This window comes from Oncorhynchus keta, chromosome 19 (assembly GCF_023373465.1).
Source record: "Oncorhynchus keta strain PuntledgeMale-10-30-2019 chromosome 19, Oket_V2, whole genome shotgun sequence".
Lineage (NCBI taxonomy): Eukaryota > Metazoa > Chordata > Actinopteri > Salmoniformes > Salmonidae > Oncorhynchus > Oncorhynchus keta.
Window position 1 is genome coordinate 75,866,584 of NC_068439.1, and position 72,089 is coordinate 75,938,672.

The 72,089-nt window shown below is 44.3% G+C and overlaps 1 long non-coding RNA gene across 1 annotated transcript; it reads right to left on the minus strand.

The window, feature by feature from the left end:
- Positions 1 to 33,989: 33,989 nt before the first annotated feature.
- On the minus strand, positions 33,990 to 38,559 carry LOC118397837 (uncharacterized). Its single transcript, XR_004828511.2, has 4 exons — positions 38,429 to 38,559; positions 35,821 to 38,080; positions 34,890 to 34,984; positions 33,990 to 34,227 (listed from the first exon to the last, which is right to left on the minus strand). It is a non-coding gene; the product is annotated as an uncharacterized LOC118397837 (long non-coding RNA).
- Between the last annotated feature and the right edge of the window lie 33,530 nt (positions 38,560 to 72,089).

Here is a 72,089-nt window from a genome sequence, read left to right on the forward strand (position 1 = left end):
AGCACATTTCTACTCCTGAATTTATTTAGGCTGGCCATAACAAAGTGGTTGAATACTTATTGACAAGACATTTCAGCTTTTCATTTTTTATTAATTTGTAAAAATCTCGACATTATTGGGTATTATCATGTGTATTATTATGTGTAGGCCAGTGAGAAAATATCTAAATTTAATCCAATTTGTATTTAGGCTTTAACACAACAACATGTGGGTAAAGTCAAGGGGTGTGAATACTTTCTGAAGGAACTGTATACATTTTTTGACAATAAAAGGCAGCGTAGCTACAAGACAACCACCAAGACAACTTTAATTCAAGTCTTTAGTTATGTCTTCACATTGCTGTAATACTTTTGTGTCAAAATGACATTTACAAATAAAAAGTTAATCATGAACGCCTGCAGCAGTAAGAAAATACCTAAGGTTCTTTGGTGATATCGAAAGTATTCAAATATCAACTTCACATTGGTAAAAGTGCAGTTAAAAAAAGAAGAAGTCTGCAGTGGATCATATTTAACAGCGTGTCATTGGTCCTATGGTATCTCGAATAGCGCTCACAAAACAGCATATGAAATCTTGAGCAAGCAAATGTGTGCACACCGACACACACCGACACAATACACACACACACACACACACACACACACACACACACACACACACACACACACACACACACACACACACACACACACACACACACACACACACACACACACACACACACACACACACACACACAGCACACACATGATCCTGTTACTGTTGCCTACACCACCTTGAGCAAGCAAATGTGTGCACACCGACACACACCGACACAATACACACACACACACACACACACACACCGACACAATACACACACACACACACACACACAATACACACACACACACACACACACACACACACACACACACACACACACACACACACACACACACACACACACACACACACACACACACACACACACACACACACACACACACACACGCTTCCCTATCACTTCCACACTTCCCTACCGGATAGGCCGTCATTGTACATAAGGATTTGTTCTTAACTGACTTGCCTAGTTAATTGATTCTGGGTAGGCTTGGAGAGGGGGAGATAGATAGAATTTAAGTGACCTATTCAGATTTAGGAATTGTACACCTTTCCTACGCACTTCTCAGTATTTGGTGTTCAGGTTTACCTTATTTAGTTGCTTATCGCGCTCTGCAGGTGTGGCTACCTTGCACGCATTGAATACATTTCACTCAACTGCTGAAACCCCTCCCACTTGCTGGTCAACAGATGTTGTCGTGGAGTTTTCATTCAATATGGTTTTCAGTACAGTATCTTAAGACATCCCCTATGTTGTACTTTTTTTGTTAGTCGACAGACTCCAAATGGTATATTTAAAAAATACTCTGATATTTTAGATTTGGGAGAGTATTGATGGATCATTAAAAACTGTTTTGGAAAGCTTTTATGCACAAAAGAAAGAAAACGGTGGTTTGATTCATCCTGAAAATGATTCATCCCTTGGTAATGTTGAAAGATTAGTGTACATATAATTATAATAGGGAGGATAGTGTACAATAGTAGAATATACCCGTGTCTATCGCCTGCGCTAACCGTGGAACTGTGTGATGACACGGCCAAGAAAGGGGCCATGCATCGGGTTCAAACTGTTATAGCTTGGCCTGCGCTCCACTCCATAACCGATTGAATTATTATTATTATGTCTTATCAACTGTTACTAATGATCCTCAGCAACAACCACACGGACGTGACAGCGTTTACAGAGGAAGCAAATTAAGGTAAACAAAACAATGTAATTACAGGGATTGATAATGTAGGCTATACGAACTGAAAGGAACTACACTGAAGAAAAATATAAATGCAACATGTAATCATTTCAAAGAGTTACAGTTCATATGAGGAAATCAGTCAATTGAAATAAATCCATTAGGCACTAATCTATGGATTTCACATGACTAGGAATACAGACAGGCATTTGTTGGTCACAGATACCACCTGATTAGCGCAGGGGTCTAAGGCACTGCATCTCAGTGCTAGAGGTGTCACTACAGACCCTGGTTCGATTCCAGGCTGTATGAGAATCGGCCGTGATTAGGAGTCCTATAGGACGGCGCACAATCGGCCCAGTGACATCTGGGTTTGGCCGGTGTAGGCCGTTAACGTAACTAAGAATTAGTTTTTTACTGACCTGCTTGGTTAATTAAATAAAGGTACAATAAAATATATCAATACAAAAAAGGTAGGGGCATGGATAAGAAAACCAGTCAGTATCCCTTAGGGATCAAAGGGATTACTCATTTACCTAGCTCTTATCAATAGCTATGATTCAGTTGCAAATGACATGGAGAATGCTGTTATTTCACATGGAAAAATTAAAGTAGAAGGGAGAGAGATGAACATGGGCCATTTAAGCAATAAGGCCTAAGGGGGTGTGATATATGGCCAATATAGCACGGCTAAAGGCTGTTCTTAGGCACGCCGCAACGTGTATGTTTTGTCATACCCATGGTATATTACATTTACATTACATTTAAGTCATTTAGCAGACGCTCTTATCCAGAGCGACTTACAAATTGGTGCATACACCTTATGACAACCAGTGGAACAGCCACTTGCATCTAAATCTTGTTGGGGGAGAAGGGGGGTGAGAAGGATTACTTACCCTTACTTACCCTATCCTAGGTATTCCTTGAAGAGGTGGGGTTTCAGGTGTCTCCGGAAGGTGGTGATTGACTCCGCTGTCCTGGCGTCGTGAGGAGTTTGTTCCACCATTGGGGGCCAGAGCAGCGAACAGTTTTGACTGGGCTGAGCGGGAACTGTACTTCCTCAGTGGTAGGGAGGCGAGCAGGCCAGAGGTGGATGAACGCAGTGCCCTTGTTTGGGTGTAGGGCCTGATCAGAGCCTGGAGGTACTGAGGTGCCGTTCCCCTCACAGCTCCGTGGCGAGCACCATGGTCTTGTAGCGGATGCGAGCTTCAGCTGGAAGCCAGTGGAGAGAGCGGAGGAGCGGGGTGACGTGAGAGAACTTGGGAAGGTTGAACACCAGACGGGCTGCGGCGTTCTGGATGAGTTGTAGGGGTTTAATGGCACAGGCAGGGAGCCCAGCCAACAGCGAGTTGCAGTAATCAAGACGGGAGATGACAAGTGCCTGGATTAGGACCTGCGCCGCTTCCTGTGTGAGGCAGGGTCGTACTCTGCGGATGTTGTAGAGCATGAACCTACAGGAACGGGACACCGCCTTGATGTTAGTTGAGAACGTCAGGGTGTTGTCAGGATCACGCCAAGGTTCTTAGCGCTCTGGGAGGAGGACACAATGGAGTTGTCAAATATGGCGAGATCATGGAACGGGCAGTCCTTCCCCGGGAGGAAGAGGAGCTCCGTCTTGCTGAGGTTCAGCTTGAGGTGGTGATCCGTCGTCCACACTGATATGTCTGCCAGACATGCAGAGATGCGATTCGCCACCTGGTCATCAGAAGGGGAAAGGAGAAGATTAATTGTGTGTCGTCTGCATAGCAATGATAGGAGAGACCATGTGAGGTTATGACAGAGCCAAGTGACTTGGTGTATAGCGAGAATAAGAGAGGGCCTAGAACAGAGCCCTGGGGGACACCAGTGGTGAGAGCGCGTGGTGAGGAGACAGATTCTCGCCACGCCACCTGGTAGGAGCGACCTGTCAGGTAGGACGCAATCCAAGCGTGGGCCGCGCCGGAGATGCCCAACTCGGAGAGGTCTGATATACCACGGCTGTCAGCCAATCAGCATTCAGTGTTCAAACCACCCAGTTTATAATGATTACATTTACATTACATTTAAGTCATTTAGCAGACGCTCTTATCCAGAGCGACTTACAAATTGGTGCATACACCTTATGACATCCAGTAGAATAGTCACTTTACAATAGTGCATCTAAATCTTAAAGGGGGGTGAGAAGGATTACTTATCCTATCCTAGGTATTCCTTAAAGAGGTGGGGTTTCAGGAGTCTCCGGAAGGTGGTGATTGACTCCGCTGTCCTGGCGTCGTGAGGGAGTTTGTTCCACCATTGGGGGCCAGAGCAGCGAACAGTTTTGACTGGGCTGAGCGGGAACTGTACTTCCTCAGTGGTAGGGAGGCGAGCAGGCCAGAGGTGGATGAACGCAGTGCCCTTGTTTGGGTGTAGGGCCTGATCAGAGCCTGGAGGTACTGAGGTGCCGTTCCCCTCACAGCTCCGTAGGCAAGCACCATGGTCTTGTAGCGGATGCGACTTCAACTGGAAGCCAGTGGAGAGAGCGGAGGAGCGGGGTGACGTGAGAGAACTTGGGAAGGTTGAACACCAGACGGGCTGCGGCGTTCTGGATGAGTTGTAGGGTTTAATGGCACAGGCAGGGAGCCCAGCCAACAGCGAGTTGCAGTAGTCCAGACGGGAGATGACAAGTGCCTGGATTAGGACCTGCGCCGCTTCCTGTGTGAGGCAGGGTCGTACTCTGCGGATGTTGTAGAGCATGAACCTACAGGAACAGGCCACCGCCTTGATGTTAGTTGAGAACGACAGGGTGTTGTCCAGGATCACGCCAAGGTTCTTAGCGCTCTGGGAGGAGGACACAATGGAGTTGTCAACCGTGATGGCGAGATCATGGAACGGGCAGTCCTTCCCGGGAGGAAGAGCAGCTCCGTCTTGCCGAGGTTCAGCTTGAGGTGGTGATCCGTCATCCACACTGATATGTCTGCCAGACATGCAGAGATGCGATTCGCCACCTGGTCATCAGAAGGGGGAAAGGAGAAGATTAATTGTGTGTCGTCTGCATAGCAATGATAGGAGAGACCATGTGAGGTTATGACAGAGGCAAGTGACTTGGTGTATAGCGAGAATAGGAGAGGGCCTAGAACAGAGCCCTGGGGGACACCAGTGGTGAGAGCGCGTGGTGAGGAGACAGATTCTCGCCACGCCACCTGGTAGGAGCGACCTGTCAGGTAGGACGCAATCAAGCGTGGGCCGCGCCGGAGATGCCCAACTCGGAGAGGGTGGAGAGGAGGATCTGATGGTTCACAGTATCGAAGGCAGCCGATAGGTCTAGAAGGATGAGAGCAGAGGAGAGAGAGTTAGCTTTAGCGGTGCGGAGCGCCTCCGTGATACAGAGAAGAGCAGTCTCAGTTGAATGACTAGTCTTGAAACCTGACTGATTTGGATCAAGAAGGTCATTCAGAGAGAGATAGCGGGAGAGCTGGCCAAGGACGGCACGTTCAAGAGTTTTGGAGAGAAAAGAAAGAAGGGATACTGGTCTGTAGTTGTTGACATCGGAGGGATTGAGTGTAGGTTTCTTCAGAAGGGGTGCAACTCTCGCTCTCTTGAGGACGGAAGGGACGTAGCCAGCGGTCAGGGATGAGTTGATGAGGGAGGTGAGGTAAGGGAGAAGGTCTCCGGAAATGGTCTGGAGAAGAGGGAGGGATAGGGTCAAGCGGGCAGGTTGTTGGGCGGCCGGCCGTCACAAGACGCGAGATTTCATCTGGAGAGAGAGGGGAGAAAGAGGTCAGAGCACAGGGTAGGGCAGTGTGAGCAGAACCAGCGGTGCCGTTTGACGCAAACGAGGATCGGATGTCGTCGACCTTCTTTTCAAAATGGTTGACGAAGTCATCTGCAGAGAGGGAGGAGGGGGGGGGGAGGGGGAGGAGGATTCAGGAGTGAGGAGAAGGTGGCAAAGAGCTTCCTAGGGTTAGAGGCAGATGCTTGGAATTTAGAGTGGTAGAAAATGGCTTTAGCAGCAGAGACAGAGGAGGAAAATGTAGAGAGGAGGGAGTGAAAGGATGCCAGGTCCGCAGGGAGGCGAGTTTTCCTCCATTTCCGCTCAGCTGCCCGGAGCCCTGTTCTGTGAGCTCGCAATGAGTCGTCGAGCCATGGGGCGGGAGGGGAGGACCGCGCCGGCCTGGAGGATAGGGGGCATAGAGAGTCAAAGGATGCAGAAAGGGAGGAGAGGAGGGTTGAGGAGGCAGAATCAGGAGATAGGTTGGAAAAGGTATGAGCAGAGGGAAGAGATGATAGGATGGAAGAGGAGAGAGTAGCGGGGGAGAGAGAGCGAAGGTTGGGACGGCGCGATACCATCCGAGTAGGGGCAGTGTGGGAGGTGTTAGATGAGAGCGAGAGGGAAAAGGATACAAGGTAGTGGTCGGAGACTTGGAGGGAGTTGCAGTGAGGTTAGTGGAAGAACAGCATCTAGTAAAGATGAGGTCGAGCGTATTGCCTGCCTTGTGAGTAGGGGGAAGGTGAGAGGGTGAGGTCAAAAGAGGAGAGGAGTGGAAAGAAGGAGGCAGAGAGGAATGAGTCAAAGGTAGACGTGGGGAGGTTAAAGTCGCCCAGCACTGTGAGAGGTGAGCCGTCCTCAGGAAAGGAGCTTATCAAGGTATCAAGCTCATTGATGAACTCTCCGAGGGAACCTGGAGGGCGATAAATGATAAGGATGTTAAGCTTGAAAGGGCTGGTAACTGTGACAGCATGGAATTCAAAGGAGGCGATAGACAGATGGGTGAGGGGAGAAAGAGAGAATGACCACTTGGGAGAGATGAGGATCCCGGTGCCACCACCCCGCTGACCAGAAGCTCTCGGGGTGTGCGAGAACACGTGGGCGGACGAGGAGAGAGCAGTAGGAGTAGCAGTGTCGGAGACCTGGAACTCCACGTGGGTCGTGCGCGCTGGGACCACCAGATTAGGGTGGCCGCGGCCACGCGGTGTGGAGCGTTTGTATGGTCTGTGCAGAGAGGAGAGAACAGGGATAGACCGACACATAGTTGACAGGCTACAGAAGAGGCTACGCTAATGCAAAGGAGATTGGAATGACAAGTGGACTACACGTCTCGAATGTTCAGAAAGTTAAGCTTACGTAGCAAGAATCTTATTGACTAAAATGATTAAAATGATACAGTACTGCTGAAGTAGGCTAGCTGGCAGTAGCTGCGTTGTTGACACTACATTATTGCCTTCTTTCTTCCCTCGTGTCTTTTAGATGTTTCTCTTTGTTTGGTCCACATTAATGAAAGAGGTTGTCACAGTGTATCTTTAAAGGAACGATAGCTAGCTGCTCTTACACATTGACAAACAGTTAACCAATACAGTCGGCAATAAATGCCGTAATTAAAGAATCTGTTTTCATAGCCTTACACGGATCCTGTCTCTGCTTCCCAATTAGCACTCTATTCCCTATTTAGTGCACTAATAGGGCTCTTGGTCAAAACTAGTGGACTATATAGAGAATAGGGTGCCATTTGGGATGTAGTCCCTGTTTTTCCCATTAGCTTCCAAACTGAAATGGATTTGATGCCTACTTCCCTCTACCAGCATGTTTGTCTTTTAACATTGGCCATATGGTCTGCGACTATTGTGATTCTGTTATTGCCTGACTCACAGGCTGAAAGTGAAACATTACTCTTCAAATGAGAAACAATCAAATCATTCACAAGAGTGGAGGCACAACACAACCTCTTTCATGATCCTAGGGGAATTTCTATTTTGATTCCAATTATGAATCAATTCGGTGGGTGGGTGATTTCATTTGTCCTATTCCACATACTGTATGTACAAGTAAATTGGAAATGTGTTTTTTTGTATATCCCACTCCCCCTGAGACATCCTCGAAGAGTGGGGTCACAGCCAGGGATCAGCCATTATTGACAGCAACCCTGGTGCAATTAGGGTTAAGTGCCTTGCTCAAGCGCACATCGAAAATATTTTTGACCTAGGGGATTCAAACCAACAAACCTTCGGTTACCGGCCCAACGCACTTAACCACTACACTACCTACCTATATGAAACAAAGTTCAGAGTAGTGGTAGTGATTTGCTCATTCAACCCGTTGTGAACTCACCCGAGAGGAGGACTATTTGCTCTCTCTGCTGAGGTCGTTGTCATAGAAACAGGAGAAGGCCGGAGATTGGGGTGGAGCGCTCATCTAGTACAGTAAGGATAGAGGGAGATAAGAAAGCTGATACAACAGTACAAACTGGAGAGCAGCAGGTTGCTATCTGTTTTTGTTTCTAGTGCTGGTTTGCCCAGAGCAGACTGTGATGAACAGGGTGTAAAGTAGTGGAGGGGTATGACGTAGGGTTTCCAGAAGGAGGAGTATTGACAAAGGAAATGAACATTAGAGAAACGTTATGACAAAAGCAACAGGAGCTTCGTCTACCTCATTGGTGTGTGTATGTGTGTGTTTGTAACACCTAAAAAAATAAACTAAATAAATGAACTTAACTTCAAAAAAGTAACATATAATCATAGACATATGTAATGATTTTGCAAGACATACGACTATTTCTATGTCCGTAAACAAATAATTACAGTAACACCCATATCTGTGCCATTCAGTAGCTCTCAAAACATCTGAATAGTCAGATGGTGCCCAGATATATCTGTTTACAACTTCTTTGACACTCTACAGGACCCCAAGGCTATTTAAAGTTATTTACTTGTATAATTCATGTATAAATCATACAATCTTAAAGATAAAATCACTTGTTTTTATCAACCCAGCAGCTATGACAACGTGTACCTAGCAAGAGACTACAACAGTGACATGTCATTCATGTCAATGTTTAGCTAACAGATATTGAGGAAAATTATGCTAGTTTGAATTAGTGGACATTAGACTCAGGATGGTATAAGAAAAATACAGAGGAAAACAATATTTTCATTTGCCAATAAATAAATAGTGAGAAATGTGTCTGTAACTTTTCATCACTCTGGCAGAAATTCAAGGTGTTACAATTGCCTCCTGTTACAATTGTCCCCAGTCTACCCAATGTATAGGGTCTGAGTGCAATCGTCACCACACTATCATGAACACACAAGTACAAGAGCACACACACTTGTATGCATGTGAATACACACACACATACGCACACACACACACGCACGCACGCACGCACGCACGCACACACACACACACACACACACACACACACACACACACACACACACACACACACACACACACACACACACACACACACACACACACACACACACACACACACACATTCCCCAGAGAGCTGTATAGAATAACTGAGCAGTGATAACACCTTGGGACAGATAACTGGTAGCAGTGATAACACCTTGGGACAGATAACTGATAGCAGTGATAACACCTTGGGACAGACAACTGATAGCAGTGATAACACCTTGGGACAGATAACTGATAGCAGTGATAACACCTTGGGACAGACAACTGACAGCCGTGATAACACCTTGGGACAGATAACTGATAGCAGTGATAACACCTTGGGACAGACAACTGATAGCAGTGATAACACCTTGGGACAGATAACTGATAGCAGTGATAACACCTTGGGACAGACAACTGATAGCAGTGATAACACCTTTGGACAGATAACTGATAGCAGTGATAACACCTTGGGACAGACAACTGATAGCAGTGATAACACCTTGGGACAGACAACTGATAGCAGTGATAACACCTTGGGACAGATAACTGATAGCAGTGATAACACCTTGGGACAGACAACTGATAGCAGTGATAACACCTTGGGACAGACAACTGATAGCAGTGATAACACCTTGGGACAGATAACTGATAGCAGTGATAACACCTTGGGACAGATAACTGATAGCAGTGATAACACCTTGGGACAGACAACTGATAGCAGTGATAACACCTTGGGACAGACAACTGACAGCAGTGATAACACCTTGGGACAGATAACTGATAGCAGTGATAACACCTTGGGACAGACAACTGATAGCAGTGATAACACCTTGGGACAGATAACTGATAGCAGTGATAACACCTTGGGACAGATAACTGATAGCAGTGATAACACCTTGGGACAGACAACTGATAGCAGTGTTCTTCCCTAAACATCCATATTCAGAACCCCGGCCAGTGCAACCTAGCAACTCTCGGTAAAAATATCCTCTGGGTAGTAGAAACCAACGTGTCTCAACTTCGTCTTCTCCTACCACACTGCTCTGACAGCTCACCCACGTACTGTATGTGAACACCTATCAGAAACTCAATCCATTCGTCTCCTCACTTGAAGTGTGTGTATGTGTGTGTGTGAATGCGTTTTAGAGGGGGGTTCTTCTGAGCCCTCGTGGCATATTTGAACGTGTCCTTTTATTTTAGTGACTTCATCCAAACAGGAGTGATTGTCTGGGTGACCTGTTCTTGGTTGGGTTTTTGTTGCTTTTGGGGCTTTTCACACTAAACTGAGCCGAGCCAAACCAAGCTGTACTGAGCTGGATTGACTGGCTTCCCGTGACACTTTTTTTGGTGCGCCAGGACCATTCACAGCCGAGCTCACTCAGTTTAACTCAACGCTGATTGGCTATTATTTTATACCTTTTTTAAATCAAGGGAGGTCAAACACTCGCTGGCTTCCCTTTCATTCGTTGCTACAGGCGACAACAATCTAACACTCTTTTGAACCAGATAGCATCAGATAGATGGCCTACACATACAGAACCAGTTAAACGTTTGGGCACATCTACTCATTCAAGGGATTTTCTGTATTTGGACTATTTTCTACACTGTAGAATAATAGTGACAACATGAAAACACATATGGGGTCATGTAGTAACTAAAAAAGTGTCATACTAATCAAAATAGATTTTATATTTGAGATTCTTCAAAGTAGCCACCCTTTGCCTTGATGGTAGCTTTACACACTCTTGGCATTCTCTCAACCAGCTTCATGAGGAATGCTTTTCCAACAGTCTTGAAGGAGTTCTCACATACGCTGAGCACTTGTTGGCTGCTTTTACTTCACTCTGCGGTCCAACTCATCCCAAACCATCTCAATTCGGTTGAGGTCAAGTGATTGTGGAGGCCAGGTTGTTTCTCTTTGCTTATTTGAGCTGTTCTTGCCATAATATGGACTTGGTCTTTTACCAAATATGGCTGACTTCAGAGGCCTGGCTTCCGTTGGCATCTATGAATACACACCACTGGTTAGGCATTCACCATAGTTGCTGGAACCATTCTGAAAGAGACCATGTAAAAAAAACAAGTAAAAATACCTGAGTAAGCACAATGTGGTTTAGGTCAGCTTGTTAGTGGGAACATGTCATCGGATTATGCCTTGTCATTGAAACTGTGCTCCTGGCTAAATGTGAAAAATGGAGTCATCTGTCTGTAGAGGTGGTATTTGCAGGGGGATGTGTGGCCTAAGTGAAAATCTCAGGGTGAATATTATTTTAGCTGAATGCTAGGACATCTGATATCTCCAAGTTATATTTTTTCCCATTTCCACTGTCTGTAGATTTGAATCTCTTGCGGTGATTCTAAGAAGCTCAAGTCATCACTTGTTTTAGCATCTCAGCTAACTGGCATTCCTCACTATACCCATTTCATGTCCAGTCCAGCGTTCATGAGTGACACTGAGTAATGAATACACTGGCAGCATCAGTACTCACCGTGCTCACCAAAGGGTTGAAGAAGCCAGCGCCCCCAGTGGCATGGATGTCCCTGACAGGCAGGATGATGCCGGGTTTCACCCCTATCCTCTCTGGGTCATTGAACAGGGACAGGTGGGTCTTGGCCATGCAGATGGGCAGGTTGGCTAAGTTCTGTGGGAGAGATGGGCATGTTGGCCAAGTCCTGGGGGAGAGATGGGCATGTTGGCCAAGCCCTGGGGGAGAGATGGGCATGTTGGCCAAGTCCTGGGGGAGAGATGGGCCGGTTGGCCAAGTTCTGTGGGAGAGATGGGCATGTTGGCCTAGCCCTGGGGGAGAGATGGGCATGTTGGCCAAGTCCCTGGGGGAGAGATGGGCATGTTGGCCAAGCCCTGGGGGAGAGATGGGCATGTTGGCCAAGCCCTGGGGGAGAGATGGGCATGTTGGCCAAGCCCTGGGGGAGAGATGGGCATGTTGGCCAAGTCCTGGGGGAGAGATGGGCATGTTGGCCAAGTCCCAAGTGGGGGGGCATGTTGGCCAAGATGGGCATGTTGGCCAAGCCCTGGGGAGAGATGGGCATGTTGGCCAAGCCCTGGGGAGAGATGGGCATGTTGGCCAAGCCCTGGGGGAGAGATGGGCATGTTGGCCAAGTCCTGGGGGAGAGATGGGCATGTTGGCCAAGCCCTGGGGAGAGATGGGCATGTTGGCCAAGCCCTGGGGGAGAGATGGGCATGTTGGCCAAGCCCTGGGGGAGAGATGGGCATGTTGGCCAAGCCCTGGGGGAGAGATGGGCATGTTGGCCAAGCCCTGGGGGAGAGATGGGCATGTTGGCCAAGCCCTGGGGGAGAGATGGGCATGTTGGCCAAGCCCTGGGGGAGAGATGGGCATGTTGGCCAAGCCCTGGGGGAGAGATGGGCATGTTGGCCAAGTTCTGGGGGAGAGATGGGCAAGTTGGCCAAGCCCTGTGGGAGAGATGGGCATGTTGGCCAAGTCCTGGGGGAGAGATGGGCATGTTGGCCAAGACCATGTGGTTCATGGTTTCATTGGTGTAAAGCCCAGTGAAGTCAAAACTAGGAATTCACTCACTATTCATTGTAATGTATTCATACATTATCACATCCCTTTTTGGAGGTCAGTGCATCTTGAAAATACAGTTATTTTCAGAAAGGAATAAAACACAAATGTACTTAAAGGTTGAGATGAAAATTGTGGGTGAAAATAATTCTGGCTTTTGAAGTACATTTTCAGATGGTTGGATTGAGTGGTTGTCTGGTTTGAGAGACTGAAGGAGTTGTCCCTAACCACAGATTTATGATCAAATAACCCCACCCCAAGGTCCTAACCTTCACCAATGGGACAACTTAAAAAATATCTGACCCTGGACCAGCGGTTAGACTCACCCAACTCTGTTTGCCTGTCTAACACAAAGGTTATCCTGTTGTATTGCTGTGTACTCCCTTGTTTTGAGAACAGCGTGTCGAGGATGGCCATCTAAAGAAATACACATATTTTTTGGAGTCAACACATAATTATAGCATGACGACACCCTGATTATTCCCTTCATACTGGTGTCTAGTACGACACTAGCAAGACGCTGACTGTACTTGGGTAACAATAAATATTTACACCTGGAATAAAAAAGAAAGTGACGCATTTACAGTTTTATTTTAGTCAATTCGAAGATGCTCTCGTCCAGAAAGTAATTTGGGGTTAATGTCAATGCTAAGTGATTTTCAACAGGATCGTGTTCATCAGGGCATGAAACAGAAAACGTTTTGAAAACATGTTATAACAGAAAACAAGAATTATCATTGGACAAGTTCCTGTTTTAGTCTATTTTCCCCATTTGATGCTTGATGAACATAACCCAAGACAGGGGTGTGTTCATTACGTCTTGCAATGGAAACATTTGACCGTTTAAGAACCAAACGGAAGCAATCTGAAAAAAATTGTGAGGGACCAACCTAAATTTGTCCAATATAAAGTCTAGTTTTCCGTTTGGATTAAACGGTTTCTGTTGCAAAAACTAAAAGTTTTGCAATAGAATTGGCATAATTGTATATATTTTTTAATTTAAAACATTTATTTTGTGCCTCCCGGGTTGGCGCAGTGGTCTAAGGCACTGCATTGCAGTGCTAGCTGTGCCACCAGAGATTCTGGGTTTGAGCCCAGGCTCTGCCGCAGCCGGCCACAACTAGGAGGCCAATGGGGTGGTGCACAATTGGCACAGAATCCTTGTCTCATCGAGCACTAGTGATTCCTGTGGCGGGCTGGGCGCAGTGCACGCTGACCACAATTTAGCATATTAACACTGGAGTGTTAGATGTGCAAGTAGAAATACTGGTGTGCAAAAGAGCAGAAAAGTAAATAAAAACCATTTGGAAATTAGGTAGGTAGATTGGATGGGCTATGTACAGCTGCAGCGATCGGTTAGCTGCTCTGATAGCTGATGTTTAAAGTTAGTGAGGAAAATATAAGTCTCCAGCTTCAGCAATTTTTGCAATTCGTTCCAGTCATTGGCAGCAGAGAACTGGAAGGAAAGGCGGTCAAAGAAGGTGTTGGCTTTTGGGATGTGTTGTTGGCTTGTGGGGTTTTGTTATCGTGACCAGTGAGATATACCTGCTGGAACACGTGCTGCGGGTGGGTGTTGTTATGGTGACCAGTGAGATATACCTGCTGGAGCGCTTGCTACGGGTGGGTGTTGTTATGGGGACCAGTGAGATATACCTGCTGGAGCGCTTGCTACGGTAGGTGTTGTTATGGTGACCAGTGAGATATACCTGCTGGAGCGCGTGCTACGGTAGGTGTTGTTACGGTGACCAGTGAGATATACCTGCTGGAGCCCGTGCTACGGGTGGGTGTTGTTATGGTGACCAGTGAGATATGCCTGCTGGAGTGCGTGCTACAGGTGGGTGTTGTTATGGTGACCAGTGAGATATGCCTGCTGGAGTGCGTGCTACAGGTGGGTGTTGTGGTGACCAGTGAGATATGCCTGCTGGAGCGCGTGCTACGGGTGGGTGTTGTTATGGTGACCAGTGAGATATACCTGCTGGAGCGCGTGCTACGGGTAGGTGTTGTTATGGTGACCAGTGAGATATACCTGCTGGAGTGCGTGCTATGGGTGGGTGTTGTTATCGTGACCAGTGAGATATACCTGCTGGAGCGCGTGCTACGGGTGGGTGTTGTTATGGTGACCAGTGAGATATGCCTGCTGGAGCGCGTGCTACGGGTGGGTGTTGTTATGGTGACCAGTGAGATATACCTACTGGAGCGCGTGCTACGGGTGGGTGTTGTTATGGTGACCAGTGAGATATACCTGCTGGAGCGCGTGCTACGGGTGGGTGTTGTTATAGTGACCAGTGAGATATACCTGCTGGAGCGCGTGCTACGGGTGGGTGTTGTTATGGTGACCAGTGAGATATGCCTGCTGGAGCGCGTGCTACGGGTGGGTGTTGTTATGGTGACCAGTGAGATATGCCTGCTGGAGCGCGTGCTACGGGTGGGTGTTGTGGTGACCAGTGAGATATACCTGCTGGAGCGCGTGCTTCGGGTGGGTGTTGTTATGGTGACCAGTGAGATATACCTGTTGGAGCGCATGCTACGGGTGGGTGTTGTTATGGTGACCAGTGAGATATACCTGCTGGAGCGCGTGCTACGGGTAGGTGTTGTTATGGTGACCAGTGAGATATACCTGCTGGAGTGCGTGCTATGGGTGGGTGTTGTTATCGTGACCAGTGAGATATACCTGCTGGAGCGCGTGCTACAGGTGGGAGTTGTTATCGTGACCAGTGAGATATACCTGCTGGAGCGCGTGCTACGGGTGGGTGTTGTTATGGTGACCAGTGAGATATGCCTGCTGGAGCGCATGCTAGGGGTGGGTGTTGTTATGGTGACCAGTGAGATATACCTACTGGAGCGCGTGCTACGGGTGGGTGTTGTTATGGTGACCAGTGAGATATACCTGCTGGAGCGCGTGCTACGGGTGGGTGTTGTTATCGTGACCAGTGAGATATACCTGCTGGAGCGCGTGCTACGGGTGGGTGTTGTTATGGTGACCAGTGAGATATACCTGCTGGAGCGCGTGCTACGGGTGGGTGTTGTTATGCGGACCAGTGATATATACCTGCTGGAGCGCGTGCTACGGGTGGGTGTTGTTATCGTGACCAGTGAGATATACCTGCTGGAGCGCGTGCTACGGGTGGGTGTTGTTATCGTGACCAGTGAGATATACCTGCTGGAGCGCGTGCTACGGGTGGGTGTTGTTATCGTGACCAGTGAGATATACCTGCTGGAGCGCGTGTTACGGGTGGGTGTTGTTATGGTGACCAGTGAGATATACCTGTTGGAGCGCGTGCTACGGGTGGGTGTTGTTATCGTGACCAGTGAGATATACCTGCTGGAGCGCGTGCTACGGGTGGGTGTTGTTATCGTGACCAGTGAGATATACCTGCTGGAGCACGTGCTATGGGTGGGTGTTGTTATGGTGACCAGTGAGATATACCTGCTGGAGCGCGTGCTACGGGTGGGTGTTGTTATCGTGACCAGTGAGATATACCTGCTGGAGCATGTGCTACGGGTGGGTGTTGTTATGCGGACCAGTGAGATATACCTGCTGGAGCGCGTGCTACGGGTGGGTGTTGTTATGGGGACCAGTGAGCTATACCTGCTGGAGCGCGTGCTACGGGTGGGTGTTGTTATGGTGACCAGTGAGATATACCTACTGGAGCGCGTGCTACGGGTGGGTGTTGTTATGGGGACCAGTGAGATATACCTGCTGGAGCGCGTGCTATGGGTGGGTGTTGTTATCGTGACCAGTGAGATATACCTGCTGGAGCACGTGCTACGGGTGGGTGTTGTTATGGTGACCAGTGAGATATACCTGCTGGAGCGCGTGCTACGGGTGGGTGTTGTTATGGTGACCAGTGAGATATGCCTGCTGGAGCGCATGCTAGGGGTGGGTGTTGTTATGGTGACCAGTGAGATATACCTACTGGAGCGCGTGCTACGGGTGGGTGTTGTTATGGTGACCAGTGAGATATACCTGCTGGAGCGCGTGCTACGGGTGGGTGTTGTTATCGTGACCAGTGAGATATACCTGCTGGAGCGCGTGCTGGACGGGTGGGTGTTGTTATGGTGACCAGTGAGATATACCTGCTGGAGCGCGTGCTACGGGTGGGTGTTGTTATGCGTGACCAGTGATATATACCTGCTGGAGCGCGTGCTACGGGTGGGTGTTGTTATCGTGACCAGTGAGATATACCTGCTGGAGCGCGTGCTACGGGTGGGTGTTGTTATCGTGACCAGTGAGATATACCTGCTGGAGCGCGTGCTACGGGTGGGTGTTGTTATCGTGACCAGTGAGATATACCTGCTGGAGCGCGTGTTACGGGTGGGTGTTGTTATGGTGACCAGTGAGATATACCTGCTGGAGCGCGTGCTACGGGTGGGTGTTGTTATCGTGACCAGTGAGATATACCTGCTGGAGCGCGTGCTACGGGTGGGTGTTGTTATCGTGACCAGTGAGATATACCTGCTGGAGCACGTGCTATGGGTGGGTGTTGTTATGGTGACCAGTGAGATATACCTGCTGGAGCGCATGCTACAGGTGGGAGTTGTTATGGTGACCAGTGAGATATACCTGCTGGAGCATGTGCTACGGGTGGGTGTTGTTATGCGGACCAGTGAGATATACCTGCTGGAGCGCGTGCTACAGGTGGGTGTTGTTATGGTGACCAGTGAGATATACCTGCTGGAGCGCGTGCTACGGGTGGGTGTTGTTATCGTGACCAGTGAGATATACCTGCTGGAGCATGTGCTACGGGTGGGTGTTGTTATGCGGACCAGTGAGATATACCTGCTGGAGCGCGTGCTACGGGTGGGTGTTGTTATGGTGACCAGTGAGATATACCTGCTGGAGCGCGTGCTACGGGTGGGTGTTGTTATGGTGACCAGTGAGATATACCTACTGGAGCGCGTGCTACGGGTGGGTGTTGTTATGGGGACCAGTGAGATATACCTGCTGGAGCGCGTGCTACGGGTGGGTGTTGTTATCGTGACCAGTGAGATATACCTGCTGGAGCACGTGCTACGGGTGGGTGTTGTTATGGTGACCAGTGAGATATACCTGCTGGAGCGCGTGCTACGGGTGGGTGTTGTTATGGTGACCAGTGAGATATACCTACTGGAGCGCGTGCTACGGGTGGGTGTTGTTATGGTGACCAGTGAGATATGCCTGCTGGAGCGCGTGCTACGGGTGGGACCAGTGTGTTATAGTGACCAGTGAGATATACCTGCTGGAGCGCGTGCTACGGGTGGGTGTTGTTATGGTGACCAGTGAGATATACCTGCTGGAGCGCGTGCTACGGGTGGGTGTTGTTATGGTGACCAGTGAGATATACCTGCTGGAGCGCGTGCTACGGGTGGGTGTTGTTATGGTGACCAGTGAGATATACCTGCTGGAGCGCGTGCTACGGGTGGGTGTTGTTATGGTGACCAGTGAGATATACCTGCTGGAGCGCGTGCTACGGGTGGGTGTTGTTATGGTGACCAGTGAGATATACCTGCTGGAGCGCGTGCTACGGGTGGGTGTTGTTATGGTGACCAGTGAGATATACCTGCTGGAGCGCGTGCTACGGGTGGGTGTTGTTATGGTGACCAGTGAGATATACCTGCTGGAGCGCGTGCTACGGGTGGGTGTTGTTGTAGTGACCAGTGAGATATACCTGCTGGAGCGCGTGCTACGGGTGGGAGTTGTTATCGTGACCAGTGAGATATACCTGCTGGAGTGCGTGCTACGGGTGGGAGTTGTTATCGTGACCAGTGAGATATACCTGCTGGAGCGCGTGCTACGGGTGGGTGTTGTAATGGTGACCAGTGAGATATACCTGCTGGAGAGCGTGCTACGGGTGGGTGTTGTTATGGTGACCAGTGAGATATACCTACTGGAGCGCGTGCTACGGGTGGGTGTTGTTATGGTGACCAGTGAGATATACCTGCTGGAGCGCGTGCTACGTACGGGTGGGTGTTGTTATGGTGACCAGTGAGATATACCTGCTGGAGCATGTGCTACGGGTGGGTGTTGTTATGCGGACCAGTGAGATATACCTACTGGAGCGCGTGCTACAGGTGGGTGTTGTTATGGTGACCAGTGAGATATACCTGCTGGAGCGCGTGCTACGGGTGGGTGTTGTTATCTTGACCAGTGATATATACCTGCTGGAGCGCGTGCTACGGGTGGGTGTTGTTATGGTGACCAGTGAGATATACCTGCTGGAGCGCGTGCTACGGGTGGGTGTTGTTATGCGGACCAGTGAGATATACCTGCTGGAGCGCGTGCTACGGGTGGGTGTTGTTATGGGGACCAGTGAGATATACCTGCTGGAGCGCGTGCTACGGGTGGGTGTTGTTATGGTGACCAGTGAGATATACCTGCTGGAGCGCGTGCTACGGGTGGGTGTTGTTATCGTGACCAGTGAGATATACCTGCTGGAGCGCGTGCTATGGGTGGGTGTTGTTATCGTGACCAGTGAGATATACCTGCTGGAGCGCGTGCTACGGGCTGGGTGTTGTTATGGTGACCAGTGAGATATACCTGCTGGAGCGCGTGCTACGGGGGTGGGTGTTGTTATACCTGCTGGAGCGTGACCAGTGAGACCAGTGATATACCTGCTGGAGCGCCTGCTACGGGTGGGTGTTGTTATGGGGACCAGTGAGATATACCTGCTGGAGTGCGTGCTACGGTAGGTGTTGTTATGGTGACCAGTGAGATATACCTGCTGGAGCGCGTGCTACGGGTGGGTGTTGTTATGGTGACCAGTGAGATATACCTGCTGGAGCGCGTGCTACGGGTGGGTGTTGTTATGGTGACCAGTGAGATATACCTGCTGGAGCGCGTGCTACGGGTGGGTGTTGTTATCGTGACCAGTGAGCTGAGATAAGGTGCTGGTGTGGAGCTGAACCAAAGCAGAACATGTTTGTTTAAATATATTTTTTGATTATTTCAGTGTTTTATGGATAGTGATTGTAGCAATGTAGAGGGGAGACAGATACAGAGGGAGACAGAGAGGAAAGGCTGAGAGGGGATTTATACTTATGTCATACTCATGGCTAACCACTATGCCAGACTCTGGCACAAGCAGAACGTGTTTGAACTACATTGTCATTTTTCCAACAAATGTACAACACAATAGCAGTTTTGCCACTAGTATCATTGAAGTGCTAAGAGCTAGAGAGTCTCAATTAAATTTCCCTAATATATCCATTACAGGAACAGGAGCAATAATTAAACACTTCTAAATGTGGAGTAACCTTAACCATTAGTGGGGAAAATACTAAACTGACCCAAGGTCAGCGTCCAGGAAGAAACTTTAACCTACACCATGGTTGATAGTGAGGGCCTTTTTACCTCCAGGCCATACAGGAAGTTAATCTGGTGTGGTGTCTCTCCTGCCCTCTGTCTATTATTGTGACAAGAGAGTCGAGTGACTAAGAATGGAAATACGTCTTCAAAAATGAAAGGCAGATGGAAGGAAGTTTGATGATCAGGTTCTAGCCAATGATCAGGTTCTAGCTATTCTATCCAATGAGAGGCATGTTGACGTCTATTGTCATGCATCTTGTCCTGGAGGCAGAACTGAGCAATTTCTGCTAGATAGGCCAGCTGCAAAGTCAAAATTGGCTATATCGTAAAAATTCATGAAAACAAACATTTGCTTTTTGGTCTTAATTTAAGGTTAAGGTTAGGCATTAGGGTTAGCAGTTTGGTTACGGTTAGGTTGAAAATCAGATTGTATGACATTGTGGCTGCGACAGCAAGTGACCACTCTGCAGAGCTGCCTCTAGGGCAAGATTCATGACAATAAATGCCAACCTGCCAATGAGAGGGCAGATGTGTGAATAACAGACCCAACTCCGATGTAAAGTATTTTTTTTAATGTCGAAATGCCACATCCGTCCACGTATATCAGTGCATTCGTAACAACCATTATGAAACGTCTATTCGATCAAATAAGCCTTGAGTAACAAATTAGCAATTACATTTATGGTTGACCAAATTCGACACTTGCTGACCTCCATACTAAAATTCATCACTTCGTGGTCTTATTTTGTGGAATGATTTTGGGCGGAGTAAATTCTCTCTCTTTGCCTCTGCCTCTGACCCAGCGCCACAGCTCCGGCACCCCCTCCAGCCCAGTGTGAGCATGGCACGGCTTCCACGGCCCCCAACAGTTACTGTAAATCTGTACACAGACCAGGTTCAACTCTGCATCAATGTCGGTGCTGTGGTAGACAAAGGAGAAATATACCAATGAGTCCGATGCAAGGTTAAAGAGTAAGACATTCTTTAACCTTAGACAGGAGGCAGGAAAGTGTCAGCGAGGCACAAAAGTGTTCTTGGGGTAAATTCCATTTAAATCCTGCTGGGGACCTTTGAACTCTGAATGAACTGAATGGAAAAGGCAATAATCAGATCCCAATAATCTTATCCCAGTCTGGGAAATGACCCCAAGGAAATACACTTTTATCTATTGAAAAGGTAAAGAGTCTCTATTATCTTTTATCTACTGAAAAGGTGTGTAAAGAGTCACTACTATCATTTATGTATTGAAAAGGTCTGTAAAGTCACTAGTATCTTTTATCTACTGAAAAGGTGTGTAAAAGAGTCACTATTATCTTTTATCTATTGAAAAGGTGTGTGAAGAGTCACTAGCTCATGAATAAGAAAACCAGACCAATACCCTGAGAAGCACAAGCATTTCGCTACACTCGCATTAACATCTGCTAACCATGTGTATGTGACAAATAAAATTTGATTTGATTTGAGACAGACTGAAGACAGTGGCACACACTGTTTTTTCAAGTTATGCTATTGAAAAGCCCCTGATTTACAACCAACCAGCAGTCAGGAATATGAACATTGTAGACAATGGCTTACATGAAGGCATTGATGGTAAGGAGCCAAAGGTCTGGGCCTTCTCCACCTGCCTCTTCAGGTGACCTCGGCCATTCTTCAGTAAAGTCAGGTTCTGCAGACAGACACAGCAACTCAAAGTGACTCTGAAACAACTTCCTGTTGGACTCTGACCTAATATGGACACCGTACAAATAGGTTGAATTGTTTCAACAATGGTTGTTTTAAAATTCTAATTCTATCTCCACAGAATTGAGTGCTTATTTAAGTGTGTATACAGTATGTGCGTGTGTGTGTATGAGTGCGTGTGTGTGAGTGAGTGTGTATGTGTGTGTGTTGTGGCAGCTGCAGGTGAGAGGAGGGTTTTGAGCATGGCTGGGAAGCCAAGGGGAAATTACCTCCACTGAGTACTACTTCCCCATGACTGAACCCATCGTGACCAATGGAAAAGATTGGGTAAAAAACCAATAGGGAACTTCCGTTTAGTGTGCACAGGCACACCCCTGCCAGATGTCTGTCACTCCCTCTTATCCCTTTTTCTCGCCCACTCTTTTTTCTCACTCTCTCCTCACTTTGCTGTATTGGGTTGTTGGGTTAGGAAATGGTCTGGATCTCTCTCTCTCTCTCTCTCTCTCTCTCTCTCTCTCTCTCTCTCTCTCTCTCTCTCTCTCTCTCTCTCTCTCTCTCTCTCTCTCTCTCTCTCTCTCTCTCTCTCTCTCTCTCTCTCCCCCTCTCTCTCTCTTTCTTTCCCACTCTCTTCCTTTCCCCTTCATTCTGACAAACATAGAGATTTGCCACCAACAGTCCTCTCTCTCTCTCTCATTATATTTTACTCAAATATTATATCTGTTTGGGCTTCTTGCGGTCAATTTGCAGTGTTCAAATTCTTTGTAATTATGTTCTGACTCCCCGACCATCGGAAAAATGAAAAATACTAGCACTAGGGGGAGTGTTAGTAGTGAGGACCACTGCACTAAGGGGAGTGGAAAATACCAGTTGGTCAATGGGATAAGGGCTCTATCTCAATTGCTTAAAAATGTGTATTTCCTCTTTTCCCTCATCTGCACTAATTGGAAAAGTCTCTCTCTCGCCCCTCCCTCCCTCCCTCCCTCCCTCCCTCCCTCCCTCCCTCCCTCCCTCCCTCCCTCCCTCCCTCCCTCCCTCCCTCCCTCCCTCCCTCCTCCCTCCCTCGCACTCTCTCTCTCACACTCTCTCACTCTCTCTCTCGCTCTCTCCCCTCTCTCTCCCCCCCTCTCTCTCAAGAAGCAGGCACACAGAAGCAGGACTCAAGAAGCAGGCACAAAAAACACATTATTCCTCTTTGATTATGAGAATAATCAGTGATTTTATTCATTCAGGGCACTAGCCCTGTGCATTGGACAATTAGCATTTCAAATAACGTTGATTACAACAATTCATGCACTTGTTCTCGTCTTCACCTCCACAGTGTACGCACTCATTGTACCCTGATTAGTGATTATACTCCAGAGAAGAGCGTCTGCTAAATGAATAAATATCACATGTACAAAATAAATGTGTGAGCAGGTGCCTAACAAACATCTGAAGAGTCAGAGAGCTCAGGAAATGTTAGAGAGAGAGAGAGAGAGAGAGAGAGAGAGAGAGAGAGTGTGTGTGTGTGTGTGTGTGTGTGTGTGTGTGTGTGTGTGTGTGTGTGTGTGTGTGTGTGTGTGTGTGTGTGTGTGTGTGTGTGTGTGTGTGTGTGTGTGTGTGTGTGTGTGTGTGTGTGTGTGTGTGTGTGTGTGTGTGTGTGTGTGTGTTGATGCTGGAGACGTTGACGCCAGCCATTGGTGCACATTTAACACATTAAATAATTGGACACCTCTGTGTCGTGGCCCAAAATTGAGACGTGTGATCTGTGAGTCTGTGTGAAGAAGGTATAGACTTGACGATATCATCGTATGTATGGTAAAGTCAGCTTCTGACTTTAACAATTTCCTATGGATAAAGAGCAAACCTAACTTTACCCATATGAGAATGAAAACGTATCTGAGTCTGTACCAGTGGATAGGGGTAACTTCTACCTACCGTGAGTCTTTAGCTTGGAGGTCGTGCATGATGGTGGATGAGGTCGATCGGTCAGTTAATAACCTAATGAAATCCCCAGAGCTAGAAACTTGAGATTAAAATAGCATCCTTTCAGACAGTGAGAGATGAGAATATGATTGGACTGGAGAGGTAATAAACATAGTCTGCATCCCCAAAAAATATATAGTTCACTATGTTTTACCAGAGCCCTATTTAGTGCACTAAATACAGAATAGCGTTCCATTTGGGACATTAACATACTGTATTGGTACATTAACATACTGTATTGGAACATTACCATACTGTATTGGTACATTACCATACTGTATTGGTACACTACCATACTGTATTGGAACATTGCCATACTGTATTGGTACACTACCATACTGTATTGCGACATTACCATACTGTATTGGTACACTACCATACTGTATTGCGACATTATCATACTGTATTGGTACACTACCATACTGTATTGGTACACTACCATACTGTATTGGAACATTACCATACTATATTGCGACATTACCATACTGTATTGGTACACTACCATACTGTATTGGTACATTACCATACTGTATTGGTACACTACAATACTGTATTGGAACATTACCATACTGTATTGGTACACTACCATACTGTATTGGTACATTACCATACTGTATTGGTACACTACCATACTGTATTGGTAGACTACCATACTGTATTGGTACACTACCATACTGTATTGGGACACTAACATAATGTATTGGTACACTACCATACTGTATTGGAACATTACCATACTGTATTGGTACACTACCATACTGTATTGGTACATTACCATACTGTATTGGTACACTACCATACTGTATTGGTACACTACCATACTGTATTGGGACACTAACATACTGTATTGGAACATTACCATACTGTATTGGTACACTACCATACTGTATTGGAACATTACCATACTGTATTGGAACATTACCATACTGTATTGGTACATTACCATACTGAATTGGTACACTACCATAATGTATTGGTACACTACAATACTGTATTGGTACACTACCATACTGTATTGGTACACTACCATACCTCCGTCCTCCTCGGTGACTGGGGGAAGAGTGTATGCGTGTGTGTGTGTGTGTGTGTGTGTATGTGTGTGTGTGTGTTTGTGTGTGTGTGTGTGTCTGTGTGTGTGTGTATGTGATGTTTATTGATGTGTGTGTGAATGTGTGAAAAGCATGGTATTGAGTGTGTGTGCTGATGTGATACAATTGGTAAGGGGGTGTTGGGGGAAGAGGTGAGACACAAACAACAGAATAATTAGATATTTATAAGCATAAGTAACATTTATAAGCATTCATCCAGTTGGATTTATTGAACATAAACAAAACCCTGGACTAAAATCATTTTTCTTGACTTTCTAACCAGAAACAACAAAGCCATTCCTCTTTCACTCACCGCTCTGGGCACACCAGGTTCAAGGCGATCTGATCAGCCAGGATGGACGAGTTCCCTGGGCTATATCTGAACATGGACAGGTGTGAACAAATAAAGGTGTCCCCGAGAGAGAGAGAGAGAGAGAGAGAGAGCTGCATTCCCTATTACACCGTGACAAATACTCAGACCAAAGATAATATTTCTTTCCCAAAATTATAATTCAATACAGAGACTTTGAAACTATAAAATATGAAGAAAAAATCTGTTATTTATTGGGTGAACAGCCAAAATGTGCAGTTTTGAAAGCCAAATATGTGTCCTCCTGCCACAACCTGAGGGACAGCCAGTGAAAAGGGCAATGTAATGTCGATAATATTTCCCATCTTGTTAAGTTTTGTCTTTCATACCATGTAATTTGTCTTCTCAATCATGTTGACACTGGTCTACTACCATTGCTTTAATGTATTGTTGTTCTCATTAATATTGTTGTTGTTGTTAATGGTAATCCCATGTCCACTACTACTATTATTATTGCAGTTGGTCCCACCATTTAATATATTATATATATATATATATATATATATATATATATATATATATATATATATATATATATATATGTATATATAATTTTGTATGTATTGAATTGAAGGGGAGAGAGGGCGAGAGACAGAGAGAGAGAGAGGGAAGGGGGGAGAGGGGAGAGAGAAAGGGGAGAGAGGGAGAGAGAGAGGGAGGGGGAGAGAGAGAAAGGGGAGAGAGGGAGAGGGAGAGAGAGGGGAGATAGGGAGAGTGGAGAGAGAGAGGGAGATAGAGAGAGAGAGAGAGAGAGAGAGATGGGGTGGAGAGAGAGAGAGAGACAGAGGAGAGAGAGGGAGAGAGAAAGAGAGACAGAGAGAGAGGGGGGGAGAGGGGAGAGAGAGAAAGGAGAGGGAGGGAGAGGGGGGTCAACAGGAAGAAACATACACTGAACTTGTCGTGAAGCATACAATCAATTCAATTCAAGGGCTTTATTGGCATGGGAAACATGTGTTAACATTGCCAAAGCAAGTGAGGTAGATAATATACAAAAGTGAAATAAACAATCAAAATTAACAGTAAACATTACACATACAGAATTTTCAAAACAATAAAGACTTTACAAATGTCATATTAGATATATACAAATGTACAAATGGTTAAAGTGTTGTTTTTTTTGAGTGTTTTTGGTGACAGGCCAAATTTCTTCACCCTCCTGACGTTGAAGAGGCGCTGCTGCACCTTCTTCACCACGCTGTCTGTGTGAGTGAACCATTTCAGTTTGCCCGTGATGTGTATGCCGAGGAACTTCAAACTTTCCACCTTCTCCACTACTGTCCCGTCGATGTGGATAGGGGGCTGCTCCCTCTGCTATTTCCTGAAGTCCACAATCACCTCCTTTGTTTTGTTGACATTGAGTGTGAGGTTATTTTCCTGACACAAACCTCTGAGGGCCCTCACCTCCTCCCTGTAGACCGTCTCGTCGTTGTTGGTAGTCAAGCCTACCACTGTAGTGTCGTCTGCAAACTTGATGATTGAGTTGGAGGCATACATGGCCACGCAGTCATGGGTGAACAGGGAGTACAGGAGAGGGCTGAAAACGCACCCTTGTGGGGCCCCAGTGTTGAGGATCAGCACGGTGGAGATGTTGTTTCCCACCCTCACCAACTGGGGGTGGCCCGTCAGGAAGTCCAGGACCCAGTTGCACAGGGCGGGGTCGAGTCCCAGGGTCACGAGCTTAATGATGAGTTTGGAGGGTACTATAGTGTTAAATGCTGAGTTGTTGTTGATGTTGTCCAGATGGGTTAGGACAGTGTGCAGTGTGATTACGAATGCGTCGTCTGTGGACCTATTTAGGCGGTAAACAAATTGGAGTGGGTCTAGGGTGTCAGGTAGGGTGGAGGTGATATGGTCCTTGACTAGTATCTCAAAGCACTTCATGATGACGGAAGTGAGTGCTACGGGGCAATAGTCATTTAGCTCAGTCACCTTAGCTTTCTTGGGAACAGGAACAATGTTGGCCCTCTTGAAGCATGTGGGAACAGCAGTCTGGTGTAAGGATTGATTGAATATGTCCGTAAACATACCAGCCAGCTGGTCTGCGCATGCTCTGAGGACGCGGTTCGGGATGCCGTCTGGGCCGGCAGCCTTGCAAGGGTTAACACGTTTAAATGTTTTACTCACGTTGGCTGCAGTGAAGGAGAGCCCACAGGTTTTGGTAGCGGGCCGTGTCGGTGGAACTGTATTGTCCTCAAAGCGAGCAAAGAAGTTGTTTAGTTTGTCTGGGAGCAAGACATCGTGGTCCGCGACGAGGCTGGTTTTCTTTTTGCAGTCCGTGATTGACTGTAGACCATTAGTTTTGTGGGAATGCTGCCATCAATTCACGGTTTCTGGTTGGGGAAGGTTTTCATAGTCGCTGTGGGCACAACATCACCGATGCACTTGCTAATAAACTCGCTCATCGAATCAGCGTATTCATCAATGTTATTGTCAGACGCTATGCGGAACATATCCCAGTCCACGTGATTGAAGCAATCTTGCATTGTGGAATCTGATTGGTCGGACCAGCGTTGAACAGATCTGTGCACGGGCGTTTCCTGTTTTAGTTTTTGTCTATAGCCTGGGAGCAACAAAATTGAGTCGTGGTCAGATTGTCCTTCCGAATGGAGGGCGGGGGAGGGCTTTGTATGCATCGCAGAAATTAGAGTAACAATGATCCAGGGTTTTACCAGCCCGGGTCGCGCATTTGATATGCTGCTAAAATTTAGGGAGCCTTGTTTTCAGATTAGCCTTGTTAAAATCCCCGGCTACTCGGGAGCGGTGTGTGATGTGCCCGTCTACGGAGCCTGACTAGAAGACCGCTCCGTCTGCCCCTTCTGCGGTGCCGTTGTTTTGGGTCGCCGGCTGGAATCCGATCAATTGCCCTGGGTCGTGGACCAAACAGAGGATCCGCCTCGGGAAAGTTGTAATGTTGTTAAGTTGACGTTGCTCTGATATCCAGTAGTTCCTCCCAGCTGTATGTAATAAAACTTAAGATTTCCTGGGGTACCAATGTAAGAAATAACACATAAAAAAACAAAATACTGTACAGTTTCCTAGGAACGTGAAGCGAGGCGACCATCTCTGTCGGCGCCAGATGTCTTAGCGGTTAGAGCGTTGGGCAGTAAAGGTTGCTGGTTCAAATACACAAGCGGATGAGGTGAAAAATCTGTTCATGTACCCTTGAGCAAGGTACTAAACTCTAAATTGCTCCAGGGGCGCCGTACTGCTATGGCTGACTGTAAACAACACATTTCACTGCACCTATCTGGTTATTAGGTACACCAGCCATTCACGAAAATGTATAGCTCCTACCGACAGTGAGTCAAATGGCCTATATAAGTTACTATATAAAGCAGGCAGATGGGCATCGAGGCATTCAGTTACTGTTTGATTGGAAGAACGATTGACCTAAGCGACTTTGAGCATGGTATGATCGTTGGCACCGGGCATGTATTTTCTCCAGTATTTTTGAGACGGCCAGCTGGGCTTTTCACGCATGACATTGTCTAGGGTTTGCCAAGAATGGTGCGACATCAAAAAATTACATCCAGTCAGCGGCAGTCCTGTGGACAAAAACAACTCTTTGATGAGAGAGGTTGAAGGAGAATGGCAAGAATCGTGCAAGCTAACAGTGGTGTGCAGAACGGCATCTCGGAACGCACAACTCGTCGATCCTCATAACTGATGGGCTAAACGCAGCAGACGACCACACTGGGTTCCATCAGCTATCAGCTAAAACCAAGATGTGGCTCCAGTGGGCACACCGTCAGCAGAATTGGACAATTGAGGATTGGGAAACATTGCCTGGTCTGACGAATCCCGGTTCCTGTTGCACCATGCTGATGGCAGAGTCTGGATTTGGCGTAAGCAGCATGAGTCCATGACCACATCCTGCCTTGTGTCAACAGTACAAGCTGGTGGCGGTGGTGTAATGGTGTGGGGAATGTTTTCCTAACACAGGTTGGGTCCCTTGATACCAATTGAGCAACGTTTCTATGCCTCTAAGAATTCAGGCTGTTCTGGAGGCAAAGGGGGAAGTCCGACCCTGTACTAGATTGGTGTATGTACCTAATAAACTGGCCTCTGAGTGTTTTTGCCTATTACCAAGACATTTTCCTATGTAACAGATATCACCAAGAAATCAAAAAAATTACCTGATCCTCAAGCTTGGAGCAACAACAATATTTATTATTGATGAAGCAATTGATCTCTGGGCGTCACAGCTGAAATATTCTCTCTCTCTCTCTCTCTCTCTCTCTCTCTCTCTCTCTCTCCCCATGTTCTTTGTCTGTGGCCTACTTGTCGTTAAGACAGACAGGGTTTCCTGGTGGGTATATACTGTAGGTCTATGAAAAGATACTCTAGAAACACATTTAATGCTTTGGAGCAGGTGCTAGAGATTAAAACACGTGTCCAGCAAAAATAAAGACCACACACACACACACCCATCTGCTCCCAACAGGTGTGATTTATTTAGACAACATATACACTTAGGTCACACACACTCACACACACACACACACACACACACACACACACACACACACACACACACACACACACACACACACACACACACACACACACACACACACACACACACACACACACACACACACACACACACACACACACACACACACTAATGAAAACATAAGGGTCTCAAAGCGTTTTTAATAACAGATTAATCTCATAGGTCACGTCTGGGTGTCTGGATACATTAAATGATTCTCTCACCTCCATGGTCCACACTAGACTGGACTTCATAGCTTTCTCTCATCAACATGGCCAACACTCAACTGATACCTTGTGGTGCGAACACAGTGAGAGTCAACTTCCACCTTGTGGGGGCGAACACAGCGAGACACAACTGATACCTTGTGGGGGAAACACAGCGTGACTCAACTGATGCCTTCTGGGGCGAACGCAGCGAGACTCAACTGATACCTTGTGGGGGCGAACACAGCGAGACACAACTGATACCTTGTGGGGCGAACACAGCGTGACTCAAGTGATACCTTGTGGGGCGAACACAGCGAGACTCAACTGATACCTTGTGGGGGCAAACACAGCGTGACTCAATTGATCCCTTGTGGGTCGAACACAGCAATTCTCAACTGATACCTTGTGGGGCGAACATAGCGAGACTCAACTGATACCTTGTGGGGCGAATGCAGCAAGACTCAACTGATACCTTGTGGGGCGACCACAGCTTGACTCAACTGATACCTTGTGGGGCGAACACAGCCGAGACTCAACTGATACCTTGTGGGGCGAACACAGCAAGACTCAACTGATACCTTGTGGGGGCGAACACAGCGTGACTCAACTGATGCCTTGTGGTGCGAACACAGCGAGACTCAACTGATACCTTGTGGGGCGAACACAGCGTGACTCAACTGATACCTTGTGGGGCGAACACAGCAAGACTCAACTGATACCTTGTGGGGTGACCACAGCTTGACTCAACTGATGCCTTGTGGGGGCAAACACAGCGAGACTCAACTGAAACCTTGTGGGGGCGAACACAGTGTGACTCAACTGAAACCTTGTGGGGCGGACACAGCGAGACTCAACTTATACATTGTGGGGGGACCACAGCGTGACTCAACTGATACCTTGTGGGGCGAACACAGCGAGACTCAAGTGATACCTTGTGGGGCGAACACAGCGAGACTCAACTGACACCTTGTGGGGCGAACACAGTGAGACTCAACTGATCCCTTGTGGGTCGAACACAGCAATTCTCAACTGATACCTTGTGGGGCGAACACAGCGAGACTCAACTGATACCTTGTGGGGCGAACACAGCGTGACTCAACTGAAACCTTGTGGGGCGGACACAGCGAGACTCAACTTATACATTGTGGGGGACCACAGCGTGACTCAACTGATACCTTGTGGGGCGAACACAGCGAGACTCAACTGATACCTTGTGGGGCGAACACAGCGAGACTCAACTGACACCTTGTGGGGCGAACACAGTGAGACTCAACTGATCCCTTGTGGGTCGAACACAGCAATTCTCAACTGATACCTTGTGGGGCGAACACAGCGAGACTCAACTGATACCTTGTGGGGCGCAACAAGACTCAACTGATACCTTGTGGGGCGAACACAGCCGAGACTCAACTAATACCTTGTGGGGCGAACACAGCAAGACTCAACTGATACCTTGTGGGGCGAACACAGCAAGACTCAACTGATACCTTGTGGGGCGAACACAGCAAGACTCAACTGATACCTTGTGGGGCGAACACAGCAGAGACTCACTCAGGTGCAATAACAGCAGCGCTCGCTCTTTTGCACACCGTGAATGTAAATTATACAGAACAAGCATCGTAAGTGGACACATGTTATTTGCTAAATTACATGACACTTAACGTAATTGGCTAAATGTGCTTTCTCTCTTCGTCTTTCGAACAAGCAAGCTCACACACACACACACACACACACACACACACACACACACACACACACACACACACACACACACACACACACACACACACACACACACACACACACACACACACACACACACACACACACACACACACACACACACACACACACACACACTGACCAGTTCATCCTGGCCTGGCAACACATCATGTCCTCCAGACTGGTTCTGAAGGCCAACACAGTCATCACCTCACTGGCCACAGACCCACTCAGCTGTTCCTGCTGCTTGGACTGTTAATACATAATCTAACGATACACCTACAGGCTGAGTACCTGCAGAGAGGTTAGGTTACCTCCCATTCCATTTACAGTGCATTCCGGAAAGTATTCAGACCCCTTTTTCCACATTTTGTTACGTTACAGTCATATTCTAAAATTGATTGCAATGTTTTGCTTTCTTATCAATCTACACACAATAATCCATAATGATAAAGCAAAAACATGTATACATGCAAAATAAAATAAAAAATAAAAAAACTGAAATATCACATTTACATAAGTATTCAGACCCTTTACTCAGTACTTTGTTGAAGCACCTTTGACAGTGATTACAGCCTCAAGTCTTCTTGGGTATGACAGCTGCAAGCTTGGCACACTTGTATTTGGAGAGTTTCTCCCATTGTTCTCTGCAGATCCTCTCAAGCTCTGTCAGGTTGGATGGGGAGCGTTGCTGCACAGCTATTTTCAGGTCTCTTCAGAGTTCGATCGGGTTCAAGTCCGGGCTCTGGCTGAGCCACTCAAGGACATTCAGAGACTTGTGCCGAAGCCACTCCTGCATTGTCTTGGCTGTGTGCTTAGGGTCATTGTCCTGTTGGAAGGTGAATATTCGCCCCCAGTCTGAGGTCCTGAGCGCTCTGGAGTAGGTTTTCATCAAGGATCTCTCTGCATGTTAGGTGAATTTTTGTAGCTTTCTTTTAGCAGACAATCAACAGTAGCCTCTAGCCATCCTATTGCTACTATGTTCACTATCCACTCCAGCGAGTGGATTGATGAGTGCTTCTTTTTTACACTGGACAGCTCGCGTGTCAGCTCATGTAGAGATGTAGGATATTAATTTGAGGCAGTTTGCTACAGCAGGAAAATAATTCTGCAGCAACAGGAAATGTGAATTATTATGTGGATTATAATTAATGGACACTTTTGTAGTGGTTGATAAAGTGGCTGTTCCACTGGATGTCATAAGGTGAATGCACCAATTTGTAAGTCGCTCTGGATAAGAGCGTCTGCTAAATGACTTAAATGTAAATGTAAATGTAAATGCTGCATTCGTCTTTGCCTCGATCCTGTCTAGTCTCCCAGTCCCTGCTGCTGAAAAACATCCCCACAGCATGATGCTACCTCCACCATGCTTCACCGTGGGGATGGTGTAAGGTTTCCTCCAGACGTGACGCTTGGCATTCAGGCCAAAGAGTTCAATCTTGGTTTCATCAGACAAGAGAATCTTGTTTCTCATTGTCTGAGAGTCCTTTAGGTGTCTTTTGGCAAACTGTCATGTGCCTTTTACTGAGGAGTGGCTTCTGTCTGACCACACTACCATAAAGGCCTGATTGGGGGAGTGCTGCAGAGATGGTTGTCGTTCTGGAAGGTTCTCCCATCTCCACAGAGGAACTCTGGAGCTCTGTCAGAGTGACCATCGGGTTCTTGGTCACCTCCCTAACCAAGGCCCTTCTCCCCCGATTGCTTAGTTTGGCCGGGCAGCCAGCTCTAGAAAGAGTACCAAAACATGAAAAAATGAAAGGGGTCTGAATACTTTTCGAATGCACTGTACCTCTAGTCAAGCATGACTATTCACAGTTGTTTCAGGGGATATTTAGTGTCTGTGTGATACATTGGTATATTCACTGTGGCACGATTAGGTGACTTTTTTCAATTCATCACATCCTCTAGCCTCGCCTCCTTCTCAAAGGGCATTGGAAGAGAAGATCCAAATCTCCACCCCTCGGACCTCCTCATCCAATGCCTTTAGAGAAGGAAGTGAGGAATTAAGGAAATACAACTGAGGCTCATGTGCCCTTAGGGTCTGTGCCAACCCCAGTGTGGTGGTGGTCTTGCCCTCACCCAGTGTAGTGGGTGTAATCCTGCCAAGAGGATGTCAGAGGTCAAGGGCAGTTACAAATTCAATGTAGTGCCATTTGGCATACAATATGTGCCCTTCGATTCACATGCCAGACAGTTCTTTGGGATAGAGGCCAGTACACATTGGCTAGTTCTTCTGTCTGTCAATAAATGGTGTGGGGGAATGGTTGAGCCTGCTGCAATGATTGGATTAGAACAAGCCACTCTCCCAATGCTCTTGTTTCCCCAGACAGACAGACACGTTTCACTCACTCACAGGCACTCGTCTCAGGGCGCAAGTCTCCCCTTTCCAAACATTGTGTATGAATCAGAATCCATAGCTAGTCATTGTTGTTCAATCTTTTCCTATCTACTTTGCTGAGGCCATATGGTTGTTTTAGTCTGTCTACTTGGCGTTGTTTAGTAGGCCTACTTTGTCTGTCCGTATAATTATTCCATTGCTGACATCTGTCTTTATGTTGTGATCCATGCCCATGCGTGTTTGCTATAATTATTTATTCTCACACAGACATGTTTAATAAAATGACACATATAGATAGTTTATTTTGATTGTATTGTACAAATGTTGGCATAAGTGTGTGTGTTTGTGTGTGTGTGTGTGCATGTGTCTATGTATATGTGTGTGTTTAAGTGTATGTATGTGTTTGAGTGTATTCGTGTGTGTAATGACCTTACCACGTGACCACCACGTATTTCCCATCAGGCTGTGCCTTGAGGCGGTCCATAACCTCCAGACAAATTTTGTCTCGGGTCGTCCCATAGGGCTCCACCTCCCCTGAGAAGAGGCCAACCGTGGCCAGATAGCCAATTGTCTTTGGTGTGCAGGAGTGTCTGATTACGGCATCACTGAAAAAGATCACAGTAGCTAGAGCATGTGGAGCGCTTCTCTCATAAATGACATTATACTGATGTAGGCCTACAGTGATGCCAATTATCCCCTGTTCTCTTTACTAATGTGGTTGTATCCTTATGGTGACTACTGCTGTTCCTGGTACGTGTGTTGGGACTTGGTCCTTGGTTACTGTTCAATTCATACTGTGGGAGCAATTTAAAGATATAACTACAACGGCTGTATTGACTGACTTAGTAACTGTCTGACTATCTGACTGACTGAGTAACTGACTGACTGACTGAGTAACTGGCTGGCTGGCTGACTAACTCGTTGACTGGCTGGCTGACTGATTGACTGGCTAACTAATTGACTGACTGACTGACTGGCTGGCTGGCTGACTGGCTGGCTGGCTGGCTGGCTGGCTGGCTGGCTGGCTGGCTAACTGACTGACTGACTGACTGGCTGGCTGGCTGACTAACTAACTGACTGACTGACTGACTGACTGGCTGGCTGGCTGGCTAACTGACTGACTGACTGACTGACTGTCTGGCTGGCTGGCTGGCTGACTGACTGACTGACTGACTGACTGACTGGCTGGCTGGCTGGCTGACTGGCTGACTGATATCAAGTCTATACCAGAGATAGCAAGTCTATACCAGAGATAGCAAGTCTATACCTAGGTTGAGGTTCCTGTGGCTTCAGCTTAGCGTCGAAATGTTCCACTTTCCTGGCTGGTATGTCTTGAGAAACCACTTCACACTGGACATTGTTCTAGAAATGACAAAGAAAGAAAATACAAGATTAAACAGTTATTGATTTTTTTTTCACCCCCAAAAAATATGTTCAACAGCTAAAGTGATAATTTAAACATCCTCATTTAAAACTACAAAAAAAAGAGTGGTATTTTTTTTAGAACTGTAAGTGAACATGGATCTTTATGTAGGTGTGTTTCTGATAGAAACATTACAACTCAATGAGAAAACAAGAAAATGACTTCCGAAGTGAACATTGATCTTTATATAGGTGTGTTTCTGATAGAACCATTACAACTAAATTAGAAAACAAGAAAATGACTTCCTGGCTAAAACGAGACACTCAAAAGCAATTAAAGAGAAAGACAGTGGTGTGTCCCAAATTGTACCCTACTCCTTATTTAGTGCACTACCTTTGATCAGGTCCAATAGGGAATAGGGTGCCATTTAAGACGTAGCCAGGAAATGCATAACTAGCACCTCCCTTTAAGTCAAAACCCTAAGGCTTAATCTCAGTAAACAATAATAGATTTACTTCTGTTTGTTGTCTGCATGAAAAAAATAACAGCCATAGAGGGGTTCACGTCAAGATACGTATGTGACCATAAAATAGACAGTTAAGAATTAGTCCAATCTTTTATCATGTGTGGGTTTTAGTATCATTATCTTAGAGAGGAAAACCAGGAAGGTAATTGTCCCCCATGGCTCAAAATGAGTGAATGTGCATTATAATATTAAAGGATGAATTAGGCTGTTTGAGAAGGTTTGAATCCTAATCGACCTGCATATACATAGTTTCAAATACAATAGGCCAACATAGCTAGTGTAGTAGGTTAAAGCTGTGTGCTTAAAAACCTTGGTAGAGCATGGGTGGAGTAGCCATGAATTTCCTTTCTTTTTTGGCTTCAGACCAATGCCTTCTTCTCACTTCATTAACCTTCTTGGTAGTCGTAAACAAATCTACTTTGAAACAAAAGTAAACATCTCACACACATGGCTATGGGCTTAAAAAAAGAAGACACCTGTTGAAATGTATTACATTTTGAGTTTGCATCCCAATATGAACCTTTATATACATCACAGAAGACTGAAATATAACATAAACATTTGACAAAGAAACACCAGATTTTCAGCTTATTTTTTATTTATTCATTAGGAATTAATTATTTAAAAAATCTTAAATACTATTCCACCCATGAGGCCACTAGAGGGCAATATGGTCATTTGACTGCAGGAAGGATACATATTCACAGCATCATTTTTTATTTTTTATTTAATTAATTTTTTTACCTTTATTTTACTAGGCAAGTCAGTTCTTATTTTCAATGACGGCCTAGTGCTATTGCAACCTTTAATGTGGAGTGTGACCCTCTAACTTGTCTAGCTAATCAGCTCTATGCAGCTGTTAGGAGTAGTGTACAGTGGATGAAACATTCTCCCAGGTCGCCCGAGAGAGCTTCACCGCATTGATACTGGCCAGCCTGGGAACACACACACACACAGACAAATCTATAGCAACACATTTCACATGCAACGGATGCTAGGGATAGGTAGAGAAAGGCACACCAGGCACACCTTCAGAGACTGCATTGCAAACATTGTACACGTGTCACGAAGGAGGAGGATTTGTTTTTTAATGAGCACGGCCTTATTTCTATTACAGCATATTAGATGATTATCATTCATATTTTATTTACCCAGCTCAATGTAACATCGATAAGTTTAGGTTACTACATGATACTCAAACGTTTCCTATACCCATCATGAGGTTGCTACAACCTAGCCTATGAATGAAAGTTTACAATGTATGTGCACAGGTCAAGATAAATGTTTGTCAAGATAAATGTTCAAATTCAATACCGCCGTGCACACTCTTGCCTGCATCTAGCTTATCTAGGGTGTAGTCGCTAGTCTAAACGAGAGCTTCTATTGGACAAATTCAAGTATGTTTATCCTTGTTTCATTCCGTTTGCTTCGGTTCAAGAAACGTTTCTTAACAGAATCGGTGGAATGAATACACCCCTGATCACCGCAAACACAGTTCATTTTCATAGCAGCTACATACAAACAGCACAATCATTTGCTCGTATAATTCCTTCTTTCATCTATGCACTCTCCTCCTCTCACCTTTTCCCTTCGCTTGTGGACAGTGCACAACCCATCAGCTAGCAGTTCAGCAGTTACACCAGTGGGCCCCAGTGGCAATACATTTATAAAATCAAAAGCTTACCTTGACTTGGAAGATATCCAGCGTTGAATAGCCATAGCCAGCTAGCTAGCATAGCATCCCTTTCTGTTTGAGCCAGGTGTTTGAGTAGGCTAAACTAGCTAGCTGCATTCGTTAGCTAGGTAAGTGAAAGTTAAAAAAAATATACAACGAAGCATAGCTATCGCTCTCTCTCTCTCTCTCTCCCATATTTTTTTAATTAATCAATTTGTTTGAAACTGTTCAACTATTTTGTCTTTCTCTCTCTTTGAGTCAACTACTCACCACATTTTATGCACTGCAGTGCTAGCTAGCTGTAGCTTATGCTTTCAGTACTAGATTCGTTCTCTGATCCTTTGATCAGCATGTCAGTTAATACTGCAAGAGCTCTGAAAGGTTGGAGGACTTCCTCCAAGTTACTGTGTAAGTCTATGGAAGGGGGTGAGAATCAGGTTCCTCCTAGGTTTGTATTAAAGTCATTACACCCAGAGGAGGACGGAAACTAGCTGTCCTCCAGCTACACCACGGTGCTAACCCAGAGAATGCTGTTGAGGCGACTGTAGACCTTCATTTTACAAAACAGTGTGATTTAATCAATAATTTGATAAAGTAAATATATTTAGTATTGTTTTATTTAAAAAGGATAATTTTGTTGGAATATTTTTATGAAATTCACTGAGGAGGATGGTCCTCCCCTTCCTCCTCTGAGGAGCCTCCACCGAGTGGTAGTATGTTTACATGCTAATATAGATAGTAGCGTATAAGTATGGGGTTGATAGAGTCCAGGTGCAGCTCTGTGTCCATGGGGTTGATGGAGTCCAGGTGCAGCTCTGTGTCCAAGGGGTTGATAGAGTCCAGGGAGGGGCCTCCGGGTTCTCATTGACCGCTACAATGCAGGCTAAGGCAGACCTGTCCATGCCAAGATTTTAAAGTGGTGGTCAAGGATTGTTGAGGAATTGCTCGTACATACTAATAACATAGCCCTATTGTTACAATGCTGATCAAATCATCTTCATATCTAGGGGTTAAGCACCATATCAAACTTGTTAAAAAACTGTATTGCTTAGCTAAAGGATTCAATGGCCTTCTGGGGCAAATGTAGCCAAAGCTGTATCCATATCAATGTTCTCTGTTCTTGTTCGGTCTATTCAAATACACACCACTCTGGCAGTAAGGGCATGAATGTAAAAACATACATGTAGAACGCCATTACAACACTGGTTCTAGTAACTGTAGTTCTAGGCCAGTTCTACTCACCTCATCCGCTGTGGCAGTCTGGCAGTCAGTGGCTGTGATTAACATTAGCATGGTATTCTCATTGCAAGTGAAAAGAGAGGAAACCTCATAGTTTGAAAACTAATCAACGCTTCCAAGCTGCTTAGCCCCACATACTTTGAGTAGGCGGCGTCAAGTAGCCTAGAGTTAGTAGGGAAAAGCAAACAAATTAAACTCACACCTTCTAGCGAGCAAACAATCAACACATTTACCTAAAAGTCATCTGAAGAAGTGTGGGAGAAGAAGAAGAGAAAGACCCTTAAGAATCACAGAAAATGTATTGAAGACACACAAAAGGGCTTTTCACACTACTGACCAGAGCTGAACTCAGCCCAACTGAAACAAGCTGTACTGAGCTGACCCGGCTACGCCTCCAACACAGTTGCTGTAACTGTGCTGGAAAGGACATCATGAAAAGAACATATCCAAGCCTGGAAGATACAGTTTGGGTTAGTCCGAAAAGGGTAAAAGACACACCTGCAACACTACCAGACCTGGCCAGAAGCCAGGGAACTGACCCCTCATCTAGGGGTCCAGGACCCTAGACGAAGGGTGAGGACCCTAGACGGTGGGTGTTGACCCTTGACGGAGGGTGTTGACCCTAGACGAAGGGTGAGGACCCTAGACGGAGGGTGAGGACACTAGATGAAGGGTGAGGACTCTAGACGGAGGGTGTGGATCCTAGACGGAGGGTGTTGACCCTAGACGAAGGGTGAGGACCCTAGACGGAGGGTGAGGACACTAGATGAAGGGTGAGGACTCTAGACGGAGGGTGTGGATCCTAGACGGAGGGTGTTGACCCTAGACGAAGGGTGAGGACCCTAGACGGAGGGTGAGGACACTAGACGGAGGTTGAGGATACTAGACGGAGGGTGTTGACCCTAGACGGAGGGTGAGGACACTAGACGGAGGTTGAGGATACTAGACGGAGGGTGTTGACCCTAGACGGAGGGTGTGGATCCTAGACGGAGGGTGTGGATCCTAGACGGAGGGTGAGGACCCTAGACGGAGGGTGTGGACCCTAGACGGAGGGTGTTGACCCTAGACGAAGGGTGAGGACCCTAGACGGAGGGTGTGGACCCTAGACGGAGGGTGAGGACACTAGACGGAGGTTGAGGATACTAGACAGAGGGTGTTGACCCTAGACGGAGGGTGAGGACACTAGACAGAGGTTGAGGATACTAGACGGAGGGTGTTGACCCTAGACGGAGGGTGTGGATCCTAGACGGAGGGTGTGGATCCTAGACGGAGGGTGAGGACACTAGACGGAGGTTGAGGATACTAGACGGAGGGTGTTGACCCTAGATGGAGGGTGTTGACCCTTGATGGAGGGTGTGGATCCAGGACCCTAGATGGAAGGTGTTGACCCTAGACGGAGGGCGAGGACCCTAAGCCAAGGGTGTTGACCCTAGACGGAGTGTGAGGATTCTAGACGGAGGGTGAGGACCCTAGATGGATGGTGTGGATCCAGGACCCTAGACGGAGGGTGAGGACCCTAGACGGAGGGTGTTGACCCTTGATGGAGGGTGTGGATCCAGGACCCTAGACGGAGGGTGAGGACCCTAGATGGAGGGTGAGGACCCTTGATGAAGGGTGAGGACCCTAGATGGAGGGTGTGGATCCAGGACCCTAGACAGAGGGTGAGGACCCTAGACGGAGGGTGAGACGGAGGGTGAGGACCCTAGACGGAGGGTGAGACGGAGGGTGAAGACCCTAGACGGAGGGTGAAGACCCTAGACGGAGGGTGTTGACCCGTGATGGAGGGTGAGGACCCTAGACGGAGGGTGAGGACCCTAGACGGAGGGTGAGGACCGTAGACGGAGGGTGAGGACCCTAGACGGAGGGTGAGAACCCTAGATGAAGGGTGAGGACCCTAGAGGGAGGGTGAGGACCCTAGACGGAGGGTGAGGACCGTAGACGGAGGGTGTTGACCCTAAACGGAGGGTGAGGACCCTAGAGGGAGGGTGAGGACCCTAGACGGAGGGTGAGGACCGTAGACGGAGGGTGTTGACCCTAAACGGAGGGTGAGGACCCTAAACGGAGGGTGGGGACCCTAGACGGAGGGTGTGGATGGAAAAGGAAAGCATGGCTGACAACTGAGAACAATTGATAACATCACAAGTGCCATTGTTACCACAGCTACAAATATAGAGCAAGCTATATCACTGCAAACCTATAAAACATATGAATGAAGATATGAAGAGTGAGAGATGGAGAGATGGTAGATGAAAAGATGAAGAAATGGAGAGATGGTAGATGAAAAGATGAAGAAATGGAGAGATGGGAGATGGAAAGATGAAGAGACGGAGAAACGAAGAGATGGATAGATAAAGAAATGAAGACATCAAGACATGAAGAGATGGAGAGATGGTATAGGGTATAATACTCCAATATAGTGGTCCAGGCAACTCCTCCTCCTATTGGTGTGTGTGCGTGTGCGTGTGCGTGTGTGTGTGTCCTCGCCAACCAACACACTCTTGGAATAACATGAAGGACACACAAAAGGGCTTTTCACACTACTGACCAGAGCTGAACTCAGCCCAACTGAAACAAGCTGTACTGAGCTGACCCGGCTACGCCTCCAACACAGTTGCTGTAACTGTGCTGGCAAGGACATCATGAAAAGAACATATCCAAGCCTGGAAGATACAGTTTGGGTTAGTCCGAAAAGGGTAAAAGACACACCTGCAACACTACCAGACCTGGCCAGAAGCCAGGGAACTGACCCCTCATCTAGGGGTCCAGGACCCTAGACGAAGGGTGAGGACCCTAGACGGTGGGTGTGGATCCTAGACGGAGGGTGAGGACCCTAGACGGAGGGTGTTGACCCTAGACAGAGGGAGAGGACCCTAGACGGAGGGTGTTGACCCTAGACAGAGGGTGAGGATCCTAGACGGAGGGTGTTGACCCTAAACAGAGGGAGAGGACCCGAGACGGAGGGTGTTGACCCTTGATGGAGGGTGTGGATCCAGGACCCTAGACGAAGGGTGAGGATCCTAGATGGAGGGTGAGGACCCTTGATGAAGGGTGAGGACACTAGATGGAGGGTGTGGATCCAGGACCCTAAACGCAGGGTGTGGACCCTAGGAGGAGGGTGGGGACCCTAGACGGAGGGTGAGGACCCTAGACGGAGGGTGAGGAACCCTAAACGGAGGGTGGGGACCCTAGACGGAGGGTGTGGATGGAAAAGGAAAGCATGGCTGACAATTGAGAACAATTGATAACATCACAAGTGCCATTGTTACCACAGCTACAAATATAGAGCAAGCCTTATCACTGCAAACCTATAAAACATATGAATGAAGATATGAAGAGGGAGAGATGGAGAGATGGTAGATGGAAAGATGAAGAGACGGAGAGACGAAGAGATGGACAAATAAAGACATGAAGACATGGAGAGATGGATAGATGGAGAAATGGATAAATGAACATTTTATTTTAATTTGATCACATTGTGATGTCAAGTTCCATCCCATCTGAACAGGCATTTTTCTGAGTGTTATTTCTACCTCGTGTTGTGGAAATATCACAAAAAAAACAGTAAATTCACATTTTTAAATGCACTGGCCCTTTAAACAGAAACCCAGAGGTTGTGGAAGTGTCAAGGGCCTTCTCATTACTGGGTCTACTCCCAGCCAATCAGAATCCATTCTGACATGGGAGAGTGTGGAATGTTTTTGAAATCATACCTTGTTTTCCTCCTCCTTTGCTACCAGAAGTGGCTACCTTTCCCTTTCCTAGGAGTAGGAACATGGGTAGCTTTCTCTTCAGGAATGAGCCAAGTCAGTATGCCTTCTTGCACAAACGTTACTGAAGAGCCTGGCCCTCTGCTCTCTCTCTCTCTCTCTCTCTCTCTCTCTCTCTCTCTCTCTCTCTCTCTCTCTCTATATATATATATATATATATATATATATATATACATAACTCTTTCTCTGCATGCCAAGGAAAACAACAACCTCCTGTGAGAGCTCAGCTTTGAACAGAGATGAAAGACCTTGGCCATGTTCATTAGGCACCAAACGGGAAATAAACAGACTGGAACAGTGAGGGGCCTCCTTGGCTTATCCAGTTAGAAATGCCAATTTTACTTAACTGTTGAAAAGCATTTTTTTTTTTTATCATTGTGTGTCCTGATGAATACTGTCCTGCTAACCCTATCGCCTTCTATGCTGAGTGGACTATAGTCAAATAAATTGGACTCTGAGTCTGACTCAAATCACAATTTTGGTGACTTGAGACTTGACTTGATACAAAATCAAACTTGACAGTTGACTTGGACTTGGAGCCTCAAGACTTGGCTTTGACTTGAGACTGATGACTTATTATCTGGCCAGGTTTTGTTATGTTTTGTCACTCATTTTGTGGCACAGAGTCTACATGGATTACTCTCCATGCAACCAGAAACAGTAGCCTCAGCATAACTCCTGCAGGGGAAAAAAAATGCTAGTAAGACGCCCAATCGGCACTCTGATTGGACCTCTGATTGGACCAGCAAAATGTCAATCAACACAGGTCAGGTGAGCTAGCGAACAGATTGCCGATTTCCTATACAGCTATATATATATAGCTATATATATATATAATTTTTTAAAACCTTTATTTAACTAGGCAAGTCAGTTAAGAACAAATTCTTATTTTCAATGACAGCCTAGGAACAGTAGGTTAACTGCCTGTTCAGGGGCAGGACGACAGATTTGTACCTTGTCAGTTCGGGGTTTTGAACTTGCAACCTTTCGGTTACTAGTCCAATGCAATATGATCGGGTCAGTAGTGGGAAAAGCACCCAATAGTAAAGATACCTTCATAGAAAATGACTCAAGTAAAAGTGAGTCATTCAGCAAAATACTACTTGAGTAAAAGTCGAAAAGCATTTGTTTTTAAATATACTTACGTATCAAAAGTAAATGTAATTGCTAATATATACTTAAGTATCAAAAGTAAAAGTATAAATATTCCATCTAATACTACAATATTGCTAGCGATTCATCATTCCATCCCCGTACTGTTTATTGCAAGTCGTAGACATTTCTGTTTCATGTTTGATAGGCCTAAAATACATTTTTATTAGTCAACCATTTATTACCCTGCTCTGAGTGGGCGCAATGTTTATAGTACACATAACTTTCGCAAAAGTCATGAGGTAGAAGTTCTGTGTATTTAATTCAATGTATGGTTTCCTTTGTTCATAGTTACAGTATTTCCCTTTCGTGGGTTGTGCCGGATTTCCGTGTGTCTGTTGCCACGTTAAAATCAACTGGGAAATCGAAAACCTCCGACTGACGCCTTCAGTGCGTTCAAAACAACAGGGAACTCGGAAATAAACGAGCTCCGACTGGGAAACGTCGATTTGAACGGTCATCCAACTCGGAATTCTAACTCGGGAACTCGGGCCTCTTTCGAGAGCTCTAACTTTCCGACCTGAAGATCACCGACGTCATGATTTGACGTCGTATTGTTCCGAGTTCCCAGTTGTTATCAACGCGGCATAAATCCTACGTGTCTGTCATTTTTGTTGCGCGTAATAGGAGCGCGCGCCTCTCAGTGCGCATAGAAATAGGCTACGTGGCCAGCGCTCCACGCTTGACCCGTTCTACTTGGGACTCGATTTGAGAGTCGGACCTTGTGACTTAAGACTTGCTAGTGACTCTAATAATAGTGACTTGGTCACGCACCTCTGCTTCTGTGTGTACATTGCAATAAATGAGTCAGTCTGACCTACCTTTGTACAGTGAGTGTTTCATAACAGGGTAACGCCAAAGCCTCATTGTTGACCACAATGGATGTTAATAATCCCACTACTACAGCCAACACACACATTCAATAACTAAACTAGATTTACTGGGGTGTATTTTTTTAATTAAAAAAATTAATATATATTTTTACCTTTATTTAACTAGGCAAGTCAGTTAAGAACAAATTCTTATTTTCAATGACGTTCAGGGGCAGAACGACAGGTGGGTGCAAGAGTTATTTTGAGTCACAGAGAAACTGTTGCTGAAAAAACTACTTGATTTTCCATGAAATCTCTGGAAAAACAAATTAATCAAAACTTTGCATATGAATTATTAGGAAGATTAAGCCATGACTTGAAGACTGCTAAAAAACTGTTTTTTTCAATCAGTTTTTGCCTCAGCTGTACTGTATGTGCAGTTTTCTCAAAACCTTTTTGACCCCATTTCAAATGTATCTTTGTATTTGTAGTACTCATTCAAAGGAACAGAACACACTTACAAAATGGAGCCATGACGCGAATTGTACATCAAAGCCAGAATATTTTAGTTAAATAATGTTTATTCATGTGTTATCAATTATTATAAATATTATAACGGATAATGCTTAGAAATGCTTAGACATTTTTATAACTGTTCACAAATAATCACAGCTAACCTTCAAAAGAGACACAATTAGCCTACTTGTAAAAAGTGTGTTCAATCTGGTTCTTACATATAAATAGAACTCCATTGCCTCTGGTTTTGCTTGGTTTCAATGCCTTTCTCCCACTCCTTCTGCTGTTCGATAGAGATAGTGGCTCTGTGTTGTTTAAAGAACAATGGCGCCCTCCAGTGTTAATTTACTGAATTACAATGGTTGTTCGAAGCAGTTTCTATATTTCTTTGGTTATGCAAATATTTGTTTATTAGGTCATATTAGGCCATTTAGAATAACTTAATTTCATTTCTAGATAAGGTGTATATATTAATTTGGCTATGTGGTCTTATGATTTGGATGAGAATAGGCCAATTACGCCTATGTGGGGGCCGGCCCAGATAGGATAATTGGGTAGGAAGTAATGCCTGCTAGCGATGGCAAATGTTTGGGATAAGGAGAAGGCATACATTATTTATATATATATGTTTTACATTTTTTTAAATGTATTATTGAAACCTTTGTTTACCTTGCACTTATCATTTTGGATTCTATTATAAAACATTTTAAGTTTTATTCTTCAAGCCATTGGATTCTTGACTTTCAATGGGATTTTGGATGTGCGATCTCAAATCTTTCAACTGGTGTCCCCATGGTTATCTGGGGTGTATTCATTAGGAACCAAACCAAACGGAAGCGGGACCTAACTTGAATTTGGCCAATAGAAACTCTCGTTTTTACAGTAAAACCCTTTTCAGTTGCGAACTGTTTTCTACGGTGTGCTCTAATTATTACACACTTGGACTGTCTTATAAAACAGGCTGAGTGACATATTTAACTAGGAAAGTCAGTTAATAAGAACATATTCTTATTTACAATGATGGCCTACCCTACACAACACTGGGCCAATTGTGCACCAACCTATGGGACTCCCAATCACAGCCAGATGTGATACAGCCTGGATTTGATCCAGAGACTGATGTGACACCTCTTGCACTGAGATGCAGTGCCTTAGACCGCTTCACCATTCAGGAGCCACATAGACCTACATAAATAACCAAATCTGTTTCAGCCTTTGGATAGATATTAACGATTGCTTCAATAGATCAATAAATTACTCTTAGTGTGAAATGTGACACAAACAGTGCAGTAGGTTTTCCTACACACAGATTCATAGGATTCCAAATAAAAAAATGGACATGTTGATGTGCATTAATATTTTTAAAAAATCATCAAGTTAAATTTCAAAAGGGTAATCCACACTATTGTCTTCATCAACTGACGATTGTTGTCAAGTTTGTTGTTCAAAAGGAATCCACTAGATGGAAACCAAATATTAGAAATGAATGTTTCCCGGATATAACCCGAAAGGAAAATCTGTAAACAGATAAACACACAAAAGAGACTTGGCTGGGATAAATAACTATAAGGGTACATAAAAACAGTAAAACTGAGAGATCTTTCCATTTCATTAGAGATTTAAAGAGTCCAAGATACCCTTTGTTTCGACCAAATGCATTCCCCAATCCCTTAGTCTGCTGGCTCAATAACCTTTTTGCTCCCACAGCTCTCTATACCCCTCCAAGGAAAAAGTGGGAGTGTAGAGAATTTCTCATTAGCCAGCGTATTGGATCAAATGACTTTAGGTTTGTATTGATTTGCTGACCGGCTGGCTGTCAAGGTAAAATCACAGCGCAGACTCCCATGGCTGTCATCAATACTTCAAGAAGTAGATTCCTCAAGCCCCTCGGCTTTACTGGGGTGCTGCTAGGCCAAACAATAGGCAATACCAGGGATTGACCATCCCCTTCAGGCCTTGTCTAAACCAGGCATCTCAAGGTTCTCAGTAGCCCTGTCAGTTAATTGGCTAATTATGTATTTATCAGAAGGGGCAACATTAGGTGTATAGGCCACAATAATGTGCTATGTTGTTGAGTTACTCCATACAACATACTGTAAAATCCTCTAAGATGTAGTGAAACTCCATACAACGTATTGTAAAGCGTTCCAAGATGTAGTGAAACTCCATACAATGTACTGTAAAGTGTTCTAAGATGTAGTGAAATTGCAACCTGAACTGATCAATTGGCTGGAAATTGTGTTGTAATGTGGTAAAACAATAACAATGTGTGCACTATAAACCAATAGTTGCAATGTACAGTACAATGCCCTACTAAACATGGTACACCCCCTGGATCTATCTCCCTAATGCCAGATAGAGACAGATTGTGCCTCATTTTCACAACCTTTGGTGTGACTAGATGAGGGATTTGAACGCCCTACCCAGAGTAACACTGGGTAGTACTGTTGCCCCTGAGTAACACTGGGTAGTACTGTTTCCCCTGAGTAACACTGAGTAACACTGTTGCCCCTGAGTAACACTGGGTAGTACTGCTGCCCCTGAGTAACACTGGGTAATACTGTTGCCCCTGAGTAACACTGGGTAATACTGTTGCCCCTGAGTAACACTGTTGCCCCTGAGTAACACTGTTGCCCCTGAGTAACACTGGGTAGTACTGTTGCCCCTGAGTAACACTGGGTAATACTGCTGCCCCTGAGTAACACTGTTGCCCCTGAGTAACACTGGGTAGTACTGTTGCCCCTGAGTAACACTGGGTAATACTGTTGCCCCTGAGTAACACTGGGTAGTACTGCTGCCCCTGAGTAACACTGTTGCCCCTGAGTAACACTGGGTAGTACTGCTGCCCCTGAGTAACACTGAGTAACACTGTTGCCCCTGAGTAACACTGGGTAGTACTGCTGCCCCTGAGTAACACTGAGTAACACTGTTGCCCCTGAGTAACACTGGGTAACACTGTTGCCCCTGAGTAACACTGAGTAACACTGTTGCCCCTGAGTAACACTGTTGTCCCTGAGTAACACTGTTGCCCCTGAGTAACACTGAGTAACACTGTTGCCCCTGAGTAACACTGAGTAACACTGTTGCCCCTGAGTAACACTGAGTAACACTGTTGCCTCTGAGTAACACTGTTGCCCCTGAGTAACACTGTTGCCCCTGAATAACACTGAGTAACACTGTTGCCCCTGAGTAACACTGTTGCCCCTGAGTTCCTCTCTGTTCATGTCATCCAAAGCACCGGTTCCAATACAATTGCCAAACTGCAGGCATTTACATTAGTTGGATGACGTGAAAATAGAGCCCTTTAGCCATGCTGGGGTGTGTCGTTGAAATGAGAATGCATGAGCAGAAAGGAAGTCCATACCTACTGTGACATATAGTTGTGGATCTTTGTTGTTCTGGGGATATTCTGCTTCCCTCGGGGCCCTTGTCATGAACTTTACCCAGTACCAGGACATGTTAGCCAAAAACCTGGTTGCCGCTGCTAGGAAGTTGAAACGTGGCCACAAGTGGATCTTCCAGCAAGACAATAACCCCAAGCACACGTCAACATCCACAAAGAAATAGTTAATTGGCCACAAAATCAACATTTTGCAAATGGCCATCTCAGTCTCTGGACGTGAAACCCATTGAAAACCTGTGGTTTGAATTGAAGAGGACAGCAGACAAAGGATTTGTAAAGGTTCTGTATAAGGTTCTGTCTGTATAAGGTTGTTACAACTTTAAGCATGAGCTGATTTCTCTATGTTGAGAGCTCACTGCAAGATGAAACTGTACAATCGCTATGGTGTCCAGTTTCATATGCCATATTGTAAGCAGAGCTTCGAGGTTCACAGTCAGGGGAAATTGATCCTTTGTCTGGATAGGCCAGAATATGTGACATGTCGCTCCCTATGCAAATGAGGGAGCGATATGAGAGCTGAGAGCGGCATGCGAAGCGGGACAACCAGAACTGTCTTGGAGTGCACAGCAAATTGATGTTGCACCGTTCACAGAGTGCTCTGTACTGAAAAATGTCAGTTTTGTGAGTTGGAGAACCTATTAGAAGTGACCTTAGACCTAGTCAGCAGCCATTTGAATAGTGTCTGTGCATCGTTCAGAGGATGCTGGGCAGAAAATGCTCTGTCATCTGTAATATGGTGCCAATTTTGTACTGTCACTAAGTATGATCATATTTATTTAAAAGTTATAAGAACAATTGGAACAGTGTTGTCCGGTTCAGGGGAGGGTTTGGTTGGTGTAGGTCGTCATTGTAAATAAGAATATGTTCTTAACTGACTTGCCTAGTTAAATAAAGGTAAAAAAAAACAATAATAACTGATGGGGTTGTTTATTATCAATGGGCAATATGCTTTGAATGTGGAATACTTGCTCTATGTACCAATCATTTCACATTCCTGACCCTTTCATGAATGCCAGAACAAGGCAATGCGAAACCACTGTGTGTAAACTCACTTTCGCAATCAAGCCTACAACACACGACAATCCCACCTAAACCGATCGCATCCCCTGCCAATTTGGGCTGCCACCATCCCCCACTGTTACCACCCCATCACCCACCCTTCTAATCCCACTCGGATATATAAACCTTCCATCCGTTCCGTCGTGCCACTTTAATCACTAATTAAAGAGGCAGTAAGATGGAGTTGCCCCTGAGTAACACCAGTGGTAGGGGGAGACAGATGGGACATTACCCAGCTTTAAACTGTCAATTTAAAAGTGCATTTAAAATCCAATGCATTTCCACTTGCTTTCGGTGCACATTTGGTTCCGAATCGCTGAATGGCCCACGCAGGTACAAATGGAGAGTATTCATTAGTGCACACTGTAGCAAACCATAGCAAAACATTTTTGTAATGAAAACCTATTCGTTTCCATTTGGTTCCTTGTGAATACACCAATGTTCTCCTCAAACAAGCGCAGTTGGCTCAGAGAATGAATAGAATGTGAAAACGTGATTGTTTCCGCCTCGGGTAGATCTGCCCCTGCGGCATTCCTACAATAGTTCTTTGTTTTAGTTTGTTTTAAAGGCAGTAATTAGGATGTAGAGGGGGTTTCAGTCAGAATCTGTTCAACTTGTTCGGCATCTGTCTGTTGAGTTGTCAGAAAGATACACGTATCCTCTTATGCAAAATCTAAATAAATGACCATTTTGTTATTAAAATCAAGTACAGTGCTCATTTGTGTATGTGTATTTGTACAGTACAGGTGTTGACAAACTTTTCATGTCATAAGAAGGAGACATTCTTTTATTCCACAAAGAACACTAAACAAACGTGCCGCTAATAGCCACGAGTGCTGACAGGAACTACACATAGACAATAACCCACAAAAACATACATGGAAATGGCAACCTAAATAGGATGCCAAATCAGAGACAACGATAAACAGCTGCCTCTGATTGGGAACCAATTCAGGCCACCATAGACTTACATTTACCGAGACAAACCAAAACCCCATAGATGTACAAAAAAAACCTAGACAAGATGAAAAACACACATACCACCCTCGTCACACCCTGACCTAACCAAAATAATAAAGAAAACAAAGATAACTAAGGTCTTTGTGTTCTTTGACAGGTGCATTTTATGCATTGGTGAATTTCATCAGGTTACAACAATGATTATGGACTTGCCATTGTTACATCACTTGCAATAAAGATTCATCTTCAGCACGCCTTCACTTTCTCTACACTGCTATAATGTAGACCCAGTGCTACATTTCAATGTGAATTCAATTTCTCTCCTTGAATGTAAATAGAATCCCAATTAGCCCAATTTAGTTTCTTAACACAGGGTTGACTTGTGAAACCCTGTACTAACAAATAGGCCTGTTTTCATAACCTGTTTTTAGCACATCGCTACCTTCAAAAGGAATGCTGCTACTGTATACTTTATCATTTGGAACAAAACTTTTAGCATACAGAAGATTATTTTGACCCGTAAATATCAACACTTCTAAGTATATTTTTTTATGGTGTAATTGGTTTATAAGTGGAGTCCGGGCTATCGCAGAAACGATCTGTCAAATAGTCAGATAGACATGTTACCTTATTATTGGAAAGTCGTCATTCACTTTCAGCACATCTGAAATTCAAATTAAGAAGCTGAAAACTTTTGTTGGTCTGACAACCTGTGCCAAAGCACAACAGAATAATACATACAGCGTTTGTGATTAACCCGTGTGCACGTTTGAAGTAGCGAGATTCTTCGTGTGAATTATGTTTTGTCCTCAAATACACTGGTAACATGCATCGTTCGTCAAGAATATAGGCACAATTCACAGTTGAGATAAGCACCAATCCTTCACTGATGTCAATTGGAGACTGCCCATACAAAAGGACCAAACATTACTCAGAAACCTACATTCCAAATGTTCACCCCTCCCCTCACCAATGGCCTCTCTTCTCTGCCAGTGCCAGTACAGCAGGCCTGGCGTTGGTTGGCGTTGGCAGCCGTTAGTGGTGACAAAATGACAAGGTTACGAGGAATGCCTAATCAGAGACAAAGGGGAGCTGTAGCTGAAACCTGAATCCTCGCACCACCATCCGTAAAAATCCAAGAGGGAACGTTTTAAATCTCCCAAGTTGGCAACCAGCCAGAATCACTCTTGTTACGGTTGTCCAGTTCTTCACCACAGAGAGGTAATGGGCCTTTAACGGTTGACTAGATGACATCACTCTTGGTCTACTTTCCCCTGTAATTTATGGGATTGATGATGGGCAGATCTACTTTATTTTCTCAAATTAAAACAACATACAATGCAATATATTATATACAGTACAGGTAGTATCCAGTTTATGATGTTGGATATTGATGTTGAAAATATATGATGATAAACATATACTGTAACATGTCCAAACATTTTACTGGAGAATGGGAGGAAGGGGATGAATGGGATAGCTCGAGGAGGAAGGGGATGAATGGGATAACTCGAGGAGGAAGAGGATGAATGGGATAACTCGAGGAGGAAGAGGCTGAATGGGATAGCTCGAGGAGGAAGAGGATGAATGGGATAACTTGAGGAGGAAGAGGAGGAATGGGATAACTCGAGGAGGAAGAGGATGAATGGGATAACTCGAGGAGGAAGAGGATGAATGGGATAACTCGAGGAGGAAGAGGATGAATGGGATAACTCGAGGAGGAAGAGGATGAATGGGATAACTCGAGGAGGAAGAGGATGAATGGGATAACTCGAGGAGGAAGAGGATGAATGTGATAACTCGAGGAGCAAGATGACTGGGATAACTCGAGGAGGAAGAGGATGAATGGGATAACTCGAAGAGGAAGAGTATGAGTGGTATAACTTGATGATGAATGGGATAACTCGAGGAGGAAGAGGATGAATGGGATAACTCGAAGAGGAAGAGTATGAGTGGTATAACTTGATGATGAATGGGATAACTCGAAGAGGAAGAGTATGAGTGGTATAACTTGATGATGAATGGGATAACTCGAAGAGGAAGTGGATGAAGAACACGAAAAGAAGAATCACATTTCATACAGATGAAGTATTTTTTCTCACATGTCACAGCACATCACAGTGTGCCTCACTCACCAGGGTCACAATCCGTGAGAGAAAACAAATGTTATTTTCCTGTTGATGATGGCATTTGTTATTTCTATGTAATGCAGTAAAATACGTTTCCCCAGGCAGGTGCAACATGCTGTGCTGTGATGAGTATCAAAAAAAGTATCTAATGATGAATACAAGAAAGAAAAAACATTACGGAACCAAGCCATTAAACACTTTATCCCCCTACCAGGGGTTCAACACATTCCGCTAAGAAGTGGTGCAAAGCCATTGTGCATTCCATTTCCCCATATACCACTACCAACATTCCTTATGTCCTCTGTGTCCTCGTAAAACATCAGCCACTTAATATCCAGATGCCAGCTTCCACGCTCTGAGACGAACTGGGGGGGCTTCCACACTGGTAAATTACCCACAGTCTGTTGGGAGACACTGTACTGGCATATGGGATGTTAAAGTGTGACACGGGTCATAAAAGCGATATCTGCATTATGTTCCTCTAAGGTTAAATAACATTTAGTGAGCAAGAACATGGTTTGGTATGGTTAAATGTGGGTGGTTGTTTGGTTGGTTCTTGAATGTAGTTTGAATGTTGCATTTTGGTTGTGTGTTGATTGCGATCAGAGATTTCTACCAGATCCACAGCATGAACTGATTCGTCCGGAGTGCACGCACCTTGTTGGCTCTGCATCTTACACACACACACACACACACACACACACACACACACACACACACACACACACACACACACACACACACACACACACACACACACACACACACACACACACACACACACACACACACACACACACACACACACACACACACACACACACACACACACTCACAAAAGCACACACAGATGTACGCACATCTATACACATACACACAACCCTACACAGCATCACTTCAGATCTCCAAACGGGTTTTGTTCCCCAACCCTCTTATGGTTCATGAAATGCAATCTTTTTAGCTCCCAATTGTCTTCACATTGCAAAGAATGGGTGAACTCAAAGTGCCATTTAAACCGGGTGACCAGGTTTCCGGGATCAGTCAAAAACTTCACTAGTAGAATGCAAGATTGGGTTCATGTACTCAACAAAACAATGCACAGTATACATTGTGAAAACAAGGAAACTACTCAGTAATAATCGGAGAGCTACAGATGTAGGATCTTAATTTGAGCCAGTATGCTTCAGCAGGACAATAATCCTGCAGCAACAGGAAATGTGAGTTATTATGTGGATTATAATTAATTAAAATGTTGTAGTGGTTACTACATCTTTCATTTCCTCTGAAATGTCTGTGTAAATTACACTTATCAGAAGCCTTTTTTAACCTAAAATACACTACAAGTTTGACATTTTCTGCATTTCAGGAAAAGTATCCTGCTACAGGGTTATCAAATTTAGATCCTACATCTGTACAAAGCTGCAAAGAGCTAAATATGTAATGTATTTTCCTACAGATTGCTCAGCAACATATCTGAGTAGACACCACATACATTACCTGTATCAGGGATATGGCTGAAAACCTTGAGGGTGCCAAACATTTTGTCACAGTAATTCGAGGGCATGATCTAATGTAGCAATCTGGTAATAAACTAGTAATTCCATGCTAATTATACGTTTGAAATGGACATGGAAATCAAAATCTGTGAGCCATTGTAAAAAAGCAATAGGATCAGCATGTATGACTAAGCCCAAATCATAACAATTACAAAGATCTGGGCAAACAGAAGAGTTGATGGTATTGCTCTTACATAATCATAAACCCTTTTTGCTAACCACAGAGGTTTTCTGGAAGACAACTCTGTCTCAGTGATCACTAATAAAATAATAGATATAGCAGGGCCGCCTTAGAGGGCCTGGCCCGCGCTACCGTACCTCCTTGACCGTGCAAATACCATATTGAAATATTGATAATTTACTTGACGAGATGTGCGCCAACAGAAAGACTCCTCAATCTCAGATAAAGCATGAGAAGGAACGGAACAGCGCCCCTCTGTCTCTGTATGTGTAAACCATGTATCTGATTCTGTCTGGACAAAAAGAGTATGGCATGTCATATTATTTCTGGCCAGATACATGGGTTACATATATATAGTCAGACAGAGCGGCGCTGTTTCGCTCACTCAGATGCTTTCTCCCGTGAAAGATGGTATAAACATGGTCAATGGTAGGCTTCGAGGGGACTCCTATGATAGGTACACCTATAGCTCATTTCTTGGCAGCAGCACTGTAGACTACGGTCGTGATGTTGTATTGATTAATGTGACAACTGCTGTTCATCGAATGATTAACGGTTTATAATTACGTGATTAAATCCTAGTAGAGAGAATAATAGGCCCTTCTTGCCTTGTCTCTCAGATTGTTCACATGTTTTGTGGAAGGTACCTGTGGCGCTGATGTTTAGGCTGAGGTATGTATAGTTTTTTGTGTTCTCTAGGGTAATGGTATCTATATAGAATGTGTATTTGTGGTCCTGGCAACTGGACCTTTTTGGAGTACCATAAGTTTTGTCTTAATGAGATTTAATGTCAGGGCCCAGGTGTGAATCTGTGGAGAAGATATAGGTGCTGCTGTAGGCTCTCCTTGGTTGTCGACAGAAGCACCAGATCATCAGCAAACAGTAGACATTTGACTTCAGATTCTAGTAGGGTAAGGCCGGGTGCTGCAGACTGTTCTAGTGCCCTCGCTAATTCATTGATATATATGTTGAAGAGGATGGGGCTTAAGCTGCATCCTTGTCTCACCCCCCGGCCGTTTGAAAAGAAATGTGTGTTTTTTGCCCATTTTAACTGCACACTTGTTGTTTGCGTACATGGATTTTATAATGTCGTAGGTTCTTCCCCCAACATCACTTTCCATCAATTTGTATAGCAGATCCTCATGCCAAATTGAGTCGAAGGCTTTTTTTAAATCAACAAAGCATGAGAAGACTTTGCCTTTGTTTTGGTTTGTTTGTTTGTCAATTAGGATGTGCAGGGTGAAAACATGGTCTGTTGTAAGGTAATTTGGTAAAAATCCAATTTGATATTTGCTCAGTACATTTTTTTCACTGAGGAAATGTACAAGTCTGTTGTTAATAATAATGCAGATGATTTTCCCAAGGTTGCTGTTGATGCATATCCCATGATAGTTATTGGGGTCAAATTTGTCTCCACTTTTGTGGATTGGTGTCACGTTCTGACCTTAGTTCCTTTGTTTTTGTCTTTGTTTTAGTATGGTCAGGGCGTGAGTTGGGGTGGGCAGTCTATGTTTGTTTTTCTATGTTGGTTTTTGAGTTCAGCCTAGTATGGTTCTCAATCAGAGTCAGCTGTCAATTGTTGTCCCTGATTGAGAATCATACTTAGGTAGCCTGGGTTTCACTTTTGGTTTGTGGGTGTTTGTCTATTATGCCATCAAAAAGAACATCAAATTCAACATACCAATTAGGATCTAGCAAAAAAATACTTATAAAACTCATTGCCCTTTATGGTTCTGAGGTCTGGGGTCCGCTCACCAACCAATAATTCACAAAATGGAACAAACACCAAATTAAGACACTGCATGCAAATTCTGTAAAAATATCCTCAGTGTACATTGTAAAACACCAAATAATGAAGAGCAGAATTAGGGCGATTCCCGCTAATCATCCAAATCCAGAAAAGAGCTGTTAAATTCTACAACCACCTATAAGGAAGCGATTCCCAAACCTTCCATAACAAAGCCATCACCTACAGAGAAATGAACCTGGAGAAGACCCCCTAAGCAAGCTGGTCCTGGAGCTCTGTTCACAAACACAAACAGACCCCACAGAGCCCCAGGACAGCAACACAATTAGACCCAACCAAATTATGAGAAAACAAAAAGATAATTATGCGGTAAGGCTGTAACGTAAAAAAAAAATAGGAAAGAGGGAACGGTTCTGAATACTTTCTATAGCTATAGTGCCTTGTATTCAGACCCTTCAGAATGTATTCAGACTTTTTCCACATTTTGTTACGTTACAGCCTTGTTCTAAAATGTATTAAAAAGTTTTCCCCCTTATCAATCTACACACAATACCAGATAATGACAAAGCTAAAACAATTTTTTGTATTTTTTTGCTAATTTATAAAAAAGTAAAAACTGAAATATCACATTTCCATAAGTATTCAGACCCTTTACTCAGAACTTTGTTGAAGCGCCTTTGGCAGCGATTACAGCATCAAGTCTCCTTGGGTATGACGCTACAAGCTTGGTACACCTGTATTTTGGGATTTTTTATTTTATTTAATCCATTTTATAATAAGGCTGTAATGTAAAAAATGTGGAAAAAGTCAAGGGGTCTGAATACTTTACGTAGGCACTGTATAAATAAACATGGACACACACCAAACTCTTTGTCAGTCATTGTCATGGCTACTTTTACTACTGTCATGGTGAATTTAAAAAAAATTGTATTATTGGAACAAGGGAGACAAGTTTCGCCCTACCTTGTTCTCTCACTATGTCATTTTAAAACGTGTAAATCCCCTCTTTCAATGACACCTGCCTACATGACTGCAATTTCCCCATCAACCTTTCTTTCTCTAACTGACAACTATCACAAACGGAATGCTGTCGGTACAGTTCGAAGTCAACCTAAGACAAACAATAGCGAATCTGACGCAGGCAGACAGGCTTATTGATTGGCTTATTCACAGGTATTGTAAGCGCATCAGGCACCATGTTCTATCAGACTAATGATGAAATGTGTGGTATGAGATGCCATGGCAGGGGTGATATAAAAGATTTCCAATATCAAATGTGAACACCTAATGGATTCAGATGAAAATCCACTGTAGCTGTCCAATGAGAATTGCTATAAGACAAATTATATTTAATTAGATCCTTGTGAAAACTCATCTCATATTTTGACTTCTAATTAACAATTACAATTATAAAATCACCGCAGGTTGAGCCACCTGCTGACACCATGGTAACACCACGAGGTAAATACTTTGCCTTAGAACGGAAATCCCCATTCTATGTTCTATGTACTTGCAGCCTTCTCCCGTTTCTACTGCTTCAGTGCATCATAAGCAGAGCTCTATACGTTGTGTTTTTCTTTCGGTTTTTTCTTTAAGGGAATTCTTTATTGATAACTTTTGTGCAGTATCTTGTATTTCTTGCAATAAATCAAATTTGTACACAAAACTGCTGACAATCTTGTAAGGAGGTTTAGGGGAATTGGACAGCATAACCATCTATTAGCAAATGCTAGCAAACCCCATACCTCACTGTACCTGTTTCCAGATCTTGATGCCTTCTTGGAAACAAGAGACACTCATGACACAGACAGATACTGTCTGTGCCCTGCTCTGTCTCTCCTGAAGCCGTGGGTGGTATGACTTCCTCCTCCGAGCTGCAGGTTCAACTAGCTCAACTAGTATCACAGACACTGACAGGAATTCTCACTGGGTGATTGGAAACCATTGAAACAAAAATTATAAGTCGCTCTGGATAAGAGCGTCTGCTAAATGACTTAAATGTAATGTAAATGTACTTGCTGATAGCAACACCCTCTCCAAATCAACACTATGTAACTTCTACACCTGCATTGCTTGCTGTTTGTGGTTTTAGGCTGGGTTTCTGTACAGCACTTTGAGATATCAGCTGATGTACGAAGGGCTATATAAATCCATTTGATTTGATTTTGATTTGATTTGTAACCGACATGATATGTCAACATTCTTTTGACATTATTTTGGTTGGTGGGGGGAACCAACCATCAAGTTGGTTGGTGCCCTCTATTGTTTTCATTAGTGATGCTGCTTAACAAAATCATGTGTCCTCCAGATATACAGTGCATTAGGAAAGTATTCAGACCCCTTGACCTACTCCACATTTTGTTAGGTTATCTTATCCTAAAATGGATTTGAAAAATTATCCTCCTCAGTCTACACACAATACCCCATAATTACAAAGGAAAAACATTTTTTTTTAAATTTGTTGAATGTGTTGAAGCACCATTGGCAGTGATTACAGCCTTAATTCTTCTTGGGTATGATGCTACAAGCTTGGCACACCTGTATTTGGGGAGTTTTTCCCATGCAGATCCTCTCAAGCTCTGTCAGGTTGGATGGGGAGTGTTGCTGCACAGCTATTTTCAGGTCTCTCCAGATCAGGTTCAAGTCTTGGGCCACTCAAGGACATTCAGAGACTTGTCCCGAAGCTCCTGCATTGTCTTGGCTCTGTGCTTAGGGTCATTGGAAGGTGAACATTCACTGCAGTCTGAGGTCCTGAGCGCTCTGGAGCAGGTTTTCATCAAGGATCTCTCTGTACTTTGCTCCGTACATCTTTCCCAGTGGTGGAAAAAGTACCGAATTGTCATATTTTGTCAAAATTGTCACAATTTTCTTCTGGCACACTCCAACACTCAGACATAATTTACAAACAAAGCATTTGTGTTTAGTGAGTCTGCCAGATCAGAGGCAGTGGGGATGACCAGAAATGTTCTCTTGACATGTGTGTGAATTGAACCATTTTCTGTCCTGCTAAAGGCCTGATTGGTGGAGTTGTGCTGGATTTCTGGAAGAGAAATCACAGAGGAACTCGAGATCTCTGTCAGAGTGACAATCAGGTTCTTCTCCCCAAAGGCCCTTCTCCCCAAATTCTTCTCCCCAAAGGCCCTTCTCCCCAAATTGCTCAGTTTGGCTGGGTGCCAGCTCTAGGAAGAGTCTTGGTGGTTCCAAACTTCTTCCATTTAAGAATGATGGAGGCCACTGTGTTCTTGGGGACCTTCAATGCTGTCAAAGTGTTTTGGTACCCTTGTGCCTTGACACAATCCTGTCTCAGAGCTCTATGGACAATTCCTTTGACCTCATGACTTGGTTTTTGCTCTGACATGCACTGTCAACCGTGGGACCTTACTGTACATAGACAGGTGTGTGTCTTTCCAAATCATGTCCAATCAATTGAATTTACCACAGGTGGACTCCAATCAAGCTGTAGGAACATCTCAAGGATGATCAATGGAAACAGGATGCACCGGAGCTCAATTTTGAGTCTCATAGCAAAGGGACTGAATAGTTATGTAAATAAGGCATTTCAGTTTTTTATTTGTAATACATTTGCAAAAATGTCTAAAAACATGTTTCGCTTTGTCATTATGGGGTATTGTGTGTAGATTGATGAGGAAACAACTTTTATTAATCAATTGCCTTGATCGTCATCCCTGGCACCCACGAAGCAGTTTTTGGGAGATTAACTACCTTGCTCAAGGGCAGAATGGCAGATTTTCCCAGCTTGCCCGCTCCAGATTCAAACCAGCGACTGTCAGTTGCTGACTCAACACTCTAAATCGCTAGACTAGCCACCCCACTCTCAGAAATACGTAGTACTGATAGCTTTTACTCAGTCAAATGTAACTACATTTTTTAAAATAAACTGTACACCTGATACATTTGTGATATCAATATTTCAAAAAGTTTTTACAAAATTATTCAATACAGTAATATGAGATTTCTATGTTAAAACATATTTGACATTTTAGTCATTTAAGACATTCTCTTATCCAGAGTGACTTATAGTAAGTGTATTAATCTTACAATATGTAACGGTTTTCTTCCGTTGAAGGAGAGGACCAAAGCGCAGCGTGGTTAGTGTTCATGGTTTTTAATAAGAGAAACTAAACATGAACAATTACAAAAACGTGGCAAAACCCAAAACAGTCCTATCTGGTGCAGAGAACATAAACACAGGAAACAACCACCCACAAAACCCAACACAAAACAGGCTACCTAAATATGGTTCCCAATCAGAGACAATGACTAACACCTGCCTCTGATTGAGAACCATATCAGGCCATACATAGAAACGGACAAACTAGACACACAACATAGAATGCCAACCCAGCTCACGTCCTAACCAACACTAAAACAAGGAAAACACAAAAAAACTATGGTCAGAACGTGACACAATAGCTCGGTGAGCCAACCACATATCCCAGTCTAATATACAGGATACAAACACAACATTTCAGCTAAATGATGGATATATACTGTATGCTCCCAGAAGTGAGGTAGACTATTAGGAAGGATTTAATGAGGCGATCATGGTTGACACCTTACAAACTGTTGCGCAGCAAATTAGTGTATCCTTTCAGCATTTGAAGAGTTTATTTCCAAAACGCTATATCCACAAATATCTCACATTTGTGTTTTCTCATCAGAAATGATTGCTTATGCTCTTAAAGAAAAGGTTCTGGATGGAACCAAAAAGGGTTCTATTGCTTGTTTCATATATGCCACCCCTAAAGGTTCTATATAGAACCATTTTAGAAGGTTCTTTGATCAGAACCTCAGGGGTTCTTCTTCACTGAACCGAAACTGGTTCCATATAGAAACCTTAGGTTCTATATAGGGTTCTACATGGAACCAATTTTGGTTCTAGATCCTTGAGGGGTGCCATATTAGAAGCAAGCATAAAATAATTTTTGGTTCCAAGAGTGTATGGGTAGGCTACCTTCATGTATGTGTAAAATATTACTGTTCTCAGATTTCTAATTCATAGATTTGAGATGTGTGTGAAAATGTATTTTTTTTGCTAAATGCTACAGTTGAAGTCGAAAGTTTACATACACCTTAGCCAAATACATTTAAACTCAGTTTTCACAATTCCTGACATTTAATCTGAGTGAAAATTCCCTGTTTTAGGTCAGTTAGGGTCACCAATTTGTTTTAAGAATGTGAAATGTCAGAATAATATTAGAGAGAATGATTTATTGCAGCTTTTATTTCTTTCATCACATTCCCAGTGGTTCAGAAATGTACATACACTCAATTAGTATTTGGTAGCATTGCCTTTATATTGTTTAACTTGGGTCAAATGTTTTGGGTAGCCTTCCACAAGCTTCCCACAACAAGTTGGGTGAATTTTGGCCCATTCCTCCTGACAGAGCTGCTGTAACTGTGTCAGGTCTGTAGGCCTCCTAGCTCGCAAATGCTTTTTCAGTTCTACCCACGTATTTTCTATAGGATTGAGGACAGGGCTTTGTGATGGCCACTCCAATACCTTGACATTATTGTCCTTAAGCCATTTTGCCACAACTTTGGAAGTATGCTTGGGGTCATTGTCCGTTTGGAAGACCCATTTGCAACCAAGCTTTGACTTCTTGACTGATGTCTTGAGATGTTGCTTCAATAGATCCACATCATTTTTCTTCCTGATGATGCCATCTAATTTGTGAAGTGCACCAGTCCATCCATCCATCCTTACAAAGCGCGCCCATAAAACGATGCTGCCACCCCCGTGCTTCACGGTTGGGATGGTGTTCTTCGGCTTGCAAGCGTCCCCCTTTTTCCTCCGAACATAACGATGATAATTATGGCCAAACAGCTATATTTTTGTTTCATCAGACCAGAGGACATTTCTCCAAAAAGTACGATCTTTGTCCCCATGTGCAGTTGCAAACCGTAGTCTGGCTTTTTTATTCCGGTTTTGGAGCTGTGGCTTCGTCCTTGCTGAGTGGCCTTTCAGGTTATGTCGATATAGGACTCATTTTACGTGGATAAAGATACTTTTGTACCTGTTTCCTCCAGCATCTTCACAAGGTCCTTTGCTGTTGTTCTGGGATTGATTTGCACTTTTCACACCAAAGTACGTTCATCTCTAGGAGACAGAACGCGTCTCCTTCCTGGGCAGTATGACTGCTGCGCGGTCCCATGGTGTTTATACTTGCGTACTATTGTTTGTACAGATGAACGTGGTACCTTCAGGCATTTGGAAATTGCTCCCAAGGATAAACCAGACTTGTTGAGGTCTACAACTTTTTTTCTGAGGTCTTGGCTGATATCTTTTGATTTTCCCATGATGTCAAGCAAAGAGGCACTGAGTTTGAAGGTAGGCCTTGAAATACATCCACAGTTACACCTCCAATTGACTCAAATTATGTCAATTAGCCTATCAGAAGCTTCTGAAGCCATGACATCATTTTCAGGAATTTTACAAGCTGTTTTAAGGCACAGTCAACTTAGCGTATGTAAACTTCTGACCCACTGGAATTGTGATACAGTGAATTAATTATAAGTGAAATAATCTGTCTGTAAACAATTTTTGGAAAAAATTACTTGTGTCATGCACAAAGTAGATGTCCTAACTGACTTGCCAAAACTATAGTTTGTTAACAAGAAATGTTTGGAGTGGTTGAAAAACAAGTTTTTGAATGACTCCAACCTAAGTGTATGTAAACTTCCGACTTCAACTGTATGTGTATCTTGTCTGATTTTGAGATAATGGTGATAGACACATTTGACAGTCGATGAACCCAGCCTGGTCTCATAGACTGGACGTAACATTGTAAATGTAAATCCAGGACCCTCAAATGAGTATGATACGGTATGGTTACATAAGACAGATGGTTACTAAAGGCAAAGTATGAAATGGGTGATGGACATTCACAAATGAATATATCCCATACAAAACGTATCATACTAAAAGGAGTGTCTCGGATTTACGTACAGGATAATCCGAAATGATCTGAGACCAGGTTGGTAAACCAAATCCTATAACGATGATTGACGTCACCAGACAGAAGTAGGATCTCCCTCACAACCATTCTGGGACTACGGACAGACCCACACGAGTTTAGCTGAAGCATACAGGTGTGTCCTCTCTGGCTTTAGACCGGTTGGACAGGTAAACAGAAGGCGACCTTGGAATGCCCCTGCCCGCGTGAATGGACCTGAGCTTGACTGGTCGGACCGGTAAGAGCATCATTCCTTACTGGATCATCAGACCTGTTTGAACAGTCAACCACCAAGTTGTATAGATAAATAGAGCACCTTGTTGGTGAGAGGCACAGTCGGGATTTGAGAGCTGGAATTCACTGTCTCCAGACGAAGGTGAAGGTACTAATTCTGTACTTTACTACAGGATGCCAACTTTAGAAAACCTGGATTTGCGTTGAAGATATTTTTCCTCTTCTTTTTGTGCATGTATTTTTGTGCCTGAAGAACATTAATGATTGTACCTCTTTGGTCCAGTGGTTCTTGACAGTTCAACAGTATTTACCGAAATTGTGAAATGTTTAGGACCACTCGATCAGCGCAAGGGAACTTTCTACCCCAGCCGTTGAACTTTCGTCACTCCAAAAAAGGACGTTTCCAAAGACCAACGGGACAACAGAGGTAGACTGCTGTATAGGCCTGTGAAGTTTATTGACACTGTAACATGTTTGTTTGTTTTTGAACGCAATAGTCACTGTTTAAGACGTGCTACAATTATTTGCAAATGCATTATCAGAATAGGCTAGGACGGTTTTTTGTATGGGCCTCTCGCAGTAGGTACACAATCTATTTATTTTCCCCAAACTAGAGTAGGCCTATTTGTATACGAACATAATGTATGTTTGTGAATGTTTATTGATTTACAACATGCATTTAACTATTGTAAAGTGAATTGTTATTTTCTAAATAAATGTAAAAATTGGTCAATAAGCCTAGAATTACTTTTTTTTGCTATAATTGCATGGTTGAAGCAAAATGAGGATGTATTGTCTGTGTCTAACCCTTTCCATTGTACCCATTTTATCTCTTTGCAAGACAGTATAATGTTGCATCTAATAGCCTACAACATGAATCTGTTGTCCAAGCCTCAGGGCCTCTTAAAAAAACCTTCTGTCCACATGAGCCTTTCTGACACAACAAGGGCTTCATTTTTTCTTCATAAACAAGTGAATTGCCGGTGGTTCATTGGGATACAGTCCACTTCCCCTCTCATGTCAACAGGTTAAACAGATATATCTGGATCACTGAATGTCGAGTGTGGTCGTTTCTAGTTACCACAGCTACAAGGTAATATACCCCACCTATTTCTACAATATGATTTTTAACCATTTTCTACCAGACACTCTTACAGTATTGAGTGGATACATTTTTGTACTTTTTTTTCCCATCATGGCACCCCCATGGGAATCAAACTCACAACACTGGCATTACCACGCTCTACCAACTGAGCCAAATCTAACCCTAACATTTAATTTTTTTAAAAGTCAATTGAAAAGAATTTCTTATTTACAATGACAGCTTACCATAGACAAACACCTACCGGGACAACACTGGGCAAATTGTGCTCCACCCAATCACAGCCAGTTGTGACACAGGCTGTAATCGAACCAGGGTCTGTAGTGATGCCTGTAACACTGAGATGCTGTTCCTTAGACCACTGCACCACTCAGGGGCCTTCATGAACTTTTATGATAGGCTTCTAGACAATTTTGACTTGGTTCAGAGCAATGAACGGCGAAAGCTTGAAAGCTTACGGACGCGCTCTGTTTTGACCCTGGGACATTCATGAGGACATTATACGCACCGTGGGACATTACACGCACATGCACGTGCGGAGGCAGGCAAGCACTCACACACACACACACGAATACACACAGGTGACTTACTTTTATTCGAAAACTGCAATCTTTGGAAAACCTTAGCATATTTATGGACAAATTCGAAGGTTAAATATTGTTGTACTATAGCCTAGGTCTATATGCCTACTGTGGATATAGGCTACGATAGAAACCACATTCCTCAACCATAGTGCCTACCTCTCTTGTCTTTACTGTCTGACATCAAACACTCATTGTAGATTAATGTTTTTTTTTATGTTTAAATGGATTCAGCCAAGCGCGGTCTTCAACCAACCAAAACCCCAAGGGTTAAACCCGATGAATTAGAATGGAAAACAGCCCAGCCAAAGGGCCTTCCATCATCATACCTTGCAAATAGAACTTGGAAAAGCTAAAACTCCAAGATCTGCACCCTTGACACGGTCCACGGACCAAATGATTGCACCCAATTGTTTTTTCATTTGTACCAGTCAGTCAACTGTCTCCAAATTGCTTTTCTGTGGTAGGCTGTCTGGTGTGAATGAGGGTCCAAATCATAGGGAACATGAAGAAATAATGTTGTTGTCATCTCAAAGCACCAAGTGTGATTATATAACTGGTTTGGAATTTATTTCCATTTAATTTTACATTTCACCTCACTTCCTCCTTTCCATTGCGCATGGAGAAAAGGCCTTAAAACAATTATTTAATTCTAAAATGGATAAGAAATAACATATGGAAAGACTGGGGACAGTTTTTGCAACAGGCTATCAATCAAGGGTACATGAATAGAGAATAGGTTGGATTTACCCCACAAGCTTTCAATTTCCCTATGACTGGGCCAACAAATACCTTTAACCTTAGGCCTACATAGATGTGATAAAGAGATCAATGGTATGCAGACCGAGGAGGACAGAATGACACCGGATTGGCCTACATTCAAACAAATCTTATTTTACAACGTGGATATTCATCAAATCTGTCATGATTGATAATATAATAATAATAATATATAATATGCCATTTAGCAGACGCTTTTATCCAAAGCGACTTACAGTCATGTGTGCATACATTCTACGTATGGGTGGTCCCGGGGATCGAACCCACTACCCTGGCGTTACAAGCGCCATGCTCTACCAACTGAGCTACAGAAGGACCACCATGTCCTACCCACTATGTGGTTACCTAAGTCAGATTTGGATACATGTTCCTGTTTTCACTGCATAACATTTAGAAGTCGTCCCTTTTCAGGTTTAGAAGAAGTGACTGCTAAATTCTAACGTTCATATAAACTGGTACTGTAGCATAGCTAGCATAGAGAAATGGGTGGTAGTAGCCAGTTGTTTTTAACTGTAATGCAGTTGATTGGTGATGGTGACATGAACATGTCCAATTTTTACCTCAACATAGTGTGATATAGCCTACACATATAAACAACAGCCTAAATGTTGGCTAATTTTGCTGGGGGGACAATGAGGAGATCCGGGACCTTTCCCCTACAGCATCTTTCCCCCAAGCGTTTCCATTGTTTTGGTCGAATTGCATTGACCTCTTTACCTCATTTGTATTTGATTTTTTATTGAAACTTTATTTAACTAGGCAAGTCAGATAAGAACACATTCTCATTTACCACATCTATAGGCCTAACCTACAATGTGACTCTCTTGTTGTCTAAAATAAGTGAAACAGTCTAAATCGATCGACGGAAGCAAACATGGCCTTTGGCTCTATTTTGCCAACTGTTTCACTGTGTTTTCTTTCCAGAGGATAAGCTAAAGGTTAATAAGTTGGACAAAACATTTCTATCCAGAGCTTCTCTTTGTATTAATTAAAGGGAAATACTTGTCACGGGCGAGATTACACAGGCTGGTTAACATCTGAGATGTCCAGGGGGACACTTTCTTTGGGATTTTCGTCACCTTTCGGGGCAGACCAAGCCTACTCCCACAGATGGGTGCCCATGTTAAACATTTTTTTTTTACAATGGCATATAATGATTGCCTCTGGACCCTGACAATTCATTAAAATATAATTTTTAAGGCCTCGTTCACACCGACACTGTTATTGCATTTTGGTACACCAGAATTACATTCCTTTCCAATGACACGCTACGTTTGCCTTGCAGCATTGCGTTGTAGAGGCAGTTGTAGTGCATTCTGTGTGGTGCATACGTTGGATTTATAATGGATCAAACTGAATGTATAGACGGCTGGACAGAAATGGTAGCAGAAGGTGAGTGTTGAATTTTTGTTGCACACACATCCAGATGATGATGCATACTATTTTGCGCAAATGTATATACTGTCTGTGTGTTCTAGGCATAACCCTCTTGACAGGTGTATTGCTGTTTGAAAGTGTGTTTAACCTATGGTCTGACACTGGCATAGGCCTAATCCAAATACTGGCATAGGCCTATGGCATAGGCCTAATACAAATATAGGCCTAACATAGGCCTAAATGTAATACAAATACTGGCATGGCCTGTAGGCCTAATACTAAATAACCAAATACGGGCATAGGCTTGAAATACTGGCATAGGCCTAATTACTGGCATGTTTGGGCATAGGCCTAATCCAAATACGGGCATGTGGGCATTTAAACAAATACTGGCATAGTAATACAAATACTGGCATAGGCCTTAGGCCTAATACAAATACTGGCATAGGCCTAATAGGGCATAGGCCTAATACAAATACTGGCATAGGCCTAAAATACAAATAAATACTGGCATAGGCCTAATACAAATACTGGCATAGGCCTAATACAAATACTGGCAATAGGCATAGGCCTAATACAAATACGGGCATAGGCCTAATCAAATACGGGCATAGGCCTAATACAAATACGGGCATAGGCCTAATACAAATACTGGCATAGGCCTAATACAAATACTGGCATAGGCCTAATCCAAATACGGGCATAGGCCTAATACAAATACTGGCATAGGCCTAATCCAAATACTGGCATAGGCCTAATACCTAAAAATACTGGCATAGGCCTAATACAAATACTGGCATAGGCCTACTCAAATAATAGGCCTAATACAAATGGCATAGGCCTAATACAAATACTGGCATAGGCCTAATACAAATACCTAATACAAATACTGGCATAGGCCTAATCCAAATACTGGCATAGGCCTAATACAAATACTGGCATAGGCCTAATCCAAATACTGGCATAGGCCTAATCCAAATACTGGCATAGGCCTAATACAAATACTGGCATAGGCCTAATACAAATACAATAGGCCTAATAGGCCTCAAATACTGGCATAGGCCTAATACAAATAAATACGGGCATAGGCCTAATACAAATACTGGCATAGGCCTAATCCAAATACTGGCATAGGGCTAATCCAAATACTGGCATAGGCCTAATCCAAATACTGGCATAGGCCTAATACAAATACTGGCATAGGCCTAATCCAAATACTGGCATAGGCCTAATCCAAATACTGGCATAGGCCTAATCCAAATACTGGCATAGGCCTACATCCAAATACGGGCATAGGCCTAATACAAATACTGGCATAGGCCTAATCCAAATACGGGCATAGGGCTAATCCAAATACTGGCATAGGCCTAATACAAATATGGGCATAGGCCTAATCCAAATACGGGCATAGGCCAATACAAATACTGGCATAGGCCTAATACAAATACTGGCATAGGCCTAATACAAATACGGGCATAGGCCTAATCCAAATACTGGCATAGGCCTAATACAAATACGGGCATAGGCCTAATACAAATACGGGCATAGGCCTAATACAAATACGGGCATAGGCCTAATCCAAATACTGGCATAGGCCTAATGGCCTAATAAATACTGGCATAGCCTAATCCAAATACGGGCATAGGCCTAATGGGCATAGGCCTAATCCAAATACTGGCATAGGCCTAATCCAAATACGGGCATAGGCCTAATACAAATACTGGCATAGGCCTAATAAATACTGGCATAGGCCTAATCCAAATACGGGCATAGGCCTAATACGGGCATAGGCCTAATACAAATACTGGCATAGGCCTAATACAAATACTGGCATAGGCATAAATAATGGCCTAATACAAATACTGGCATAGGCCTAATACAAATACGGGCATAGGCCTAATACAAATACGGGCATAGGCCTAATACAAATACTGGCATAGGCCTAATACAAATACGGGCATAGGCCTAATACAAATACGGGCATAGGCCTAATACAAATACTGGCATAGGCCTAATACAAATACTGGCATAGGCCTAATACAAATACTGGCATAGGCCTAATACAAATACGGGCATAGGCCTAATACAAATACTGGCATAGGCCTAATACAAATACTGGCATAGGCCTAATACAAATACGGGCATAGGCCTAATACAAATACTGGCATAGGCCTAATACAAATACTGGCATAGGCCTAATACAAATACTGGCATAGGCCTAATACAAATACTGGCATAGGCCTAATACAAATACTGGCATAGGCCTAATACAAATACTGGCATAGGCCTAATCCAAATACGGGCATAGGCCTAATCCAAATACGGGCATAGGCCTAATACAAATACTGGCATAGGCCTAATCCAAATACTGGCATAGGCCTAATACAAATACGGGCATAGGCCTAATCCAAATACGGGCATAGGCCTAATACAAATACGGGCATAGGCCTAATCCAAATACGGGCATAGGCCTAATCCAAATACTGGCATAGGCCTAATCCAAATACTGGCATAGGCCTAATACAAATACTGGCATAGGCCTAATACAAATACGGGCATAGGCCTAATCCAAATACTGGCATAGGCCTAATACAAATACTGGCATAGGCCTAATCCAAATACTGGCATAGGCCTAATCCAAATACGGGCATAGGCCTAATACAAATACTGGCATAGGCCTAATACAAATACTGGCATAGGCCTAATACAAATACGGGCATAGGCCTAATACAAATACTGGCATAGGCCTAATCCAAATACGGGCATAGGGCTAATCCAAATACTGGCATAGGCCTAATCCAAATACTGTCATAGGCCTAATACAAATATGGGCATAGGCCTAATCCAAATACTGGCATAGGCCTAATCCAAATACTGGCATAGGCCTAATCCAAATACGGGCATAGGCCTAATACAAATACTGGCATAGGCCTAATCCAAATACGGGCATAGGGCAATCCAAATACTGGCATAGGCCTATTACAAATATGGGCATAGGCCTAATCCAAATACGGGCATAGGCCTAATACAAATACTGGCATAGGCCTAATACAAATACTGGCATAGGCCTAATCCAAATACGGGCATAGGCCTAATCCAAATACTGGCATAGGCCTAATACAAATACGGGCATAGGCCTAATACAAATACGGGCCTAATACAAATACGGGCATAGGCCTAATCCAAATACGGGCATAGGCCTAATACAAATACTGGCATAGGCCTAATCCAAATACGGGCATAGGCCTAATACAAATACGGGCATAGGCCTAATCCAAATACTGGCATAGGCCTAATCCATACGGGCATAGGCCTAATACAAATACTGGCATAGGCCTAATCCAAATACTGGCATAGGCCTAATACAAATACGGGCATAGGCCTAATCCAAATACTGGCATAGGCCTAATCCAAATACTGGCATAGGCCTAATCCAAATACGGGCATAGGCCTAATCCAAATACTGGCATAGGCCTAATCCAAATACTGGCATAGGCCTAATCCAAATACTGGCATAGGCCTAATACAAATACTGGCATAGGCCTAATCCAAATACGGGCATAGGCCTAATCCAAATACTGGCATAGGCCTAATACAAATACTGGCATAGGCCTAATACAAATACGGGCATAGGCCTAATACAAATACTGGCATAGGCCTAATACAAATACTGGCATAGGCCTAATCCAAATACGGGCATAGGCCTAATACAAATACTGGCATAGGCCTAATACAAATACGGGCATAGGCCTAATACAAATACGGGCATAGGCCTAATACAAATACGGGCATAGGCCTAATCCAAATACGGGCATAGGCCTAATACAAATACTGGCATAGGCCTAATCCAAATACGGGCATAGGCCTAATACAAATACGGGCATAGGCCTAATCCAAATACGGGCATAGGCCTAATACAAATACGGGCATAGGCCTAATACAAATACTGGCATAGGCCTAATACAAATACTGGCATAGGCCTAATACAAATACGGGCATAGGCCTAATACAAATACTGGCATAGGCCTAATCCAAATACTGGCATAGGCCTAATCCAAATACGGGCATAGGCCTAATCCAAATACTGGCATAGGCCTAATACAAATACGGGCATAGGCCTAATACAAATACATAGGCCTAATACAAATACTGTCATAGGCCTAATACAAATATGGGCATAGGCCTAATCCAAATACTGGCATAGGCCTAATCCAAATACTGGCATAGGCCTAATCCAAATACAGGCATAGGCCTAATACAAATACTGGCATAGGCCTAATACAAATACTGGCATAGGCCTAATCCAAATACGGGCATAGGGCTAATCCAAATACTGGCATAGGCCTATTACAAATATGGGCATAGGCCTAATCCAAATACTGGCATAGGCCTAATCCAAATACTGGCATAGGCCTAATACAAATACTGGCATAGGCCTAATCCAAATACTGGCATAGGCCTAATACAAATACTGGCATAGGCCTAATACAAATACTGGCATAGGCCTAATCCAAATACGGGCATAGGCCTAATCCAAATACTGGCATAGGCCTAATACAAATACTGGCATAGGCCTAATACAAATACTGGCATAGGCCTAATACAAATACTGGCATAGGCCTAATCCAAATGAAAGAATGCGAGGAAAGGGAGTGTTTTCAAGTTTCTCTGGATTGTCTCATTGATTGTGGGTGGTATATGTAGGTGAACACGTAACCTAAATTCGTGTTAATATGCATGCATGGCTATCAGTTTATTGGATCTCTGCTTTTTTGGCCAACATTTCCAAAGGGATGCGAGAGACTTCATCACAGCACCTATTGATATGAAATGCAATCGTCCCTCTCACTCCTCTTAACTATTCTGCTGGTTAAATCAATGCATGCATACAATTGTGATTGGATCCCTAGTCTAGACACATCTTAATCTCAAAGGGTATAGGCCTATAGTTCTCCATATGGAAAAGAGTATCTGGAAACAAGCACAACTCTGACCAAAGGCACAAGCCTCAGTTGTAGTCTTCCTTATTCAGCTACAGGCATCATTCAGCACTAAGTACATATTACTCCTTTATAAAGGGTCACACATTTCCAGCTGAAGGTTTCACTTTATTAAAAGCCATTTAGTCAAGGTCTTACAAGGAGAGTAATTGACCCCGGCTTCTTGGAACAATCAGACAAACCAACCCCTAACTTCTGGGAGATGAAGCAATAGAACACGTTTGACAGAAAGGACTTTGTTTTCGCTCATAATGGCCGCCTGGTTATCTGAAACGAGCTTTCTGTGTTCAGAAGATAAGATTTTTTTATTAGGCGTCAGGATGTAATGTCT